Source organism: Anomaloglossus baeobatrachus, chromosome 4 (assembly GCF_048569485.1).
Source record: "Anomaloglossus baeobatrachus isolate aAnoBae1 chromosome 4, aAnoBae1.hap1, whole genome shotgun sequence".
Lineage (NCBI taxonomy): Eukaryota > Metazoa > Chordata > Amphibia > Anura > Aromobatidae > Anomaloglossus > Anomaloglossus baeobatrachus.
In genome coordinates, this window is record NC_134356.1 from 705628605 (window position 1) to 705699896 (window position 71292).

Sequence of the window (71292 nt, forward strand, 5' to 3'; positions counted from 1 at the left end):
CGGCATCCACACCGTTGAGGGAGGAGGAGGTCTCACAATTAGAAGAACAGTTTACAGTGGAGGAGGTGGGGCTGGTGATTAAAAGCTCTCCTGCAGGAAAGAGCCCGGGCCCGGATGGGTTCTCCCCGGCATTTTACAAGACATTTAGAGAATTGATAGCCCCATTCCTCACAAGGGTTTTCAATTCGGTCTCAGACACGACTCCATTTGCGGCGCAGTCCCTGGAGGCATTCATTACAGTCTTGCCGAAGCCCGGGAAGGACCCATCTCTGGTTACCAATTATAGGCCGATATCTTTATTAAATGTGGATGTGAAACTGTTTTCTAAAACACTGGCTAATAGACTGGCCCCTCTCCTCCCCTCAATTGTTAACTCAGATCAGGTCGGATTTGTTCAAGGTAGGGAGGCCCGCGATAATGTGAATAAAACATTATTACTCATGGCTAATGCGATCTCTTCTTCTTCACCGGTTGGCCTTTTGTCTGTGGATGCGGAGAAGGCATTCGACCGAGTGCATTGGGATTTCCTCCGAACTGCGTTACAAAAGATTGGCTTGGGCCCGCTCTTTTTACAAAAAATATTGGCGTTGTATACGTGTCCCTCGGCACGGATCAAGGTCAATGGAGCATTGTCTCGACCCATTGCGATAAGGAATGGCATGAGGCAGGGGTGCCCTCTCTCGCCATTGCTGTATGTGGTAGTGATGGAGCACCTCGCTAATGCTATAAGGAGGAATCCCAGTGTACATGGTCTATGGGTGGATGAGGAGACTTATAAGACTTCCCTGTATGCTGATGACCTATTGATTTATGTTTCTCAACCCCACATTACACTACCCTCTTTGATGAAGGAGTTTGAGAGATTCGGAGAGGTAAGCAATTTCAAAGTAAATTACTCAAAAACGGAAGCACTGAGTGTCACCCTAAGATCCCACGAAGTGGCATTGGCTAAACAGAATTTCCCATTCAGGTGGCAAACTAAAGCAATTAAATATTTGGGCATACAGATCCCGGCTGACCTCTCTCTCCTCTACGCGTTAAATTATCAAACCCTATTGACACGCACACTCAAAGATCTCCTATCATATCACAAAAAACCTATTTCGTGGTTTGGACGTATCAATTCTTTCAAGATGGACGTACTCCCACGGTTTCTATATGTTTTTCAAGCGGTCCCCATATCTCCACCCGCTAGCTTTTTCCGCACACTCAAATCGGCGTTGATCAAGTTTGTATGGGGACACTCGAGGGCGAGAATAAAATATCATACTTTAACCAGACCGACGGACAGGGGAGGGGCTGGACTGCCAGACCTCCGTAGATACCACCAGGCTACTCTATTAATGCGCATGTTTGACTGGCACTTTTTTGCTGAACATAAGAAATGGGTAGCATTAGAGCAAGGGGGAGCGCATGTACCCTTGCGGTATCTACCTTGGTTGGAGTCACGAGAGGGAGTAAAGTTGCCTACGGCTGACTTCTTGGTAAAGGCCACACTAAAAGAATGGGATCGGACCCGACAAAAAAGTTCGTTGTCTGGTCCTCCACTCCTGCTCACCCCGATCCTTTCCAATCCGGAATTTGCTCAGGGATCTGACCGTTCCACTTTCTTGCGCTGGGGAAAAGATGATGATGTTAGGATTCATCATGTATTAAAAGGACATGACATCATGTCCTTTGGGGATCTGCAGGGTCTGGATCCCCCTTGTTCATTATCATGGATAGAGTACAGACAGTTGTACTCATTTGTAAGCAATAGATTGAGAAAATGGAAACATCTACCCAACCCTTCCTTGACCCCATTTGAAGGGTTGTTCATGCAGAAGTCCCCACCTTCTCACTTAATATCATTAATTTATAAATTGTTGAGTCAGGCAGCTCCTGAGGCAGATACGGACCCACACTTCATGTCACAATGGGAGATAGAATTGGGCACCACCTTTTCAGAAGAAGAAAAACGGAAAGCATATCTGTTTACCCATAAGCTGGCCACGGCAGGCTATGCGAAAGAAAAGAATTACAAAATTTTATCAAGATGGTACCTATACCCAGTGAAGCTGCATAGGATTTTCCCCTCTGTATCTGAGCTGTGTTGGCGGTGTGGAGGTTCCCCGGGGACAATGCTGCATATATGGTGGGACTGCCCGCTAATTAAACCCTTCTGGCTAGAGATGTTTCGGACATATACCAATATATCTGGAGAGAGAGTGTTGCCCTCCCCACAGATCTCTCTGCTGTCCATGTTGCCCGGCTCAATTAAGACACAAAAAGGAGACTTACTTAGATTCTGCCTTTCGGCAGCCCGTTCGGTGGTACCTAGACACTGGTGGAAGACAACGTCTCCTTCTATGCAAGAATGGCAGCAGGAACTCTCCTCCATATGTTATATGGAGGAGCTTTCCGCGGAGGTGACAGAGGACAGCGAGAAATTCTTAAAGATTTGGCAACCATGGATCCTTTTCAAAGGGACAAATGCGTATAGAGAACTGTTTGGTCCTTGAATAGAAGGGGAATACTGGCCGGGCCTGGTTTCTCCAACAGCCGCACCTAGGAGAACAGGGACATCCCTTCCCCTCGGACTTACCCACCCTCCCCCTTCACCTTCTTTCCCTCTCTATGTCGTTACTATTTTCACTGCTAGCTCATTTCCCCTTTTTTTTTTTTCTTTCTTTTCCACCCTGTTTCCTGACCTTAAGTTGCATTCTTAGTGCCTAATGTTCTGGTATACGAGTCAAGTGGGTACGTAGACTCCCTCTCATCTTATTTTGGCTTTGAAATAATACCCTATCCAAAGTAAACAGAGGGAGCAGAGTCAAACAAATGTGGAGGGGGGGAGAGGGGCAGATAACATTCGTAATTTAAAGATCTCGAGATATACATGTCCCCTTCCTTTCTTCCCTTCCCTCTGTTATTGCCTTTTGCTACTTTCAAGAAGGATATATGTCTACATGACTCTTTTTTGTATTACTAAGGAATTGATTTGTAAGTCAAATTTGTATGCAATATTTGATCCTATGCTTTTGTTCTTGTCATTTGTATTGTATTTTTCTTAATAAACAAAGATTATACATAAAAAGAAATAGGGATTGGTTCTTGTAGTGCCTGCTAAAGAGTTACCAGTGAAGCATGTAAATAGGTATTACTATGTATTACTGCCTGCTCAAAAGCACTGCCTGCAAACACATCTATAGGTATTGCTAGTTAGCAGTGCATGGCCTACGAAGTTGCTAGTGAAGTATGTAAAAAGTGGTTCTTGCCAATTTTAATTGCCTCCTCAAAACTATGCAAACACATTTATAGGTATTGCTAGTTAGCAGTGCCTTGCCTGCTGTAAATTTTATAGGCAGCTAGCTAACAAGGTGTTCTTGGCAATTTTAATTTCCTGCTCAAAATTCCTCACTGAAATACATTTATAGGTATTGTTATTATTGCCTGCTAAAAATTTGCTATTGAAGAAGCTAAAAAGGTCTTCTTGGCACTTTTCTGTGTCTGCTTCAAATTACTCAGTGAAATGCATTTGTAGGTAGTGGTACTTTTTAGTGCTTTCAAAATATTGCCAACTCAGGCAGGAAAGAATTAATCTTTTGTGACAGGTGTGGGAGCAGGGTTGCAAAACATGTGTTTGAAAGGCAAAATATACATCAACCATGAGTGGTAAATCACAATGAGGTTGTCATGGAAGGGAGAATAGGCTGGGTGTTGGAAGTGTACATGCGGGAAGTTCTGTTAGTCAAAGGTCTAGTGAGCAACAGAAATGAGAACAACTTCGGTTACTGGACAGCCTGCTCCACTAGATTTCTTATAACAGATAACACAAGAGATAGGTGTTCAGTTGCCGCGCCAAAAGATCACTTCTTGCAGATGTTCAGATTAATGTCACTTTATTATCGTACAGGTCAACGCGTTTCTGGAGCATCTGCCCCCTTCATCAGGACCACCAAGCACAGGAATAACATTAAATCTGCCCCAGTGGGACGAAACAAACATTATAAAGTCTTCATGACGTCATCAGACCATCCCTCAACCGAAAAAAAACGGCGGGAACCAAAGCCACGTTGTGAGTCATGACGTACTACAAATCAAAAAATGCAGATGTACAAGAATCATAAATATAATCCTTCAGGAAATAATCCGGATAAGGATCCAACAACAGCATTTACGAAAAATAAAAAAAAAAAAAAAAAAAAATGAAATTGTATAAATTTGTATTAAAATTATGTAAAAAAATTCCTTTATTCATGTGTGTGTCTTTCAATGCGCTCCACAATTAACAGCTTAATGAATAGCACCGTATGTCCTAAACGTCATGTGTGTTTAGAGTAGACATATAATCGTACAAGATCAGAGAAGTCAAAGAACTCACGACTCCCCAGCCCGTAAGACTTAGTACAACCAAGGGATTGAGGCATTAACTAATGTTGCCACCCGAGGACAGGTACATCTCTCAATTAAAAATATGTGCTGTGTGTGTTCCGGTGCAAAACTATCAAGAGGGAACATAAAATCGAAAACACCGGCTTGCAGTCCGCACAGCCAAGCCAGGTTCATGCGAGGGCAGAAGCGTGGGAAAAAAATATAAGACGCATGCGTCAACGGTATGGATCCAGACCCATTCAGGGTTCATTGGAGTGCATGAGCGTGGGAAAAAGATTAATTGCGCATGCGTTAAAAATATAATAGCAGGGGACCCTTTAAAACAACGTGAAAAAGTGAGCCTGCAGGCTAAAAAGATGCAACGGGGTGCTCATATTTAACAGGATCTTGGTAATACATAATAAAATGTGCAAATTCAAGTGTCTACATAAATATATTGTGAAAAAGGAAGAAAAACAAAAGGGAATATCATTTATGTGTCAGCAACCAGGGAATAATAAAATAAGACACATATCAAATCCATTTTACAAAACTATAAATCTCCTTAACGGAGGTGAAACCCGATGCAGAGAAAAAAAAAAAAATATATATAATACGACAAAGGGATATAAAATATATATATGTGCAAAAAAGAACTGTGTACTAATATATCATCTGTGTAGAAAAAATAAGTGCAGATGTAAGACAAACCTAAAGTGGGAGTGTCTTCAAATATATGAATAGATACCCCTAAAAAAGGTCTCCATTCATAGGAGTAAAAACCACACAGGTAGGACCGGTCCCAGACAAAACCCACTAAAAACGAGGGTATCGCTTACAGTAAATATAACATGATGCATATACACATAAAAACATATTAACATACAGATAAAATATAGATAAAAATGTAGAAAACTTAGATAAAAACTACAAAAAAGTGACATATCGTCTATAAATCCTAAAAAAGCAAGTATATAAGAAGGGTAAAACACCATAATTAAAACCAAAAATATATTAAATTTAATGAAATAGGTCAGTAACCTCATTAAGGCCCTGAGGTTTTAGGGTGTTCAACTTATAAATCCAATAGGTTTCCTTTTTGTTTAAAGTATCCATTCTATTATGAATACCACTATATGTCACGAGAAGAAAATAAAACTGAAAGTCACTCCAATCGAACAAATACCCCCACATATTCATAATAGAATGGATACTTTAAACAAAAAGGAAACCTATTGGATTTATAAGTTGAACACCCTAAAACCTCAGGGCCTTAATGAGGTTACTGACCTATTTCATTAAATTTAATATATTTTTGGTTTTAATTATGGTGTTTTACCCTTCTTATATACTTGCTTTTTTAGGATTTATAGACGATATGTCACTTTTTTGTAGTTTTTATCTAAGTTTTCTACATTTTTATCTATATTTTATCTGTATGTTAATATGTTTTTATGTGTATATGCATCATGTTATATTTACTGTAAGCGATACCCTCGTTTTTAGTGGGTTTTGTCTGGGACCGGTCCTACCTGTGTGGTTTTTACTCCTATGAATGGAGACCTTTTTTAGGGGTATCTATTCATATATTTGAAGACACTCCCACTTTAGGTTTGTCTTACATCTGCACTTATTTTTTCTACACAGATGATATATTAGTACACAGTTCTTCTTTTTTGCACATATATATATTTTATATCCCTTTGTCGTATTATATATATTTTTTTTTTTTTTCTCTGCATCGGGTTTCACCTCCGTTAAGGAGATTTATAGTTTTGTAAAATGGATTTGATATGTGTCTTGTTTTATTATTCCCTGGTTGCTGACACATAAATGATATTCCCTTTTGTTTTTCTTCCTTTTTCACAATATATTTATGTAGACACTTGAATTTGCACATTTTATTATGTATTACCAAGATCCTGTTAAATATGAGCACCCCGTTGCATCTTTTTAGCCTGCAGGCTCACTTTTTCACGTTGTTTTAAAGGGTCCCCTGCTATTATATTTTTAACGCATGCGCAATTAATCTTTTTCCCACGCTCATGCACTCCAATGAACCCTGAATGGGTCTGGATCCATACCGTTGACGCATGCGTCTTATATTTTTTTCCCACGCTTCTGCCCTCGCATGAACCTGGCTTGGCTGTGCGGACTGCAAGCCGGTGTTTTCGATTTTATGTTTCCTCTTGATAGTTTTGCACCGGAACACACACAGCACATATTTTTAATTGAGAGATGTACCTGTCCTCGGGTGGCAACATTAGTTAATGCCTCAATCCCTTGGTTGTACTAAGTCTTACGGGCTGGGGAGTCGTGAGTTCTTTGACTTCTCTGATCTTGTACGATTATATGTCTACTCTAAACACACATGACGTTTAGGACATACGGTGCTATTCATTAAGCTGTTAATTGTGGAGCGCATTGAAAGACACACACATGAATAAAGGAATTTTTTTACATAATTTTAATACAAATTTATACAATTTCATTTTATTTTATTTTATTTTTTTATTTTTCGTAAATGCTGTTGTTGGATCCTTATCCGGATTATTTCCTGAAGGATTATATTTATGATTCTTGTACATCTGCATTTTTTGATTTGTAGTACGTCATGACTCACAACGTGGCTTTGGTTCCCGCCGTTTTTTTTCGGTTGAGGGATGGTCTGATGACGTCATGAAGACTTTATAATGTTTGTTTCGTCCCACTGGGGCAGATTTAATGTTATTCCTGTGCTTGGTGGTCCTGATGAAGGGGGCAGATGCTCCAGAAACGCGTTGACCTGTACGATAATAAAGTGACATTAATCTGAACATCTGCAAGAAGTGATCTTTTGGCGCGGCAACTGAACACCTATCTCTTGTGTTATCTGTTATCTGCTACTACGGGTGGCTGCAGCCTGGGATCCATTTTACATGCGTGTATAGTGGTTGTGACTATCACAACTACATTTGGTGAGTATTCTGACTCCCCCCTCCTTACCCCTTACATATTGGGGTAAAACCCTATGTGCGCTTGTTTCTCCACAGCTCTTTCTCTACGTGGCACTAGATTTCTTAGGCAGCCGCACATCGCTTCAACTTTGAAATGAGCCTGATAAACAGCAGGTGCTGGAGTAGATGGCAAGCACTGCATCAAGTGGCCTCTCCTCCTCTTCCTGCCCCTCAACACCACACGCAGTTCATTCATTCGAGGTGCCAGTGAAATTATTCCCATCTCCTCCCACTTGTATGATTTCCTCGTCTCCTCCCTCCCATGTTATTTCCTCATCTCCTCAGTCTTGTATAATTTCCTTGTCTCCTCCCTCTTGTATTATTTCCTGATCACCTCCCTCTTGTATTATTTCCTTTTCTCCCAACTCTTATTTCCTAGTCTCCCCCTCTTGTATTTTATTCTTGCATTCTGCCTTCTTACCGCCCTCTTGTGCTATTTCCTCATGTCTCTCCTCTCATCCCATTCCTCCTCTCCTCCTTCTCATTATTCCCATCTCCTCCTTCTCATTATTCCCATCTCCTCTCACTTGTATGATTTCCTTGTCTCCTCCCTCCCATGTTATTTCCTCGTCTCCTCAGTCTTGTATTATTTCCTCATCTCCTCCCTCTTGTATTATTTCCTCATTTCCTTCCTCTTTTAAGATTTCCTTGTCTCCTCCCTCTTATATTTTATTTCTTCCTCCACCCTCCTTCCTTTCTGCCCTCGGGTTATTTCCTCATCTTTTCCCTCTTCCATTATTTCCTCGTCTCCTCCCTCTCCGTTATTTTCTCATCTCCTCCCTCTTACATTATTTTCTCGTCTGCTCCATCTTCCATTATTTCCTCGTCTCCTCCCTCTTGTATTATTTCCTCGCCTCCTCCCTCTTGTATTTTTTTCTCATCTCCTCAGTCTTGTATTATTTCCTCATCTCCTCCCACATGTATGATTTCCTCATCTCCTCCCTCCCATGTTATTTCCTCATCTCCTCAGTCTTGTATTATTTCCTCGTCTCCTCCCTCTTGTATTATCTCCTTGTCTCTTCCTTCTTGTATTATTTCCTCATTTCCTTCCTCTTGTATGATTTCCTCGTCTCCTCCCTCTTCCATTATTTCCTCGTCTCTTCCCTGTTCTGTTATTTCCTCCTCTCCTTCCTCTTCCATTATTTCCTCGGCTCTTCCTTGTTCTGTTATTTCCTCATCTCCTCCGTCTTCCATTATTTCCTCGTCTCTTCCCTGTTGTGTTATTTCCTCATCTCCTCCCTCTTGCGTTATTTCCTCGTCTCTTCCCTCTTGCGTTATTTCCTCGTCTCCTCCCTCTTCCGTTATATCCTCATCTCCTCCCTCTTATATTTTATTTCTTCCTTCCACCCTCCCTCCTTTCTGCACTAGGGTTATTTCCTCGTCTCCTCCCTCTTCCATTATTTCTTTGTCTCCTCCCTCTTCCATTATTTCCTTGTGTCCTCCCTCTTCTATTTTACTTTTTGTCTCCTCCTTTCTCCTCACTCTTGAATTTCTTTATCTCCTCCCTCTTCCATAATTTCCTTGTCTCCTCCCTCTTGCGTTATTTCCTCATCTCTTCCGTCGTGTTAGTTCCTCTTCTCCCTCTTCCATTATTTCCTTGTCTCCTTCCTCTTACATTATTTTCTCGTCTCCTCCCTCTTACGTTATTTCCCCGTCTCTTCCATCGTATTATTTCCTCATCTCCTCCCTCTTGTATTATTTTGTCTCTTTCTCCTCGTGTTATTTCCTCGTCTCCTCCCTCTTGTATTATGTTGTCTCTTTCTCCTCGTGTTATTTCCTCGTCTCCTCCCTCTTGTATTATTTTCTTTCTTCTCGTGTTATTTCCTCGTCTCCTCCCTCTTGTATTATTTTGTCTCTTTCTTCTCGTGTTATTTCCTCGTCTCCTCCCTCTTGTATTATTTTGTTTTTCTCCTCGTGTTATTTCCTCGTCTCCTCCCTCTTGTATTATTTTGTCTCTTTCTTCTCGTGTTATTTCCTCGTCTCCTCCCTCTTGTATTATTTTGTTTTTCTCCTCGTGTTATTTCCTCGTCTCCTCCCTCTTGTATTATTTTGTCTCTTTCTTCTCGTGTTATTTCCTTGTCTCCTCCCTCTTGTATTATTTTGTCTTTCTCCTCGTGTTATTTCCTCGTCTCCTCCCTCTTGTATTATTTTGACTCTTTCTTCTCGTGTTATTTCCTCGTCTCCTCCCTCTTGTATTATTTTGACTTTCTCCTCGTATTTCCTCGTCTCCTCCCTCTTGTATTATTTTGTCTCTTTCTCCTCGTGTTATTTCCTCGTCTCTTCCCTCTTGTATTATTTTGTCACTTTCTTCTCGTGTTATTTCCTCATCTCCTCCCTCTTGTATTATTTTGTCTCTTTCTCCTCGTGTTATTTCCTCGTCTCCTCCCTCTTGTATTATTTTCTTTCTTCTCGTGTTATTTCCTCGTCTCCTCCCTCTTGTATTATTTTGTCTCTTTCTCCTCGTGTTATTTCCTCGTCTCCTCCCTCTTGTATTATTTTGTCTTTCTTCTCGTGTTATTTCCTCGTCTCCTCCCTCTTGTATTATTTTGACTCTTTCTTCTCGTATTATTTCCTCATCTCCTCCCTCTTGATTTATTTTGTCTTTCTTCTTGTATTATTTCCTCGTCTCCTCCCTCTTGTATTATTTTGTCTCTTTCTCCTCGTGTTATTTCCTCGTCTCCTCCCTCTTGTATTATTTTGTCTTTCTCCTCGTGATATTTCCTCGTCTCCTCCCTCTTGTATTATTTTGTCTCTTTCTCCTCGTATTATTTCCTCATCTCCTCCCTCTTGATTTATTTTGTCTTTCTTCTTGTATTATTTCCTCATCTCCTCCCTCTTGTATTATTTTGTCTCTTTCTTCTTGTATTATTTCCTCATCTCCTCCTTCTTGTATTATTTTGTCTCTTTCTTCTCGTGTTATTTCCTCATCTCCTCCCTCTTGATTTAATTTGTCTTTCTTCTTGTGTTATTTCCTCGTCTCCTCCCTCTTGTATTATTTTGTCTCTTTCTTCTTGTATTATTTCCTCATCTCCTCCTTCTTGTATTATTTTGTCTCTTTTTTCTCGTGTTATTTCCTCGTCTCTTCCCTCTTGTATTATTTTGTCTCTTTCTTCTTGTATTATTTCCTCATCTCCTCCTTCTTGTATTATTTTGTCTCTTTTTTCTCGTGTTATTTCCTCGTCTCTTCCCTCTTGTATTATTTTGTCTTTCTTCTCGTGTTATTTCCTCGTCTCCTCCCTCTTGTATTATTTTGTCTTTCTTCTCGTGTTATTTCCTCGTCTCCTCCCTCTTGTATTATTTTGTCTCTTTCTTCTCGTGTTATTTCCTCGTCTCCTCCCTCTTGTATTATTTTGTCTCTTTCTTCTCGTGTTATTTCCTCGTCTCCTCCCTCTTGTATTATTTTGTCTCTTTCTTCTCGTGTTTCCTCGTCTCCTCCCTCTTGTATTATTTTGTCTCTTTCTTCTCGTATTATTTCCTCATCTCCTCCCTCTTGTATTATTTTGTCTCTTTCTCCTCGTATTATTTCCTCATCTCCTCCCTCTTGATTTAATTTGTCTTTCTTCTCGTATTATTTCCTCATCTCCTCCCTCCTTGTATTATTTTGTCTTTCTTCTCGTATTATTTCCTCATCTCCTCCCTCTTGTATTATTTTGTCTCTTTCTCCTCGTATTATTTCCTCATCTCCTCCCTCTTGATTTAATTTGTCTTTCTTCTCGTATTATTTCCTCATCTCCTCCCTCCTTGTATTATTTTGTCTTTCTTCTCGTATTATTTCCTCATCTCCTCCCTCTTGTATTATTTTGTCTCTTTCTCCTCGTATTATTTCCTCATCTCCTCCCTCTTGTATTATTTTGTCTCTTTCTCCTCGTATTATTTCCTCATCTCCTCCCTCTTGATTTATTTTGTCTTTCTTCTCATATTATTTCCTCATCTCCTCCCTCTTGTATTATTTTGTCTCTTTCTTCTCGTATTATTTCCTCATCTCCTCCCTCTTGTATTATTTTGTCTCTTTCTTCTCGTGTTATTTCCTCGTCTCCTCCCTCTTGTATTATTTTGTCTCTTTCTTCTCGTGTTATTTCCTCGTCTCCTCCCTCTTGTATTATTTTGTCTCTTTCTTCTCGTGTTATTTCCTCGTCTCCTCCCTCTTGTATTATTTTGTCTCTTTCTTCTCGTGTTTCCTCGTCTCCTCCCTCTTGTATTATTTTGTCTCTTTCTTCTCGTATTATTTCCTCATCTCCTCCCTCTTGTATTATTTTGTCTCTTTCTTCTCGTATTATTTCCTCATCTCCTCCCTCTTGTATTATTTTGTCTCTTTCTCCTCGTGTTATTTCCTCATCTCCTCCCTCTTGTATTATTTTGTCTCTTTCTTCTCGTGTATTTCCTCGTCTCCTCCCTCTTGTATTATTTTGTCTCTTTCTTCTCGTGTTATTTCCTCGTCTCCTCCCTCTTGTATTATTTTGTTTCTTTCTTCTCGTATTATTTCCTCATCTCCTCCCTCCTTGTATTATTTTGTCTTTCTTCTCGTGTTATTTCCTCATCTCCTCCCTCTTGTATTATTTTGTCTCTTTCTCCTCGTATTATTTCCTCATCTCCTCCCTCTTGTATTATTTTGTCTCTTTCTCCTCGTATTATTTCCTCATCTCCTCCCTCTTGATTTATTTTGTCTTTCTTCTCATATTATTTCCTCATCTCCTCCCTCTTGTATTATTTTGTCTCTTTCTTCTCGTATTATTTCCTCATCTCCTCCCTCTTGATTTATTTTGTCTTTCTTCTCATATTATTTCCTCATCTCCTCCCTCTTGTATTATTTTGTCTCTTTCTTCTCGTGTTATTTCCTCATCTCCTCCTTCTTGTATTATTTTGTCTCTTTCTTCTCGTGTTATTTCCTCGTCTTCTCCCTCTTCTATTTTATTTTTTCTATTCTTCCTTCTTACCCCCCTCTCGTAGTATTTCTTTGTCTCTCCCTCTGATATTATTTCCTCTGTTACGCTGGTAACCCACATACTTTTGCAGCACCGGCCTACTCACCATGCTACACCGGCAGCCTCAGACATGCACGCTGGAACCCATTTGCTAGTGCTGCTGCAAGCTCCTGTTTTCTCCACCTGGCTATAGTGAGGTGCGGCCGGATCCTGCTGTGTCCTACAGGGTTTGCTTTCCATGGACAATCACCAAGCAGCAAGGGATTTATCACACCATTCTTTGCCTGATTGTTGTTCTTTATTCAGTTCGGTCTGTCTAGTTTCCTTTTGTGCTTCCCATATTGTCTTTCCTGTTTTCTCACCAGTTTGTCTTCTTGTCTATCTCATCCTCTCTGCTCCTGACTTCAGCTATGTTTACTGAACCTGTTCCACCTGCCCTAACCTTGGATTGATTGCCTTCATCTCTCTGTGTCCTCTGTACTTTACATGCCTGGCTTCAGCCGTTGTTCAGCAGCGGCAGGTGTGGTGGTACCTGGCGACTACCTGCGGCCTAGCTTATCCTCACAATCAGAGGGTTAGTGAAAACCAGGTAGTAGCTAAGTTTCACCGCTCCAGAGTAAGTTCATATGGACTTATGTGGTGCCAATAAAAAGTACAGCTCACTTACCAAAAAAACAAGTTGTTAGCTCAGTTAGAGGAAAAATAAAATAAAAAAAAGTACTAACATTTGGAAAAGTAACAAATACAAAAAATAGCAGCTATATCAGAGTTGTCTACTAGCTGCCAATTTCCTTCTCCTGGGAAGTGTGCATGTGTATGGTAGTCAGGAGAGAACAAATTGGCCGAGCAAGCATATAGCGGACCACTACATAAAGTGCACTGGCCCCTTTAGCCCAGTTGGGGGTGTGACTGCTTAAAGTGCCAAGGGCAGCTTGGACTCCAAATACAGCCATAGAATGCGGAGAATGGAGTACAGCTCGCTGGAGGGACATAGAGGGTGCGGTGCTCGGATTACCTGGTCCGGCTCCAAGGTGAGTCGCATATAGAAGAATCCAGCAGTAATAAAAGAAGAAGGTTTATTGTACAAATTATTTATTACTGCTGGCGCTGGATTCTTCTACTTGCACTCCAAATACAGCCCTGAATACACTCAGCGAATAACTACAGTTGTTGCTGCAGAGGGTAAAAAGGTAAACGTCGCATAAGCTGGAGCTAAGCCGCAAGGGGCGTCCTCCAATACACACAGCACCCACACTATATGAAGGTTTCACCTCAAACTTTAATTTTTAGTGTCAGGGTTTATGATCTCTGAGGGGTGCAGACATGGCTCCAGCGCAGAAGTCTTCATGAAGAATCCAGACTGAGTCCTGGTAACAACAGCAAACCAGGAGGATGTGGACCAGTCATCATCCTGAAAGGAAAACAGATTTTTAGATGTTACCTCATCCACCACCCTCTTTGTCATAATCACCCATCACCACCACCGCTTCTCCTAGTCATTCTCACCCATTACCAATATGCTGATCCCAGGCATCTTCACCCAAAACACCCATGCTCCTCCTTATTATCCTCATCCACCACCACCACCACGCTTCTCCTCGTCATCCTTACTCACCACCATGCTTCTCCCAGTCATCCTAACCAACCACCTCCATTCTTCTTCCCATCATCCTCAACCACCACCACGCTCCTTATCTCCACCCACCAACACCATGGTCCCACAAGTCATCCTCTACCACCCCACTTTTCCCCCCATCATCCTCACCCACCCCCACCACATCCCTTATCATATTCACATCCCGTGACTATGCTCCTTATCATTCTAACCTAACAACAGCATGTTACTCCTCATCTTCCTCACCCACCACCACTATGCTCCTCCTCATCATCCAAATTGATCACCACCACGTTCCTCCAAATCATCCTCAGCACCACGCTTCTCCCAGTCATCCTCACACACCATCACGTGCATTCTCATCATCTTCAGCTACCATCACTATGCTCCTGCTCAGCATCTTCATCCACCACCACTATGCTTCCCCAAGTCATCTTCATCCACTACCACCAACCTTCTCATCCACAACCACCACGCTCATCCCAGTCATCCTCTCCCACCACCACTATGATCTCTGGTACCTTCACCCACCACCACGCTCCTCATCATTATCCTAACACACCATACTACTCTACATCCTAAACCACCATCACCCTGCTCTTCCAGGTCAACAAAACCTACCACCACCACTATTGCTCCTTCTTATCAAATTCACCCACCATGCGCCTCATCCTCACCCACCACACTCTGCCTCATCATCTTCATTCACTACCACTATGCTCTTGTGGCGCCCCAGGACCTGGTCGCCACAACAGCATTGCCCTTCCAAAGGGTTAATGCTGAGCCTGGAGGTAATTGGGAGATCTATTGGCCAGTAAGTTAACACCCAACACAGTTCTCCCTCCGGCCAGAAGGGGGAGCTCTGAACCTGGAACTTCAGGGAGCATTCCTTAAGTCTGGCTGAAGGGAGGAAGTAGTGGTTAGTCTGGAGACAGGAGTGAAAAAGGACAGACAGAGAGTAGTGCTGCCTTGTGGAACTGGGGCCTAGAGCTGGGATAGCTTGGCCCAGTGAAGCAAGAGGTGCAGAGAGGCATAGAGAAGACTCGGACATCGGAGTCTGTGGTTGCCAGGGCATAAAATCCATCCCTGGTGGCTGAATCCGGAGGGCAGGGGAGCTGCAAGCCCCTGGCCCAGAAGCAAACTGAGGGTACAGCTGCATCCCAAGGGCCTGGTGTGGACTCCAGCAGTGAAGCACCAGAGAGGGCCTGCGCAGTCTACCCCACAGAAGAAGGGATGAACCACCGGTCCCAGCAGCAAGAGGGCAATTGCTAACCCAAAGTGCAGTGTCCTAAACAGCAAAGGAAGATTAAGGAGTAGGCCTCATACTCAACTGGCCAAAGATCACCCCAGGCACTTCCAGGCCGGCCGGACCATCTTTACCACCTGTGACGGTCTCCCTGGACTAAACGACTGCCGAGTAAAAGAGGAGAAGGTAAAGAGACTACTGTTTGTGCCTGTTTCTTTCATTGCTTGTCGGCCCTGCACCGTGCTAGTCACACAACACCATAGACTTCCACAAGCACCAACTGTGTCCCGGGGCACCGCTCCACCTGTGGGGAGCAGTACCATCATTGCTGCCACTTCATCACCCCGGAGGCCTTACACAGCAGCGGCGGCTTATTAGCCGCATACCACAGGTGGCGTCACGAACACAAACTTAAAGTCATCAGCCACATATTCTACTGACACCCACCAGGGCCACGGAGCCGGGCCCAGCCACCACTGACCACCACCGGACTAGTCCGGCCCGGCACCGGGTGTCCCATAGCCCTGGGGTGGGCGAGTCAACTTTTGGCGTCACGAACAGGATTTCGTGCCCGGTCCTACCGGGTACTGTGCGCCTGCAGGAATTGTGCTTAAAAGACTGTGTACTGGTTGTAAATTGCCGCCGCCATTAGCCGCGCCGAGCGCAGGAAGAAGGGGGGCGTGCCTGACAAAGAGCGCGAAGGGAGCGCGCCATCAGAGCAGAGCGCTGTTAACCCCGCGCGACCCAGAAGAAAATTTGAAAAGTGAACGGAGCCTGGTAAGGTTCACTAAGGGGGAGGAAGATGTCCGACTCAGAGGGAGAGCAGGTGGCTGCCATCGCCCAAGGCGCCGCAGCACCGGCCGAAGCAGACCCAGTCGCCGTCGCCCCAGCCCCCACTGTAGCGCCGGTAATGCCGATCACCATGCCGTACATACCGGGAGCAGAATGGCTGCCGCAGTACTCCGGGGAGTCCCATACCTTGAGCGACTTCAGAGAAAGCCTGCACAGCTTATTCCGGGTGTATCCGCTGACTGAGAGCCAGAAGGTGGGCATAGTAATGGGACAGCTAGCCGGCGCAGCCCAGCGTGAAGCGAAGTCCTGGCCTGATACAGATAAAGGGACAGCAGCCCAGATACTGGCCAAGCTAAAGAGTACTTTTGACACCCGCACCGCAGCAGAGATAAAGATGAGATTCTTTGGGTGCAAGCAGCGGGCCACAGACAGCATAAGGGACTATGCCTTAAACCTGCAAGAGGCCCTGAAAGCAGTTAAACAGGTGGACCCAGAGGGTGTGCGTGAAGGAGACAAACTCCTAACCGAGCAGTTCATAGAGGGGCTCCTGTCAGATGCCCACAGGACCCAGCTGCGTATCCTGGTCCTGCAGAACCCTGCTCTGGACTTTGCAAAGTTTAAGGACCAGGCCATCAGGGTACTGAGAGAATCTACACCGAATGACCCAGTACCCCTCCGGCCTCTTGCTATCACGTACCCCGGGGTGGTGCCTGCAACACGAGCCACTGCAGGGGCTGAGGCGCAGTCCCTGGATAAGGATCCCACTGCAGAGCTCAGACAGCAGTTCCAGGAGCTGGCCAAGACTGTGGCTGCCCTTGCCAAGACCGTGCAGTCTCTACAAATGACCCCCTCGCCTGCAAAAATCGAGTTGGCCTCCAGCCCAGATGACGTCCCATGGATGCGACAGAGGAGGATTCCGCCGACCCGAGGCAGAGACACAGACCGGTATGATTCAACAGGACAACCGATCTGCCGCCGCTGCAGCCAGGCGGGCCACATTGCACGACGCTGTCCTTTAACCCCTTTAGGACGAAGCCAGTTTTGTACTTAATGCCCAGGCCATTTTTTGCAATTCTGACCAGTGTCACTTTATGAGGTCATAACTCTGGAACGCTTCAACGGATCCCAATGATTCTGACATTGTTTTTTCGTGACATATTGTACTTCATGATAGTTATAAATTTAGAACGATATTTTTTGCTTTTATTTGTGAAAAAATCGGAAATTTGATGAAAATTTTGAAAATTTTGCAATTTTCAAACTTTTAATTTTTATGCCCTTAACCCAGAGAGTTATGTCACACAAAACAGTTAATAAATAACATTTCCCACATGTCTACTTTACATTAGCGCAATTTCTGAAACAAAATGTTTTGGGGTTAGGAAGTTAGAAGGGGTCAAAGTTCATCTGCAATTTCCCATTTTTTCAACAAAATTCACAAAACCATTTTTTTAGGGACCACATCACATTTGAAGTGACTTTGAGAGGCCTAAGTGACAGAAAATACCTAAAAGTGACACCATTCTCAAAACAGCACCCCTCAAAGTACTCAAAACCACATCCAAGAAGTTTATTAACCCTTCAGGTGCTTCACAGGAACTAAAGCAAAGTGGAATGAAAAAAAGCAAAAAATAAAATTTTACCTAAAATGTTGCTCTACCCCAAATTTATTCACTTTTAGAAGAAATAACACAACAAAATGAACCCCAAAACTTGTTACCCACTTTCTTATGAACGCGCCAATACCCCACATGTGGTCAGAAACCTTTGTTTGGACAAATGGGAGGGCTCGGAACAGAAGGAGCAATATTTGAATTTTGGAAAGCAAATTTGGCTGAAATAGATTGCGGGCACCATGTTGCAATTACATGTCCGCTAAGGTACCTAAACAGCAGAAACCCCTTACAAGTGACACCATTTTGGAAACTAGACCCCTTAAGGCTTCTATCTAGGGGTATAGTGAGCATTTTGGATCCACAGGTACTTCACAGATTTTGATAACGTTACGTTGTCACATTGAAAATTTTCATTTTTTTCTCAAAAATGTTGCTTTAGCATCAATTTTTTCACTTTTTCAAGAGGTAATTCCAAAAATTTGACCCCAATGTTTGTTACCCACTTTTTTATGAGCGCGGTGATACCTCACTTGTGGTCTGAAACCTTTGTTTGGAGAAATGGGAGGGCTTGGAACGGAAGGAGCAATATTTGAATTTTGGAAAGGAAATTTGGCTGAAAAAGATTGCGGGCACCATGTCGCATTTGGAGGACCCCTAAGGTATGTAAACAGCAAAAAAACACCACAAGTGACCCCATATTGGAAACTAGGCCCCTCAAGGAATTTATCTTGATGTTTGGTGAGTACCCTGAACCCTCAGGTGCTTTACAGAAGTTTATAACGTTGAGCCATGAAAATAAAAAAATAAAATTTTACCACAAAATTGTTACTTCAACCAGGTAGCTTTTTTTTTCACAAGGGTAACAGGAAAAAAATCACCATGAAATTTATTGCGCAATTTCTCCTGAGTTTGTTGATATCTTGTATGTGGTGGAAATCAACTGTTTGGGCACACTACAGGGCTCAGAAGAGAAGGAGTGTAATTTGACTGCAAAATTGGCTGGAATCAATAGCGGACGCCATGTTGCATTAGGAGAACCCCTGAGGTGCCTAAGCAGTGGAGGTCCCCCACAAGTGACCCCATTCTGGAAATAAGACCCCTCAAGGCTTTAATCTAGGTGTATATTGAGCATTTTGAATCCACGAATACTTCACAGAATTTGATAAGCTTAGGTTGCCATATTGAAATTTTCATTTTTTTCACAAAAATGTTGATTTAGCGACACATTTTTCACTTTTTCAAGAGGCAACAACAAAACGTGTACCCCACAGGTTGTTATCTAATTTCTTGTGAGCGCAGGGATACCCCACATGTGGCCAAAAACCTTTGTTTGGATAAATGGGAGGGCTTGGAATGGAAGGAGCACCATTTGAATTTTGGAAAAGTTGAAGTAAATTGCGCGCACCATGTCACATTAGCAGGGCCCCTTGGGCACCTATACATCAGAAACCCCCCACAAGTGACCTCATTTTGGAAACTGGACCCCTCAAGGATTTTATTCAGGAGTATAGTAAACATTTTGAATCCACAGGTACTTCACAAAACTGTTGCTGTAGCAAAAAATTTCTCACTGTTAAGGGGGCTTTACACGCTGCGACATCGCTAATGCGGAGTCGTTAGGGTCACGGAATTGGTGACGCACATCCGGCCGCATTAGCGATGTTGCTGCGTGTGACACCGATGAGCGATTTTGCATCGTTGCAAAAACGTGCAAAATCGCTCATCGGTGACATGGGGGTCCATTCTCGATTATCGTTACAGCAGCAGTAACAATGTAGTTCGTCGCTCCTGCGGCAGCACACATCGCTATGTGTGACGCCGCAGGAACGAGGAACCTCTCCTTACCTGCCTCCCGGCCGCTATGAGGAAGGAAGGAGGTGGGCGGGATGTTCCGGCCACTCATCTCCGCCCCTCCGCTTCTATTGGGCGGCCGCTCAGTGACGTCACTGTGACGCCACACGGACCGCCCCCTTAGCAAGGAGGCGGTTCGCCGGTCACAGCGATGTCGCCGGGCAGGTAAGTATGTGTGACGCATCTGCGCGATGTTGTGCGGCACGGGCAGCGATTTGCCCATGTCGCACAACAGATGGGGGCGGGTACCCACGCTAGCGATATCGGGACCGATATCGCAGTGTGTAAAGCGGCCTTTAGGCTATGTGGCCATGATCCAGCGACACGGCGTCTAGTACACAGTGTCAGCCTCCTGCAGAAATGTGAGTGTTGTCCACGGGAGAACGCAGCTGCCCATGCCCACGATTTGGGTTCAGGCTGCTGTGGACTTTAGTTCTATTCTACCTGCAGAAAGCACTCATCTCCGCAGCATAAATTGACATCCTGAGGCTCGGGAAGCTGCGCCACAGGTCGATTTATGCTGCGGAGAAAAGAAACACAGTGGGCACGGGATTTCTAAAAATCCTGCCACTGTGCTTCTAATGCACAACGCAGCGTTATGGACGCAGGGAAAACACTCTGCGTCCAAAATGTTGCAAACCCTGATTGTGGGCACACAGCGTAAAATGCTACAATGGATGAATGGATAGATGTCAAACATATAGAACGTCCCACCCCCCTGCATATTCTAAGCTGGCGCCCTTTAGTGCCTTTCATGTGACACTAAAGGATGCCTAGCCTTGTATTTAGCCCAAAAAAAAAAAAAAAGAATTAAAATAAATGACGTGGGGTCCCCCCTATTTTTGATAGCCAGCTAGGGTAAAGCAGACAGCTGTAGCCTGCAAACCACAGCTGACAGCTTCATCTTGTCTGGTGATCAATTTGGAGGGCTCCCCAAGCTGTTTTTTTTTTTTTAATTATTTATAAATAAATAATTAAAAAAAAACAAAAAAACGTGGGGTCCCCCCAAATTAGATCACCAGCCAAGGTGAAGCTGACAGCTGGGGTCTGGTATTTTCAGGATGGGAAGAGCCACGGTTATTGGACTCTTCCCAGCCTAAAAATAGCAGGCCGCAGCCGCCCCAGAAGTGGCGCATCCATTAGATGCGCCAATTCTGGCGCTTCGCCCCAGCTCATCCCGCGCCCTGGTGCGTTGGCTAACGGGGTAATGAATGGGGTTGATACCAGGTGTGTAATGTCACCTGGCATCAAGCCCAGCAATTAGTTATGTCACGGCGTCTATCAGATACCCGACATAACTAATTGACAGTAATAAAAAAAAATTGACAACAAAAAAAAATTTATTTGAAAAAACACTCCCCCAAACATTCCCTGATTGACCAATTTATTGAAAAGAAAAAAAAAAATCCACAATAATCCATTTGGATGTCCCACGTCGCCTCTGGACCTTCTAGAATATGGGGGGCACGTTCAGGGAACGTATCCCCCATTTTCTAGGAGGGCAGACCCTCCATTTGAGGAGAGTGGGTGCAAAGAATCTGCACCCACCCTCCCCGGGTCACAGCTGCAGAGTGCGAGCAGCCAGCGTCCTGAACACAGGAAGCTGTCAGCCGCGCTCTGCTCATGTGACCGGAGTCTGCTGAGAAGGAGCCGGAGGAGGGGGCCGCGGGGGATCAGAGCTGCGACAGGTATGTATGACACCGGGGGACACCGGGGAACACCAGGGGGGGGTAGGGGGGGACCCGGCAGGGCCTAGGGAGCAGGTTTCTGTCGTATGTGTTATGGCACATACGACAGAAACCATAGGAACAGTGGAAATGCGGCCGGCGCGCTGCTGTGATCGCCGGTGCGCGCGGCCATCTTGGATTTTCGGGAGGGGGTTGGGGGTCGGGGGGGGCACTTTGGGGACACCGGGGGACCGGAGGGAACCGGGAAAAAGATTTATCTCCCATCTGGCATGTTTGATCATGCCAGATGGGAGATAAATCATTTTTTACCGGCGCGGTCATTTACTATAACTTGATGATCGGTATACGGTGTATACCGGTCATCAGGTGAGCGAGGACCGGAAAAACCGGCCCGAATCATGATCTCCAGGGTCTCAGCTACCCCCGGCAGCTGAGACCCCGGAAATTTTCTGACTCTGGGGGGCGCTAGACCCTTTTTTCTGACCGCCGTTAAAAAGCGGCGGATCGGAAAAAGTACCCTTATTTACCGCCGTTAAAAGGCGTATCGGCGGTCGTAAAGGGGTTAAATGGGCCGAGCCTGGGGCCAGGAGCCAACCCCCAGGTGTAAGGAAGCCCGGCTCAAACCCCAGCCGCAGCAAGTATGTGGGAGGACGACCGGTCCTTCCCATTGTGCTGGATGGGATCCCTTTGAATGCCCTCCTGGATACGGGGTCACAGGTAACAACCATCCCTTATAAACTGTACAAAAGATATTGGGCTGATTCAGACATTGACCATGGCCCAGATGATGATTTAACAATTGTGGCCAGTAATGGTCAGCCCTTACCTCAAATTGGGTACAAAGAAGTAACCATTAAAGTGGGGCGGGTGGAATTGCCATGTCAGGGGATGATAATTGTAGATATTGATCGCAAAGAATCTGAACCACTGCTAACCATTGGTACAAATGTGATAGAAAATTGTATTGCCGAAGTGATAATTTTGTTGCAACAGGCGTCTGAAACTGCCAGCTCCGGGCAGCAGCGTGCCCTACAGAGGGAGATCAGAGCCCTGATGAGGAGGCAGCAGGTAGAGCTGGCCGGAGGAGAAATTGGCAGTGTGAGGGTAAGTGACCCCCTCCCCATTGCAATACCCCCAAGAAGTGAAATGTTGATATGGTGTCGGGCAGCAATAGGCCTCAAGGGTCAGGATTACCATGCCTTGGTAGAACCGGTGTATTCAGACAGTAGGCCTGGAGTCCTGGTAGCCAGAGGGGTAGCGGACGTCCGCAAGGGGAGAGTGCCCGTCCGTGTCTTGAATTGTGGGGAGGAGGAGGCCAAATTGCCCCGGTACGCCACTGTAGCAAAACTGTACACTGTCAGCAACAATACCATCAAAGCAGTGGGACCCTTGATCCCGTCCGACCAGGCGGAAGACAATGGCTCCAAGGGGCAGCTGGAAGACTGGTGCCAAAAATTACATGTGGGCACCGACTCCACCCCCTCACACCAAAAGCATGGGGTTTACCGGGTGGTACAGGAGTACGAGCGGGTCTTCAGCAAACACCCCCTAGATTTTGGGCAGGTGAAAGGGGTTAAACATCAAATCCCCACGGGTGATCATCATCCCATTAAAGAGAGATACCGCCCTGTACCCCCCGCACAGTATCAGTGTGCCAAGGAAATGTTACGAGAAATGAAGGAGGCTGGGGTTATCAGAGATAGTTGTAGCCCCTGGGCAGCTCCACTAGTGCTCGTAAAGAAAAAAGATGGTACAATGAGAATGTGTGTAGATTACAGGCAAATTAACCGCATTACACATAAAGATGCTTATCCACTGCCCAGAATAGAGGAGTCACTAACAGCCTTAAAGTCAGCTAACTATTTCTCCACCTTGGATCTCACCAGTGGGTATTGGCAGGTTCCCGTGGCAGAGGCGGACAAGGAGAAGACTGCATTCACGACACCAATGGGCCTCTGCGAGTTCAATTGTATGCCATTCGGGCTCTGCAACGCCCCAGGGACATTCCAAAGGTTGATGGAGTGCTGCTTGGGCCACCACAACTTTGAAACCGTGCTGTTGTACCTGGATGACGTCATAGTCTACTCCAAGACTTATGAGGACCACCTGAAGCACTTAGCAGAAGTGTTTGAGTCCTTGTCGAAATATGGCCTGAAGATCAAGCCGTCTAAATGTCACCTCTTGAAGCCAAAGGTACAGTACCTGGGTCATGTGGTCAGCGCGGAAGGTGTGGCACCTGATCCGGAGAAAGTCACTGTAATCAAGGACTGGCCAAGACCCACCACAGTGAAGGAGGTGCGGCAGTTCCTTGGACTGGTGGGCTACTACCGAAGGTTCATTGATGGTTTCACCAAGATGGCAGCGCCCCTTCAAGATCTCCTGGTGGGCCAGCCAAAGCAGGCTAAGAAGCAGAGCCCTCCATTTGAATGGAGCAGCCAACTAGAGACATCCTTTGTCCGGCTGAAAGGGGCTCTCACGGGAGAAGAAATTCTGGCCTACCCTGACTACAGCCAACCGTTTATACTGTATACAGACGCCAGCAACGTGGGACTGGGAGCAGTTCTGTCCCAGGTACAGGGAGGCAGAGAGAGGGTGATAGCGTACGCCAGTAGGAAGCTTCGGCCCACAGAAAGGAATCCAGAAAACTACAGTTCCTTCAAGCTGGAGTTCCTCGCTATTGTTTGGGCAGTGACTGAACGCTTCAAGCACTATCTGGCATCGGCCAAGTTCACCATCTTCACGGACAACAATCCGTTGACACACCTGGCAACAGCCAAGTTAGGTGCGTTGGAACAGCGATGGATGGCCCGGCTGTCTAACTTTGACTTTACCATCAAGTATCGGGCTGGCAAGAAGAATAACAATGCTGATGCGCTATCCAGAATGCCTCACTTACCCGAGTCTGGAGAAGACCTGGATGAACTCGAAGAGATAGAGTTACCGGCTTTCCATCACCAAGGTGTTTCTTAGTGTGAGCATGCTGTGGGAGTGAAGCGCTCAAGCCAGCACGAGGTCTCGGTCAACCCATTACTCCACCATAATTGGGAAGAGACACAGAACGGTGACCCGGCCGTGCGATTGGTCAAAGAGAAGCTAGCGCAAGCTGAGACCCATCTTGGCCCAGACGCTCCAGAGGAAGCCCAGCAGCTGTGGAAGGAGAGGGGACGACTGTTCACCTACCAAGGCAAGCTCTGCAAGAGGTATGTTAACTGGCGCACGAATGAACTCGTCTGGCAGATAGTGGTCCCACAGAGGGATGCTCCAATGGTCCTAGCAGCTTATCATGATAACGCAGGACACTTCGGGTGGAAGAAGTTGGAGACCCTACTCCGTGATCGGTTCTACTGGGTGCACATGAGGAAGATGATCGAGAAGTGGTGCCGAGACTGTGGTCCATGTAACCTGAGGCGGAAAGATGATGCCAGTCAAAGGTCTCCCCTACAGCCAATTGTCACGAAGCAGCCCCTGGAGTTGGTGGCCCTGGACCATGTGAAGTTAACACCAAGCCGGTCAGGCTATGTGTACGCCCTCACCATTGTGGACCATTACTCCCGTTTCCTGGTAGTAGTGCCCGTGAAGGACCAGACAGCCAGAACAGCAGCGAGAGCATTTCAGGCCTACTTTTGTCGACCTCACGGTTACCCCGAAAGGGTACTGACTGATCAGGGTCCTGCATTCGAGGCAGAAGTGTTCCAAGAGTTCTGTAACCTGTACGGTTGTAAGAAGATCAGAACCACACCGTACCACCCCCAAACCAATGGATTGTGCGAGAAGATGAACCATGTGGTTATTGACATGCTCAAGACTCTACCTTTGGAAGAAAGAAACCAATGGCCAGAAAAGTTACCAGATCTGGTAGACTTGTACAACCATATCCCGGTAAATTCGACCAACTGCAGCCCTGCTTACCTGATGCGAGCCAGACCTGGCAAGTTACCTGTAGACTTTGAGATGGGGACTGTGTCACCTGAGGCGGTTCAGGAAATGGAAGATTGGGATACAGAGCGGCAGCAGCGGTACCGCAAGGTCCAAGAATGCGTAGAGAGGGCCCTGTCTCAAGCAAGAACGAGACAAGAGCAGCATTACAATCAAACAGCCCCAGCAACTCCCTTAGCACCTGGAGAACAAGTCCTCAAGAAGAAGCGGAGAATGCACAAATTGGATGATCAGTGGGAAAACGAGCCCTACACCATTATCCCCTCCAACTTTGACAACAGTAAGGTATGCCTCATAAGCAAGGATGAAGGCAAGACCTATCAAGCAGTCTCCCGAGACCGCCTGAAAGCGTGCCCTGAACGGTGCAGAATCCAAGGAGAAATGGAAGAAGTACAAGGAAGTCCCCAAAGTCAAGAGAAAGAAGGGGAGATGATCCAAACAATCCTTGGAAAATTCCCCAAAACTTGGACCCGAATAAACAATGCCATAGTGGTACCAGTTTTGACGTTCCCGCAGTTGGTCGAGCCAGAAACAGAAGAGGTTCCGGATCCACCTAAAGAACCGTCCGCTCCAACACGAGATGACACGCCAGCAGTGGAACAGGAGGATCAACCCCCTGTCAGTGGTGAACCTGTCATACCCTTGGCGACTCTTAGACCACATAGGCAATCATCACGCTTACCTATCGGGGTTAGGCCTACCTGTAGTGCTGAGGTAGAAGACACACCAAGTAGTCAGGGGCAAACACCAGAGCTACGCAGGTCTCAACGCAGCACTCGGGGACAACCCCCTCCAAGGTATAGAGAGTCAACTGTATAAGGGAAAAAGAAGGAGTACTTATTAGAATGTAAATAGTTATGCGAACTGTCTGTAATGTTGTGTACAAAATGTTTTTCTTTTTCTTTGATTGCGAAAATGGACAATTGGGCCACTGGACTATGGGTGGCCAACACCTAAATTGTTCATAGTTAGCACCAGTGTGCTCAACACCCCTGAAGAAAAACCCGTCCGGCGTGCATAGAGTGGGGTCATCAATGCTCTGACGCACGCCCAGAGCCTACGTTGGGGGTTTGATCGCGGCGGGTCCCCCATGGAGCAGTGTAATGGACACCCGGCAGGGAGCCACACTGGACTCTTATAGTAATGTTTAAGTTTGTAACGTTCAAGTAATGCGCCTCCCATAATGGGATGAAATGTTCTAACATGTTATGTTTGTTTCTACAGTCCGGGAGTACTGAATTTAACTAAGGGGGAGTGTGGCGCCCCAGGACCTGGTCGCCACAACAGCATTGCCCTTCCAAAGGGTTAATGCTGAGCCTGGAGGTAATTGGGAGATCTATTGGCCAGTAAGTTAACACCCAACAGAGTTCTCCCTCCGGCCAGCAGGGGGAGCTCTGAACCTGGAACTTCAGGGAGCATTCCTTAAGTCTGGCTGAAGGGAGGAAGTAGTGGTTAGTCTGGAGACAGGAGTGAAAAAGGACAGACAGAGAGTAGTGCTGCCTTGTGGAACTGGGGCCTAGAGCTGGAATAGCTTGGCCCAGTGAAGCAAGAGGTGCAGAGAGGCATAGAGAAGATTCGGACATCGGAGTCTGTGGTTGCCAGGGCATAAAATCCATCCCTGGTGGCTGAATCCGGAGGGCAGGGGAGCTGCAAGCCCCTGGCCCAGAAGCAAACTGAGGGTACAGCTGCATCCCAAGGGCCTGGTGTGGACTCCAGCAGTGAAGCACCAGAGAGGGCCTGCGCAGTCTACCCCACAGAAGAAGGGACGAACCACCGGTCCCAGCAGCAAGAGGGCAATTGCTAACCCAAAGTGCAGTGTCCTAAACAGCAAAGAAAGATTAAGGAGTAGGCCTCATACTCAACTGGCCAAAGATCACCCAAGGCACTTCCAGGCCGGCCGGACCATCTTTACCACCTGTGACGGTCTCCCTGGACTAAACGACTGCCGAGTAAAAGAGGAGAAGGTAAAGAGACTACTGTTTGTGCCTGTTTCTTTCATTGCTTGTCGGCCCTGCACCGTGCTAGTCACACAACACCATAGACTTCCACAAGCACCAACTGTGTCCCGGGGCACCGCTCCACCTGTGGGGAGCAGTACCATCATTGCTGCCACTTCATCACCCCGGAGGCCTTACACAGCAGCGGCGGCTTATTAGCCGCATACCACAGGTGGCGTCACGAACACAAACTTAAAGTCTTCAGCCACATATTCTACTGACACCCACCAGGGCCACGGAGCCGGGCCCAGCCACCACTGACCACCACCGGACTAGTCCGGCCCGGCACCGGGTGTTCCATAGCCCTGGGGTGGGCGAGTCACTCTTCCTCATCACCCTCAACCACCATCTCATCATATTTAACACTAGAACTACTGGACTCATGACACCTATATAGAAATACATAGTGCAAAGTAGTCAAAATGACTACCTCAGTAGTTCTAGTGTTAACCACTGTGCTTCTTATCAACATCCTCACCCACCAACACGCTCCTGTTAGTCATCCTCACCCCCACTATCACGCTCCTCCTTGTCATCCTTTCCCACCAACTCAATGCTCATTCTAGTCATTCTCACCCAGCACCACTAGCCTTCACCTTTTCTGCATCCACAACTACCACACTCCTCATCGTTATCTTTATCCAACGGTACATTTCTCCTTGTCTTTCTCATCCACCACCACTATGTTCCTCCTTAGCACCTCTCCATCATTCTCACTTACCACCACCATTAGGGTCCTTCTTGTCATCCTTACCACCAGTAGTATGCTCCTCCTAGTTTTTTCATACATCAGCAACCTCCTCCGCACCCATAACTACCACAATCTTCCCTGTCATCCTCACCCACCACTGCCACACTCCTCTTCGTCATCTCACCCACTAGCACTATGCTATTCCTCGGCTTTCATCCACCACCATGCGCCTTATCATTCTCACCCACCATCACCAGTGTCATCCTCACCCACACTACAGTCTTCTTCACCTTGATAGTCCATCACCAATAACGCTTACTATCTCATGCTGATGACAATATGTACCACGTGATAATATATGAGATGGGTACATGGGAGGCACTTATTTTTTCCATGTGTATACACTAACCTCCATAGCACATGAAGGGTAGGCTCTCTCCACAGCACTCAGAGCCCCAGGTGAAGTTTTTACTGGGGTCTCCTGAGATGAGTCCGCATGGTTTTGATATTGGGTCATTGGGTTCCGATTCTCCCCAGAATACATATTTTCCCCATTTCTGACCGCCACTCCAGCACCAACTCCCCCAAAAACGATTTCTCTTCAACCCAAACCAAAATCCAGTATTGGGAATGTAGTTTGAGAGAAAGGCTGCAATACTAGTCTGTTCTTCAATGGAAGTTATGGAGGCCAGGTCCGTGTAGTGTGTCCGGCAGAAGGTCCGGGATTGTGCCCAAGTCATGGGTGTCTCCACCAAGTAGAGGATGCCTAAATGGAAAAATCACAATGACTGACCCTCACTAATCACTACTGGTCTGAGATAGTCCTCGCATAGCAATTCTGCAACAAGAGTACCAAAGGTACCATGTGATGTAAAGAAGATTAGAGCAGTGCTGAAATTATAGTAGTGTCTGTATCGCATGGATGTGGTAGTTAGGTGTAGTAGTGTGTAATACAGGCCAGTGTGTGCTATGCGCTGCCAGGGTCTCCCCCAGTGTGCTCTATGCGCAGCCGGGGTCTCCTCCAGTGTGCGCTTCGAACAGCTGGGGTCTTTTCCAGTGTGCGCTTCGTACAGCTTGGGTCTCCTCCAGTGTGCGCTTTGTACAGCTGGGGTCTCCTCTAGTGTGCGCTTTGTACAGCTGGGGTCTCCTCCAGTGTGCGCTTTGTACAGCTGGGGTCTCCTCCAGTGTGCGCTACGTATAGTTGGGGTTTCCTCCAGTGTGCGCTTCATACAGCCGGGATCTCATCCAGTGTGCGCTTTGTACAGCCGGGGTCTCCTCTAGTGTGCGCTTTTTACAGCCGGGGTCTCCTCCAGCGTGCGCTTTGTACAGCCGGGGTCTCTACCAATGTGCGCTTTGTACAGCTGTGGTCTCCTCCAGCGTGCACTTTGTACAGCTGGAATCTCCTCCAGCGTGTGCTTCGTACAGCTGGGGTCTCCTCCAGCGTGTGCTGTGTACAGCTGGGGTCTCCTCCAGTGTACGCTTCGTACAGCCGGGGTCAACATCCAGTGTGCGCTTCTCGTACAGCTGGGGTCTCCTCCAGTGTGCGCGTCATACAGCTGGGGTCTCCTCCAGTGTGCGCTTCGTACAGCTGGGGTCTCCCCCAGTGTGCGCTTCGTACAGCTGGGGTCTATTCCAGAGTGCGCTTCGTACAGCTTGGGTCTCCTCCAGTGTGCGCTTTGTACAGCTGGGGTCTCCTCCAGTGTGCGCATCATACAGCTGGGGTCTCCTCCAGTGTGCGCATCATACAGCTGGGGTCTCCTCCAGTATGCGCTTCGTACAGCTGGGGTCTCCCCCAGTGTGCGCTTCGTACAACTGGGTTCTCTTCCAGCATGCGCTTCGTACAGCCGGGGTCTCCCCCAGTATGTGCTTCGTACCGATGGGGTCTCCTCCAGTATGCGCTTTGTGCCACACACACACTGCCGATCCATGGAGGGGGTGATTTCTTAATATTAAAATTGCACACAAATGGCTTGTATAGAGCGCCGTTCACACATGTGGGTGCACAGTGTCCAGCTTACAGCCTATTCATGATGCCCTTACTATTAGACTAGGCGGGCTGCCCAGCACTATATAAGTGCACCACAAAGGATCGGTGGTGGTGGAGGCACCATCAGTGTGTCACCTCCTCCATGGATCGGCAATGTGTGAGCGGCAGCTCCATCAGTGTGTCACCTCTTCCATGGATCGGCAGTGTGTGAGCGGCAGTTCCATCAGTGTGTCACCTCCTCCATGGATCGGCAGTGTGTGAGCTGCAGCTCCATCAGTGTGTCACCTCCTCCATGGATCGCCAGTTTGTGAGCAGCGGCTCCATCAGTGTGTCACTGTCGCGGGTGGCGGGGCGCTGCACTCGCTAAAGCTCGGGTCCGGCGCTGCTGCTGCTGCTGCTCGGTGGCTCGAGCGGTGGGCCGGATCCGGGGACTCGAGCGGCGCTCCTCGCCCGTGAGTGAAAGGGGTAGTTTGGGTTTGGGGATTTAGTCCGTGACGCCACCCACGGGTTGTGGTGAGGTTGGGGCACCACCGCTGCTGGTGACGGGGATCCCGGGAGCGATGGTAGGGAGCAGCTGGGATGTTGTTTTCCCCCTCCGTGGGTAGGGGTTGGTGGTCCCGGGGCCCGGTGTTGTGACGGGGAGGCAGGGTTGGTGAGGTGCAGGGTCGCAGGGACAGCTCAGCGCGGTGCCGGATGGCATTGGTGTACTCACTCAGCAACAGATGCACGCAAAGTCTCTGGTAAACCAAACAGCTGGATGGACGGGTCCCGCAGCCGGCTGCTGTGGCTTCTCCCGGACAGTTGGCGGTGGCTGCCTTTCCCTGCACCTTTGTGTATGTTAGCTCCGATGGCTTCCCACCGGTAACCCGCTCCCCAGCGTATATGTGCCGGAGGAGCCCCTTTTGCCCGCAGGCTCTGGCCCTTGGAACTCTAACTGTGGCGGTAGCTGTATTTCCTGCTATTGGTCGGACGGTTGCCTTCAATCGGGTCTTGGCTGTTAGGAAACCCCTGGGGTTCCGGTCACTAACGGATTTGACCTTTGACGGCGGCTCCAAGCCTGGTCGGGGTCCGCAGGCCCTGCTTGTGTGTGCTGGCTTCACTTCGCTCCCCGGTTCGGTACCGGCGGGCCACCGCCCGACCCCGGTGTGACGACATGGACTCTCATGGGTTAAAGTTTCTTAAAATTCAGCCAGACAGGATGATAGATTGTTTATACACGGGGGATAAGCCCCTCATTGTTTCTACAAGACTTGTTGACTCATGTAATTGTGTTGGCCACTGAAAGCCAGATGTATTGTATCTCCAGACTCTTCCAGTAATCATTGTATTGTAGTTGTGTATTGCTAATGTGATTAACTTAGTAGCCATTGTCTAGTCGGTGACTCCCAGACTACATGTATACCCTCAGTCTTTCTGTAGACATCATTTGGATGAATATTGTCTATGCAGCTTGAGATTCATCCAATGGGAGGGGCGCTCATGTCCAACCAATCGATGAGGACACAGTGTATCTAAGTGGAAGGCTGTGGCTATAAAAGGGACTTCTTTAAGCCACCAGGTTGTTGATGGATGCGGATGGATCCAGTCTAAGCTATTCGGAGCTGACTAGAGGATCAGGATATCTTATGGCTTCAATCTAGGGACTCCGGTTCCGGTTGGAGACCATATCCACAGCCTAGGGATTTCGACTCCGGCTGCCAGAATTGTATCATCAAACCAAGGACTAATTAAGGAAGAAACCCAAGTTGGGACAATTTGGTCACCTGGCTACAGTCTTTGCAGACCTCACACAGCTTCCTAAATCTGGCGCTATTCCTTTCTCGGTGGGTGCCCGCCGAAAGCGGGGTGCTGCTGGATTGGAGTAAGCGGCCCTGGAACCTCTGAGGCAAGGACATTCTAAATCCCTGGTGAGCCAGCGGAAGGGTGAGACTCTGTTGCCTGTTACATTTGTGTGTTTTGCTGGTTATGTGCCGTTAATTGTTTGGGGATCCAATAAAGTCTAATTATTGTGGTTCCCTCACCCTGTGTTGTCTGAGTAGTGTTACGCCCACGGTTGAGGAGGCCGGCGTTCAGTTGGGATGAGCCCTGAGCTACGCTGTCTTTCTAAAGGCGGCGGGTTTTAGTGGACGAGAGCACCCACTGAGCCCCGTGTCTCCACAATTGGTGGCAGCAGTGGGATACTACTCAGCCTGGTTTACCCAGGGGAGCTGCAGCGGACTGGTGTTCATGGACACCGTCCAGGGCTCAACAACCAGGGAGGCACTTAAGCATACCCAGCAGGCCATAGGGGAGGCATTCAGGTTTCGGACGCTGCCATGTCCAACCCCACCAGCTCAGCCATGGGACAAGGACAAGAGAGGAGTTACAACCGCTGCAGTAAATGGATGCTACAGGATCTGTGCCAGAGGCGAAAGATTATCTACTGGAACGCTGAGACTCGGTCAGACTTGATCCAGAAATTAGTCCGTTGGGATGCCCAGAATGATGCAGAGGACGATGAAGATCCCGCCGATATTGACCCAGAGGATTTAAACTATGTGCCACATCATGGATCTAGTGGCAATCGGGAATCAACTTTGTCCAAAATGGCCCAAGCCACAGCGTTGTTGGATGCATTGGGGCCTAGATCCTCAAGAGAAGAGAGGGCTTATGTTCTGGAATATGTTTATGGGATTCCAGCTGCAGTACTGCTAACACCAGCCGGTCGAGAAGGATGGTCCCGCTACCCAGCAGAAGCTGCGCCAAAACAAAGGACTACAAACAGGGCCTGTGACTCGCCCAATCTATGGCGCTGTTATACATGTGGGCGCCATGGACATATAGATAAAGATTGTCTCCAAAACCGAGGCTGCATGCTTGGAGCCCATCTACCAGCTCAGCCGGTCAAGAGCCAGGGACTATGAGACACTGGTTCCTCCATTACCCTGGTAAGCCCAGTTATTGTTTCCCCAGAAGACCCTGTACCAGATTCCCAATTATCCATCTCCCTGGCTGAGGACCAGCGCTCAGACATTCCTCTGGCATGTGTGCATTTGGACCTAAGGACCGACCAGGAAGAGGTCCATATGGAGTTTATGGACAGCCTCCCCACACCTGTTGTTTCGGGGACTAGCCAGGAGGAAGTTGAAGTGGGGTTCATAGATGGCCCCACCAAGCCTGTTGTTTCGGATACCACTCAAAGGGAAGTGAAAGTGGGGCTTGTGAATTACCTGCTCACACCAGTCATTTTGGAGAATGACCTAGGACAAGGACTATCCAGTCAGTTTGAAGCAGCCATCACCCACCTCCAAGCCAAGCAGGACCCTGATGTGGATCTTTCTAACATCTTTTCCAGGGATGGTTTGCATTCCCGGTCTCCATCATCCACTTCTGAGCCAAGAACCGTGAGTAAGCCTAACCACACTGTGGCTATTGACTGGGGAGGGATTGATAGTGGGAGATTTGTGCAGGCCCAACTCATGGACCCCACCTTAGTGCTTGTCCACAATGTGGCTGCTCAACTTGGGGGAGGTAATCAGCGGGAGGTGTATAGTTGCGAGCCTCTGTTGCTGACCTTACCATTAAAAAGGACAATGCCGTCAAGAGGAGAAGGATGATCGGAAGCCTATCATGTCTGGCTAATATTAAGAAGGGGGAGGAATGTGACGACATGGACTCTCATGGGTTAAAGTTTCTTAAAATTCAGCCAGACAGGATGATAGATTGTTTATAGACGGGGGATAAGCCCCTCATTGTTTCTACAAGACTCTTGTTGACTCATGTAATTGTGTTGGCCACTGAAAGCCAGACGTATTGTATCTCCAGACTCTTCCAGTAATCATTGTATTGTAGTTGTGTATTGCTAATGTGATTAACTTAGTAGCCATTGTCTAGTCGGTGACTCCCAGACTACATGTATACCCTCAGTCTTTCTGTAGACATCATTTGAATGAATATTGTCCATGCAGCTTGAGATTCATCCAATGGGAGAGGCGCTCATGTCCAACCAATTGATGAGGACGCAGTGTATCTAAGTGGAAGGCTGTGGCTATAAAAGGGACTTCTTTAAGCCACCAGGTGGTTGATGAATGCTGATGGATCCAGTCTAAGCTCTTCGGAGCTGACTAGAGGATCAGGGTATCTTATGGCTTCAATCTAGGGACTCCGGTTCCGGTTGGAGACCATATCCACAGCCTAGGGATTTCGACTCCGGCTGCCAGGATTGTATCATCAAACCAAGGACTACTTAAGGAAGAAACCCAGGTTGGGACAATTTGGTCACCTGGCTACAGTCTTTGCAGACCTCACACAGCTTCCTAAATCTGGCGCTATTCCTTTCTCGGTGGGTGCCCGCCGAAAGCGGGGTGCTGCTGGATTGGAGTAAGCGGCCCTGGAACCTCTGAGGCAAGGACATTCTAAATCCCTGGTGAGCCAGCGGAAGGGTGAGACTCTGTTGCCTGTTACATTTGTGTGTTTTGCTGGTTATGTGTTATGTGCCGTTAATTGTTTGGGGATCCAATAAAGTCTAATTATTGTGGTTCCCTCACCCTGTGTTGTCTGAGTAGTGTTATGCCCACGGTTGAGGAGGCCGGCGTTCAGTTGGGATGAACCCTGAGCCACGCTGTCTTTCTAAAGGCGGCGGGTTTTAGTGGACGAGAGCACCCACTGAGCCCCGTGTTTCCACACCCGGTCCTACAGTTCCGCGTTGATCCGCCTCTCCTGCAGACAGCCACCACCGTCTGCCAACCTTGCTGTCAGTGCCTGGGCCACACACCCAGACACCAGCAGTAGCTCCTCTCACTTTCACTGCTCAACACTATCTGACTACTGCTTCCTGCCTCCAGGACTGTGAACTCCTCAGTGGGTGGGGCCAACTGCCTGGCTCCACCCCACCTGGTGTGGACATCAGCCCCTGGAGGGAGGCAACAAGGGTTTTGTGTTCTGCTGGTGTGCCTGTCTCGGGGTGGGGGTGTATGTTGTAATACCTGTGACGACCTGGCTGGTCCAAGGCGCCACATCACCTCCTCCATGGATCGGCAGTGTGTGAGCGGCAGCTCCATCAGTGTGTCACCTCCTCCATGGATCAGCAGTGTGTGAGCAGCGGCTCCATCAGTGTGTCACCTCCTACATGGATCGGCAGTGTGTGAGCGGCAGCTCCATCAGTGTGTCACCTCCTCCATGGATCGGCAGTGTGTGAGCGGCGGCTCCATCAGTGTGTCACCTCCTCCATGGATCGGCAGTGTGTGAGCGGCAGCTCCATCAGTGTGTCACTTCCTCCATGGAGTGGCAGTGTGTGAGTGTCAGCTCCATCAGTGTGTCACCTCCTCCATGGATCGACAGTGTGTGAGCAGCGGCTCCATCAGTGTGTCACCTCCTCCATGGATCGGCAGTGTGTGAGCGGCAGCTCCATCAGTGTGTCACTTCCTCCATGGAGTGGCAGTGTGTGAGTGTCAGCTCCATCAGTGTGTCACCTCCTCCATGGATCGACAGTGTGTGAGCAGCGGCTCCATCAGTGTGTCACCTCCTACATGGATCGGCAGTGTGAGTGGCGGCTATATCAGTGTGTCACCTCCTCCATGGATCGGCAGTGTGTGAGCGGCGGCTCCATCAGTGTGTCACCTCCTCCATGGATCGGCAGTGTGTGAGCAGCGGCTCCATCAGTGTGTCACCTCCTCCATGGATTGGCAGTGTGTGAGTGGCGGCTCCATCAGTGTGTCACCTCCTCCATGGATCGGCAATGTGTGAGCAGCGGCTCCATCAGTGTGTCACCTCCTCCATGGATCGGCAGTGTGTGAGCGGCAGCTCCATCAGTGTGTCACCTCCTCCATGGAGTGGCAGTGTGTGAGTGTCAGCTCCATCAGTGTCACCTCTGCCATGAATCATCAGTGTGTGAGTGGCGGCTCCATCAGTGTCACCTCCGCCATGGATCATCAGTGTGTGAGTGGCGGCTCCATCAGTGTGTCACCTCCTCCATGGATTGGCAGTGTGTGAGCGGCGGATCAATCAGTGTGTCCATCAGTGTGTCACCTCCTCCATGGATCGGCAGTGTGTGAGTGGCAGCTCCATCAGTGTGTCACCTCCTCCATGGATCGGCAGTGTGTGAGTGGCGGCTCCATCTGTGTGTCACTTTCTCCATGGATCGGCAGTGTGTGAGTTGCGACTCCATCAGTGTCACCTCCTCCATGGATCGGCACTGTGTGAGCGGCGGATCTATTGTGTGTCATCTCCTCCATGGATCGGCAGTGTGTGAGTTGCGGCTCCATCAGTGTCACATCCTACATGGATCGGCAGTGTGTGAGCGGCGGCTATATCAGTGTGTCACCTCCTCCATGGATCGGCAATGTGTGAGCGGCGGCTCCATCAGTGTGTCACCTCCTCCATGGATTGGCAATGTGTGAGCGGCGGCTCCATCTGTGTGTCACTTTCTCCATAGATCGGCAGTGTGTGAGTGGCAGCTCCATCAGTGTGTCACCTCCTCCATGGATCGGCAGTGTGTGAGTGGCAGCTCCATCAGTGTGTCACCTCCTACATGGATCGGCAATGTGTGAGTGGCGGATCCATCAGTGTGTCACTTTCTCCATGGATCGGCAGTGTGTGAGCAGCAGCTCAATCAGTGTGTCACCTCCTACATGGATCGGCAATGTGTGAGTGGCGGATCCATCAGTGTGTCACTTTCTCCATGGATCGGCAGTGTGTGAGTGGCGGATCCATCAGTGTGTCACCTCCTCCATGGATTGGCAGTGTGTGAGCGGCGGATCCATCAGTGTGTCACCTCCTCCATGGATCGGCAATGTGTGAGTGGCGGATCCATCAGTGTGTCACCTCCTCCATGGATCGGCAATGTGTGAGTGGCAGCTCCATCAGTGTGTCACCTCCTCCATGGATCGGCAATGTGTGAGTGGCAGCTCCATCAGTGTGTCACCTCCTCCATGGATCGGCAGTGTGTGAGCGGCGGATCCATCAGTCTCACCTCCTCCATGGATCGGCAGTGTGTGAGCGGTGGCTCCATCAGTGTGTCACCTCCTCCATGGATCGGCAGTGTGTGAGCTGCGGCTCTATCAGTGTGTCACCTCCTCCATGGATCGACAGTGTGTGAGTTGCGGCTCCATCAGTGTCACTTTCTCCATGGATCGGCAGTGTGTGAGCGGCAGCTCCATCAGTGTGTCACCTCCTCCATGTATCGGCAGTGTGTGAGCGGCGGCTATATCAGTGTGTCACCTCCTCCATGGATCGGCAATGTGTGAGCGGCGGCTATATCAGTGTGTCACCTCCTCCATGGATCGGCAATGTGTGAGCGGCGGCTATATCAGTGTGTCACCTCCTCCATGGATCGGCAATGTGTGAGTGGCAGCTCCATCAGTGTGTCACCTCCTCTATGGATCGGCAGTGTGTGAGTGGCAGCTCCATCAGTGTGTCACCTCCTCCATGGATCGGCAGTGTGTGAGCGGCGGCTCCATCAGTGTGTCACCTCCTACATGGATCGGCAATGTGTGAGTGGCGGATCCATCAGTGTGTCACTTTCTCCATGGATCGGCAGTGTGTGAGCAGCGGCTCCATCAGTGTGTCACCTCCTACATGGATCGGCAATGTGTGAGTGGCGGATCCATCAGTGTGTCACCTCCTACATGGATCGGCAATGTGTGAGTGGCGGATCCATCAGTGTGTCACTTTCTCCATGGATCGGCAGTGTGTGAGCAGCGGCTCCATCAGTGTGTCACCTCCTACATGGATCGGCAATGTGTGAGTGGCGGATCCATCAGTGTCACTTTCTCCATGGATCGGCAATGTGTGAGTGGTGGCTCCATCAGTGTCACCTCCTCCATAGAGTGGCAGTGTGTGAGCAGCGGCTCCATCAGTGTGTCACCTCCTACATGGATCGGCAATGTGTGAGTGGCGGATCCATCAGTGTGTCACTTTCTCCATGGATCGGCAATGTGTGAGTGGCGGCTCCATCAGTGTCACCTCCTCCATGGATCGGCAGTGTGTGAGCAGCAGCTCCATCAGTGTCACTTTCTCCATGGATCGGCAATGTGTGAGTTGCGGCTCCATGAGTGTGTCACCTCCTACATGGATCGGCAGTGTGTGAGCGGCGGCTCCATCAGTGTGTCACCTCCTCCATGGATCGGCAATGTGTGAGTTGCGGCTCCATGAGTGTGTCACCTCCTCCATGGATCGGCAGTGTGTGAGCGGCGGCTCCATCAGTGTGTCACCTCCTCCATGGATCGGCAGTGTGTGAGCAGCGGCTCCATCAGTGTGTCACCTCCTACATGGATCGGCAGTGTGTGAGCGGCGGCTCCATCAGTGTGTCACTTTCTCCATGGATCGGCAATGTGTGAGCGGCGGATCCATCAGTGTGTCACCTCCTCCATGGATCGGCAGTGTGTGAGCGGCGGATCCATCAGTGTGTCACCTCCTCCATGGATCGGCAATGTGTGAGCGGCGGATCCATCAGTGTGTCACCTCCTCCATGGATCGGCAGTGTGTGAGCGGCGGATCCATCAGTGTGTCACCTCCTCCATGGATCGGCAGTGTGTGAGTTGCGGCTCCATCAGTGTGTCACCTCCTCTATGGATCGGCAATGTGTGAGCAGCGGCTCCATCAGTGTGTCACTTTCTCCATGGATCGGCAATGTGTGAGTGGCGGCTCCATCAGTGTGTCACCTCCTTCATGGATCGGCAGTGTGTGAGCGGCAGCTATATCAGTGTGTCACCTCCTCCATGGATCGGCAATGTGTGAGTGGCGGCTCCATCAGTGTGTCACCTCCTCCATGGATCGGCAGTGTGTGAGTTGCGGCTCCATCAGTGTGTCACCTCCTCTATGGATCGGCAATGTGTGAGCAGCGGCTCCATCAGTGTGTCACCTCCTACATGGATCGGCAATGTGTGAGTGGCGGCTCCATCAGTGTGTCACCTCCTCTATGGATCGGCAATGTGTGAGCAGCGGCTCCATCAGTGTGTCACGTCCTCCATGGATCGGCAGTGTGTGAGTGGCGGATCCATCAGTGTGTCACCTCCTCCATGGATTGGCAGTGTGTGAGCGGCGGATCCATCAGTGTGTCACCTCCTCCATGGATCGGCAGTGTGTGAGTGGCGGCTCCATCAGTGTGTCACCTCCTCCATGGATCGGCAATGTGTGAACGGCGGATCCATCAGTGTGTCACCTCCTCCATGGATCGGCAGTGTGTGAGTGGCAGCTCCATCAGTGTCACCTCCTCCATGGATCGGCAATGTGTGAGCGGCGGCTCCATCAGTGTGTCACCTCCTCCATGGATCGGCAGTGTGTGAGCGGCGGATCCATCAGTGTGTCACCTCCTCCATGGATCGGCAGTGTGTGAGCGGCGGATCCATCAGTGTGTCACCTCCTCCATGGATCGGCAGTGTGTGAGCGGCAGATCCATCAGTGTGTCACTTCCTCCATGGATCGGTAGTGTGTGAGTTGCGGCTCCATCAGTGTCACCTCCTCCATGGAGTGGCAGTGTGTGAGTGCTTGGAATTGAATGCCTCTTTTTGTGGTTTAGCTTTAAATTGTGGTACGATTGGGGCCTCTTATTTGTGCAGTGGCTCTAGGAGAATTAGATTGATGACCACGGAAGTCTTCAGCGTATTGGGGTTCACATATGCAGAAAACATGGTGGAGAGAAGATGTGGGAAGATAGAAATATCTGAGTGATCATCATCAACAATCTACTTCAGGGAGGCGCAAGGGAAAAAAAATTAAATAAAACTTCCATCCAACTCACCAACGACCGTTCCACCACTCTGTCCCGATGACCCCTGAGGTGTAGTAGACCCACTGGTACCTGTAAAAGAGACGGTGCCTTCTCATATATCTCACAGCACTTTTCTGTATGTGACACAATCAGGGAAATCCATTACCTCCAGATGTGGTTGAGCCAAGTACGGCAGCTGTAGTTGTACCAGACGTCAAGGGCTGAACAGTTGGGGAAAAGTTCATTCCTGGACCAGTACCAGGACCAAAACCAGGGCCAGGCCCCGTGCCTTGTTGGGAGACACCCTGGGAGTCAGTGCTATTCCAGGAAGTAATGAGTTCTGGAGACAACGTAGTCCTGTATTGTAAAGTGGTGGCATTGAGCGGCCACTGACAGTCCGTGGAGAGCTCGGGAACTGTGGTATTGGCCACTGCAAGGTCAAATTATGTGAAAATCAGTGAGAAATAAATCAACAGCATCATTACCATATGTAAAAGAGGTAAGACAAAGAAAGGGAAAAGCAGAGCCCAATGCATTCCTATTAAAGGTACGCCAAACCCAAATCACGTCCTCGTAAAGGAGAAAGTCAAGCCCAATTCCTGCCCCATAAAAAGTGCACTGAGACCAAGTCTGCCCCCCTAAAAAGTGTCAAGCCCAATCCCTTCACCATAAAAGGTATGCCGAGCCCAATTCCTTCCCCGTAAAAGGTATACCGAGCCCAATCCCTGCCCCGTAAATAGGTATGCTGAGCCCAATCCCTTCCCCGTAAAAGGTATACCGAGCCCAATCCCTGCCCCGTAAATAGGTATGCTGAGCCCAATCCCTTCACCATAAACGGTATGCCGAGCCCAATCCCTTCCCCGTAAAAGGTATACCGAGCCCAATCCCTGCCCCGTAAATAGGTATGCTGAGCCCAATCCCTGCCCCGTAAATAGGTATGCTGAGCCCAATCCCTGCCCCGTAAAAGGTATACCGAGCCCAATCCCTGCCCCGTAAATAGGTATGCTGAGCCCAATCCCTTTCCCGTAAATAGGTATGCTGAGCCCAATCCCTGCCCCGTAAATAGGTATGCTGAGCCCAATCCCTTTCCCGTAAATAGGTATGCTGAGCCCAATCCCTTTCCCGTAAATAGGTATGCTGAGCCCAATCCTTGCCCCGTAAAAGGTATGCAGAGCCCAATCCTTGCCCCGTAAAAGGTATGCCAAGCCCAATCCCTTTCCCGTAAATAGGTATGCTGAGCCCAATCCCAGCCCCGTAAATAGGTATGCTGAGCCCCATCCCTTTCCCGTAAATAGGTATGCTGAGCCCAATCCTTGCCCCATAAAAGGTATGTCGAGCCCAATCATTGCCCCGTAAAAGGTATACCGAGCCCAATCCTTGCCCCGTAAAAGGTATACCGAGCCCAATCCTTGCCCCGTAAAAGGTATGCCAAGCCCAATCCTTGCCCCATAAAAGGTATGTCGAGCCCAATCATTGCCCTGTAAAAGGTATACCGAGCCCAATCCTTGCCCCGTAAAAGGTATGCCAAGCCCAATCCTTGCCCCATAAAAGGTATGCCAAGCCAAATCCTTGCGCCATAAAAGGTATGCCAAGCCCAATCCTTGCCCCATAAAAAGGTATGCCGAGCCCAATCCCTGCCCCATAATAGGTACGCCAAACCCAAATCACGTCCTCGTAAAGGAGAAAGTCAAGCCCAATTCCTGCTCCATAAAAAGTGCACTGAGACCAAGTCTGCCCCCCTAAAAAGTGTCAAGCCCAATCCCTTCACCATAAAAGGTATGCCGAGCCCAATCCCTGCCCCGTAAATAGGTATGCTGAGCCCAATCCTTGCCCCGTAAAAGGTATGCTGAGCCCAATCCTTGCCCCGTAAAAATATGCCGAGCCCAATCCCTGTCGAGCACAATGCCTGCCGCCGGTATACGATACGCCCAGCTGAATGCCTGCTGCCGGTATACCGTGCGCCCAGCTGAATGCCTGCTGCCGGTATACCGTGCGCCCAGCTGAATGCCTGCCGCCGGTATACCGTGCGCGCAGCTGAATGCCTGCCGTCGGTATACCGTGCTCCCAGCTGAATGCCTGCCGCCGGTATACGGTACGCCCAGCTGAATGCCTGCCACCGGTATACAGTGCGCCCACCTGAATGCCTGCCGCCGGCATACCGTGCACCCAGCTGAATACCTGCTGCCGGTATAGGTACGCCCAACTGACTGCCTGCCGCCGGTATAGGTATGCCCAACTGACTGCCTACCACTGGTACACCGTGCACCCAGCTGAATGCCTGCCACTGGTACACCGTGCGCCCAGCTGAATGCCTGCCACCAGTACACTGTGTGCCCAGCTGAATGCCTGCCACCGGTATACGGTACGCCCAGCTGAATGCCTGCCAGTGGTACACCATGCGCCCAGCTTAATGCCTGCCGCTGGTATACCATGCACCCAGCTGAATGCCTGCCGCTGGTATACCATGCACCCAGATTAATGCCTGCCGCTGGTATACGGTACGACCAGCTAAATGCCCGCCACTGGTATACCATGCACCCAGGTGAATGTCTGCCGCCGGTATACGGTACGACCACCTGAATGCCCGCCGCTGGTATACCATGCACCCAGCTGAATGCCCGCCGCTGGTATACCATGCACCTAGCTGAATGCCTGCTGCTGGTATACCATGCACCCAGCTGAATGCCTGCCGCTGGTATACCATGCACCCAGCTGAATGCCTGCCGCCGGTATACCATGCACCCAGATTAATGCCTGCCGCTGGTATACCATGCACCCAACCTAATGCCTGCCGCCGGTATACGGTACGACCAGCTAAATGCCCGCCACTGGTATACCATGCACCCAGGTGAATGCCCGCCGCTGGTATACCATGCACCCAGCTGAATGCCTGCCGCCGGTATACCATGCACCCAGCCTAATGCCTGCCGCTGGTATACCATGCACCCAGCCTAAAGCCTGCCGCTGGTATACCATGCACCCAGCTGAATGCCTGCCGCCGGTATACCATGCACCCAGCCTAATGCCTGCCGCTGGTATACCATGCACCCAGCCTAAAGCCTGCCGCTGGTATACCATGCACCCAGCTGAATGCCTGCCGCCGGTATACCATGCACCCAGCTGAATGCCTGCCGCCGGTATTTGGTACGACCAGCTGAATGCCCGCTGCTGGTATACCATGCACCCAGCCTAATGCCTGTCGCTGGTATACCATGCACCCAGCTGAATGCCTGCCACCAGTATACCATGCACCCAGCTCAATGCCCGCCGCTGGTATACGGTACGACCAGCTGAATGCCTGCCGCTGGTATACCATGCACCCAGCCTAATGCCTGCCGCTGGTATATGGTACGACCAGCTGAATGCCTGCCGCTGGTATACGGTACGATCAGCTGAATGCCTGCCGCTGGTATACCATGCACCCAGGCTAATGCCTGCCACTGGTATACCATGCACCCAGCTGAATGCCTGCCGCCGGTATACGGTACGACCAGCTGAATGCCTGCCGCTGGTATACCATGCACCCAGCTGAATGCCTGCCGCTGGTATACCATGCACCCAGCTGAATGCCTGCCGCCGGTATACCATGCACCCAGCTGAATGCCTGCCGCCGGTATACCATGCACCCAGCCTAATGCCTGCCGCTGGTATACCATGCACCCAGCTGAATGCCTGCCGCTGGTATACCATGCACCCAGCTGAATGCCTGCCGCTGATATACCATGCACCCAGCTGAATGCATGCCGCTGGTATACCATGCACCCAGCTGAATGCCTGCCGCTGGTATACCGTGCACCCAGCTGAATGCCTGCCACCGGTATACCATGCACCCAGCTGAATGCCCGCCGCCGGTATACCTTGCACCCAGCTGAATGCCTGCCGCTGGTATACCATGCACCCAGCTGAATGCCTGCCGCTGGTATACCATGCACCCAGCTGAATGCCTGCCGCTGGTATACGGTACGACCAGCCTAATGCCTGCCGCTGGTATACCATGCACCCAGCTGAATGGCTGCCGCCGGTATACCATGCACCCAGCTGAATGCCTGCCGCCGGTATACGGTACGACCAGCTGAATGCCTGCCGCTGGTATACCACCCAGCTGAATGCCTGCCGCCGATATACCATGCACCCAGCTGAATGCCTGCCGCTGGTATACGGTACGACCAGCCTAATGCCTGCCGCTGGTATACCATGCACCCAGCTGAATGCCTGCCGCCGGTATACCATGCACCCAGCTGAATGCCTGCCGCTGGTATACCATGCACCCAGCTGAATGCCTGCCGCCGGTATACCATGCACCCAGCTGAATGCCTGCCGCCGGTATACCATGCACCCAGCTGAATGCCTGCCGCCGGTATACCATGCACCCAGCTGAATGCCTGCCGCCGGTATACCATGCACCCAGCTGAATGCCTGCCGCCGGTATACCATGCACCCAGCTGAATGCCTGCCGCCGGTATACCATGCACCCAGCTGAATGCCTGCCGCCGGTATACCATGCACCCAGCTGAATGCCTGCCGCCGGTATACCATGCACCCAGCTGAATGCCTGCCGCCGGTATACCATGCACCCAGCTGAATGCCTGCCGCCGGTATACCATGCACCCAGCTGAATGCCTTCCGCCGGTATACGGTACGACCAGCCTAATGCCTGCCAGACACCGTTACGATCAGTACTGGCTGTGGGTATTTCCAGACTTCTTGGTCCTTCCATTTGTCTATGGCTGTAGTTTTATACTCACACTTGTAGCACACGAAGTAGTACCCGCGCTCCACAGTCCGCATCGCTCCACTTGCCTGCGCTCATCCTCACGCAGGAGTTCACAGTCTGGCTCGGCTCGCCCGCATTCCACTTGGTGTAGGTCCCAGTTACCCCATTACTCCAGCGCCACACACCCGGAGAACACAGGTAGAGCCCGATCCAGGCCTCATTCCAGCCTGCGGTAGCAATGACTGGCAGCAGCTCCAGGTCAGAGAGAGTGCTGATCAGGTCTGTGTACTGCGACTTACAGTAAGAGGCGGCCTCCAGCCACGTGAGGGACTGCTTCACCAGGTAATACTGAGGAAACACACCGGAGGCCACAGAGACTGCAAGAGAGAGAGGTGGAGGTCAGGAGGCTGAGGCCACAGAAACTGCAAGAGAGAGAGGTGGAGGTCAGGAGGCGGAGGCCACAGAGACTGCAAGACAGAGAGGTGGAGGTCACAGAGACTGCAAGAGAGACAGGTGGAGGCCACAGAGACTGCAAGAGAGAGAGGTGGAGGTCAGGAGGCTGAGGCCACAGAGACTGCAAGAGAGAGAGGTGGAGGTCAGGAGGCGGAGGCCACAGAGACTGCAAGACAGAGAGGTGGAGGTCACAGAGACTGCAAGAGAGACAGGTGGAGGCCACAGAGACTGCAAGAGAGAGAGGTGGAGGTCAGGAGGCTGAGGCCACAGAGACTGCAAGAGAGAGAGGTGGAGGTCAGGAGGCTGAGGCCACAGAGACTGCAAGACAGAGAGATGGAGGTCAGGAGGCTGAGGCCACAGAGACTGCAAGACAGAGAGGTGGAGGTCAGGAGGCTGAGGCCACACAAACCAGAGGAGAGGCAGGAGTCAGGAGGCTGAGGCCACAGAGACTGCAAGAGAGAGAGGTGGAGGTCAGGAGGCTGAGGCCACAGAGACTGCAAGACAGAGAGGTGGAGGTCAGGAGGATGAGGCCACAGAGACTGGAGGAGAGGCAGGAGGCTGAGGCCACAGAGACTGCAAGACAGAGAGGTGGAGGTCAGGAGGCTGAGGCCACAGAGACTGCAAGACAGAGAGGTGGAGGTCAGGAGGCTGAGGCCACAGAGACTGGAGGAGAGGCAGAAGGCTGAGGCCACAGAGACTGCAAGAGAGAGAGGTGGAGGTCAGGAGGCTGAGGCCACAGAGACTGCAAGACAGAGAGGTGGAGGTCAGGAGGCTGAGGCCACACAAACCAGAGGAGAGGCAGGAGTCAGGAGGCTGAGGTCACAGAGACTGCAAGAGAGAGAGGTGGAGGTCAGGAGGCTGAGGCCACAGAGACTGCAAGACAGAGAGGTGGAGGTCAGGAGGATGAGGCCACAGAGACTGGAGGAGAGGCAGGAGGCTGAGGCCACAGAGACTGCAAGACAGAGAGGTGGAGGTCAGGAGGCTGAGGCCACAGAGACTGCAAGACAGAGAGGTGGAGGTCAGGAGGCTGAGGCCACAGAGACTGGAGGAGAGGCAGAAGGCTGAGGCCACAGAGACTGCAAGAGAGAGAGGTGGAGGTCAGGAGGCTGAGGCCACAGAGACTGCAAGACAGAGAGGTGGAGGTCAGGAGGCTGAGGCCACAGAGACTGCAAGACAGAGAGATGGAGGTCAGGAGGCTGAGGCCACAGAGACTGCAAGACAGAGAGGTGGAGGTCAGGAGGCTGAGGCCACACAAACCAGAGGAGAGGCAGGAGTCAGGAGGCTGAGGCCACAGAGACTGGAGGAGAGGCAGGAGGCTGAGGCCACAGAGACTGCAAGACAGAGAGGTGGAGGTCAGAAGGCTGAGGCCACAGAGACTGCAAGACAGAGAGGTGGAGGTCAGGAGGCCGAGGCCACACAAACCAGAGGAGAGGCAGGAGTCAGGAGGCTGAGGCCACAGAGACTGCAAGAGAGAGAGGCAGAAGTCAGGAGGCTGAGGCCACAGAGACTGCAAGAGAGAGAGGTGGAGGTCAGGAGGCTGAGGCCACAGAGACTGCAAGAGAGAGAGGTGGAGGTCAGGAGGCCGAGGCCACACAAACCAGAGGAGAGGCAGGAGTCAGGAGGCTGAGGCCATAGAGACTGGAGGAGAGGCAGAAGTCAGGAGGCTGAGGCCACAGAGACTGCAAGACAGAGAGGTGGAGGTCAGGAGGCCGAGGCCACAGAGACTGCAAGACAGAGAGGTGGAGGTCAGAAGGCTGAGGCCACACAAACCAGAGGAGAGGCCACAGAGACTGGAGGAGAGGCAGAAGTCAGGAGGCTGAGGCCACAGAGACTGCAAGAGAGAGGTGGAGGTCAGGAGGCTAAGGCCACAGAGACTGGAGGAGAGGAAGAAGTCAGGAGGCTGAGGCCACACAAACCAGAGGAGAGGCCACAGAGACTGGAGGAGAGGCAGGAGGCAGGAGGCTGAGGCCACAGAGACTGCAAGAGAGAGAGGTGGAGGTCAGGAGGCTGAGGCCACAGAGACTGCAAGAGAGAGAGGTGGAGGTCAGGAGGCTAAGGCCACAGAGACTGGAGGAGAGGAAGAAGTCAGGAGGCTAAGGCCACACAAACCAGAGGAGAGGCCACAGAGACTGGAGGAGAGGCAGGAGGCTGAGGCCACAGAGACTGCAAGAGAGAGAGGTGGAGGTCAGGAGGCTGAGACCACAGAGACTGCAAGACAGAGGTGGAGGTCAGGAGGCTGAGGCCACACAAATCAGAGGAGAGGCAGGAGTCAGGAGGCTGAGGCCACAGAGACTGGAGGAGAGGCTGAAGTCAGGAGGCTGAGGCCACACAAACCAGAGGAGAGGCCACAGAGACTGGAGGAGAGGCGGAAGTCAGGAGGCTGAGGCCACAGAGACTGCAAGAGAGAGAGGTGGAGGTCAGGAGGCCGAGGCCACAGAGACTGAAAGACAGAGAGGTGGAGGTCAGGAGGCTGAGGCCACACAAACCAGAAGAGAGGCAGGAGTCAGGAGGCTGAGGCCACAGAGATTGGAGGAGAGGCGGACGTCAGGGGGCTGAGGCCACAGAGACTGCAAGACAGAGAGGTGGAGGTCAGGAGGTTGAGGCCACACAAACCAGAGGAGTGGCCACAGAGACTGGAGGAGAGGCAGAAGTCAGGAGGCTGAGGCCACAGAGACTGCAAGGGAGAGAGGTGGAGGTCAGGAGGCTGAGGCCACAGAGACCGCAAGAGAGAGAGGTGGAGGTCAGGAGGCTGAGGCCACAGAGACTGCAAGACAGAGAGGTGGAGGTCAGGAGGTTGAGGCCACACAAACCAGAGGAGAGGCCACAGAGACTGGAGGAGAGGCAGAAGTCAGGAGGCTGAGGCCACAGAGACTGCAAGGGAGAGAGGTGGAGGTCAGGAGGCTGAGGCCACAGAGACCGCAAGAGAGAGAGGTGGAGGTCAGGAGGCTGAGGCCACAGAGACTGCAAGACAGAGAGGTGGAGGTCAGGAGGTTGAGGCCACACAAACCAGAGGAGAGGCCACAGAGACTGGAGGAGAGGCAGAAGTCAGGAGGCTGAGGCCACAGAGACTGCAAGAGAGAGAGGTGGAGGTCAGGAGGCTGAGGCCACAGAGACTGGAGGAGAGGAAGAAGTCAGGAGGCTGAGGCCACACAAACCAGAGGAGAGGCCACAGAGACTGGAGGAGAGGCAGGAGTCAGGAGGCTGAGGCCACAGAGACTGCAAGAGAGAGAGGTGGAGGTCAGGAGGCTGAGGCCACAGAGACTGCAAGAGAGAGAGGTGGAGGTCAGGAGGCTAAGGCCACAGAGACTGGAGGAGAGGAAGAAGTCAGGAGGCTAAGGCCACACAAACCAGAGGAGAGGCCACAGAGACTGGAGGAGAGGCAGGAGTCAGGAGGCTGAGGCCACAGAGACTGCAAGAGAGAGAGGTGGAGGTCAGGAGGCTGAGACCACAGAGACTGCAAGACAGAGGTGGAGGTCAGGAGGCTGAGGCCACACAAATCAGAGGAGAGGCCACAGAGACTGGAGGAGAGGCGGAAGTCAGGAGGCTGAGGCCACAGAGACTGCAAGAGAGAGAGGTGGAGGTCAGGAGGCCGAGGCCACAGAGACTGAAAGACAGAGAGGTGGAGGTCAGGAGGCTGAGGCCACACAAACCAGAGGAGAGGCAGGAGTCAGGAGGCTGAGGCCACAGAGACTGGAGGAGAGGCTGAAGTCAGGAGGCTGAGGCCACACAAACCAGAGGAGAGGCCACAGAGACTGGAGGAGAGGCGGAAGTCAGGAGGCTGAGGCCACAGAGACTGCAAGAGAGAGAGGTGGAGGTCAGGAGGCCGAGGCCACAGAGAATGAAAGACAGAGAGGTGGAGGTCAGGAGGCTGAGGCCACACAAACCAGAGGAGAGGCAGGAGTCAGGAGGCTGAGGCCACAGAGATTGGAGGAGAGGCGGACGTCAGGGGGCTGAGGCCACAGAGACTGCAAGAGAGAGAGGTGGAGGTCAGGAGGCTGAGGCCACAGAGACTGCAAGACAGAGAGGTGGAGGTCAGGAGGTTGAGGCCACACAAACCAGAGGAGAGGCCACAGAGACTGGAGGAGAGGCAGAAGTCAGGAGGCTGAGGCCACAGAGACTGCAAGGGAGAGAGGTGGAGGTCAGGAGGCTGAGGCCACAGAGACCGCAAGAGAGAGAGGTGGAGGTCAGGAGGCTGAGGCCACAGAGACTGCAAGACAGAGAGGTGGAGGTCAGGAGGTTGAGGCCACACAAACCAGAGGAGAGGCCACAGAGACTGGAGGAGAGGCAGAAGTCAGGAGGCTGAGGCCACAGAGACTGCAAGACAGAGAGGTGGAGGTCAGGAGGCTGAGGCCACACAAACCAGAGGAGAGGCAGGAGTCAGGAGTCTGAGGCCACAGAGACTGCAAGAGAGAGAGGTGGAGGTCAGGAGGCTGAGGCCACAGAGACTGCAAGACAGAGAGGTGGAGGTCAGGAGGTTGAGGCCACACAAACCAGAGGAGAGGCCACAGAGACTGGAGGAGAGGCAGAAGTCAGGAGGCTGAGGCCACAGAGACTGCAAGACAGAGAGGTGGAGGTCAGGAGGCTGAGGCCACACAAACCAGAGGAGAGGCAGGAGTCAGGAGTCTGAGGTCACAGAGACTGCAAGAGAGAGAGGTGAAGGCCAGGAGGCTGAGGCCACAGAGACTGCAAGACAGAGAGGTGGAGGTCAGGAGGCTGAGGCCACACAAACCAGAGGAGAGGCAGGAGGCTGAGGCCACAGAGACTGCAAGAGAGAGAGGTGGAGGTCAGGAGGCTGAGGCCACACAAACCAGAGGAGAGGCAGGAGGCTGAGGCCGAGGCCACAGAGACTGGAGGAGAGGTGGAGGTCAGGAGGCTGAGGCCACAGAGACTGCAAGACAGAGAGGTGGAGGTCAGGAGGCTGTGGCCACAGAGACTGGAGGAGAGGCAGAAGTCAGGAGGCTGAGGCCACAGAGACTGAAAGACAGAGAGGTGGAGGTCAGGAGGCTGAGGCCACAGGGACTGCAAGACAGAGAGGTGGAGGTCAGGAGGCTGAGGCCACACAAACCAGAGGAGAGGCGGAAGTCAGGAGGCTGAGGCCATAGAGACTGCAAGAGAGAGAAGTGGAGGTCAGGAGGCTGAGGCCACACAAACCAGAGGAGAGGCAGGAGGCTGAGGCCACAGAGACTAGACGAGAGGTGGAGGTCAGGAGGCTGAGGCCACAGAGACTGCAAGACAGAGAGGTGGAGGTCAGGAGGCTGAGGCCACAAAGACTGGAAGAGAGGCAGAAGTCAGGAGGCTGAGGCCACAGAGACTGCAAGAGAGAGAGGTGGAGGTCAGGAGGCTGAGGCCACACAAACCAGAAGAGAGGCAGGAGTCAGGAGGCTGACGTCACAGAGACTTGGAGGAGAGACGGTAGTCAGGAGGCGGAGGCCACACAAACCAGAAGAGAGGCAGGAATCAGGAGGCTGACGTCACAGAGACTAGAGGAGAGACGGTAGTCAGGAGGCGGAGGCCACACAAAACAGAAGAGAGGCAGGAGTAAGGAGGCTGACGTCACAGAGACTGGAGGAGAGGCAGAAGTCAGGAGGCTGAGGCCACAGAGACTGAAAGACAGAGAGGTGGAGGTCAGGAGGCTGAGGCCACAGGGACTGCAAGACAGAGAGGTGGAGGTCAGGAGGCTGAGGCCACACAAACCAGAGGAGAGGCGGAAGTCAGGAGGCTGAGGCCATAGAGACTGCAAGAGAGAGAAGTGGAGGTCAGGAGGCTGAGGCCACACAAACCAGAGGAGAGGCAGGAGGCTGAGGCCACAGAGACTAGAGGAGAGGTGGAGGTCAGGAGGCTGAGGCCACAGAGACTGCAAGACAGAGAGGTGGAGGTCAGGAGGCTGAGGCCACAAAGACTGGAAGAGAGGCAGAAGTCAGGAGGCTGAGGCCACAGAGACTGCAAGAGAGAGAGGTGGAGGTCAGGAGGCTGAGGCCACACAAACCAGAGGAGAGGCAGGAGTCAGGAGGCTGAGGCCACAGAGACTGGAGGAGAGGCTGAAGTCAGGAGGCTGAGGCCACACAAACCAGAGGAGAGGCCACAGAGACTGGAGGAGAGGCGGAAGTCAGGAGGCTGAGGCCACAGAGACTGCAAGAGAGAGAGGTGGAGGTCAGGAGGCCAAGGCCACAGAGAATGAAAGACAGAGAGGTGGAGGTCAGGAGGCTGAGGCCACACAAACCAGAGGAGAGGCAGGAGTCAGGAGGCTGAGGCCACAGAGATTGGAGGAGAGGCGGACGTCAGGGGGCTGAGGCCACAGAGACTGCAAGAGAGAGAGGTGGAGGTCAGGAGGCTGAGGCCACAGAGACTGCAAGACAGAGAGGTGGAGGTCAGGAGGTTGAGGCCACACAAACCAGAGGAGAGGCCACAGAGACTGGAGGAGAGGCAGAAGTCAGGAGGCTGAGGCCACAGAGACTGCAAGGGAGAGAGGTGGAGGTCAGGAGGCTGAGGCCACAGAGACCGCAAGAGAGAGAGGTGGAGGTCAGGAGGCTGAGGCCACAGAGACTGCAAGACAGAGAGGTGGAGGTCAGGAGGTTGAGGCCACACAAACCAGAGGAGAGGCCACAGAGACTGGAGGAGAGGCAGAAGTCAGGAGGCTGAGGCTACAGAGACTGCAAGACAGAGAGGTGGAGGTCAGGAGGCTGAGGCCACACAAACCAGAGGAGAGGCAGGAGTCAGGAGTCTGAGGCCACAGAGACTGCAAGAGAGAGAGGTGGAGGTCAGGAGGCTGAGGCCACAGAGACTGCAAGACAGAGAGGTGGAGGTCAGGAGGTTGAGGCCACACAAACCAGAGGAGAGGCCACAGAGACTGGAGGAGAGGCAGAAGTCAGGAGGCTGAGGCCACAGAGACTGCAAGACAGAGAGGTGGAGGTCAGGAGGCTGAGGCCACACAAACCAGAGGAGAGGCAGGAGTCAGGAGTCTGAGGCCACAGAGACTGCAAGAGAGAGAGGTGAAGGCCAGGAGGCTGAGGCCACAGAGACTGCAAGACAGAGAGGTGGAGGTCAGGAGGCTGAGGCCACACAAACCAGAGGAGAGGCAGGAGGCTGAGGCCACAGAGACTGCAAGAGAGAGAGGTGGAGGTCAGGAGGCTGAGGCCACACAAACCAGAGGAGAGGCAGGAGGCTGAGGCCGAGGCCACAGAGACTGGAGGAGAGGTGGAGGTCAGGAGGCTGAGGCCACAGAGACTGCAAGACAGAGAGGTGGAGGTCAGGAGGCTGTGGCCACAGAGACTGGAGGAGAGGCAGAAGTCAGGAGGCTGAGGCCACAGAGACTGAAAGACAGAGAGGTGGAGGTCAGGAGGCTGAGGCCACAGGGACTGCAAGACAGAGAGGTGGAGGTCAGGAGGCTGAGGCCACACAAACCAGAGGAGAGGCGGAAGTCAGGAGGCTGAGGCCATAGAGACTGCAAGAGAGAGAAGTGGAGGTCAGGAGGCTGAGGCCACACAAACCAGAGGAGAGGCAGGAGGCTGAGGCCACAGAGACTAGACGAGAGGTGGAGGTCAGGAGGCTGAGGCCACAGAGACTGCAAGACAGAGAGGTGGAGGTCAGGAGGCTGAGGCCACAAAGACTGGAAGAGAGGCAGAAGTCAGGAGGCTGAGGCCACAGAGACTGCAAGAGAGAGAGGTGGAGGTCAGGAGGCTGAGGCCACACAAACCAGAAGAGAGGCAGGAGTCAGGAGGCTGACGTCACAGAGACTTGGAGGAGAGACGGTAGTCAGGAGGCGGAGGCCACACAAACCAGAAGAGAGGCAGGAATCAGGAGGCTGACGTCACAGAGACTAGAGGAGAGACGGTAGTCAGGAGGCGGAGGCCACACAAAACAGAAGAGAGGCAGGAGTAAGGAGGCTGACGTCACAGAGACTGGAGGAGAGGCGGTAGTCAGGAGGCTGAGGCCACACAAACCAGAAGAGAGGCAGGAGTCAGGAGGCTGACGTCACAGAGACTGGAGGAGAGGCGGTAGTCAGGAGGCTGAGGCCACAGAACCAGAGGAGAGAGTCAGGAGGCTAAGGCCACAGAGACTGGAGGAGAGATGTGGAGGTCAGGATGCTGAGGCCACAGAAAGTGGAGGAGAGGTGGGAGTTGGAGGAGAGGCCACAGAGCCTGGAGAAGAGAGGGGTAGGTTAGGAGGCTGAGGCTACAGAAACTGGAGGAGAGGCGGGAGTTGGAGGCTGAGGCTACAGAGACTGCAAGAGAGAGAGAGGAGTGTGGCGCTCCTCAGGCTTCCATCACCACAGAAGTACTGCACCCCCTACAGAGGTGTGGTATCCCATCCCAGGGTAAGGAGGGGGTCATCTACCGGTTCACATGATACACGCACACAGACAGACTCATCACCACACTCCACTAAATGGTGGTTTTGGCCTAGTGCAGCTGGACTTGTATAGTGGCTAGCACCGTCCCCAAAAACAGTCTGGGGGTGAAGCTTAGTGGGAGAGGTGTCTGAGGTGAGTGAGTGGAGTTAAGTTTGAAAGTTGACAGGGTCAGTCAGTTAGTTGGTGGTGAGGAGGCAACCAGTGGTCCCGCTCATCCCGGGTGACACAGAAGGGATTCTAGAGACATGGGAGTGCAGGGGGCACCCGTGGCCTTGCTCTACAGAACACCGGGTGGAAGGATCTTGTCTCAAACGGGGTCCCGGCCCCTAGACTAGCAAAAGACTTTCTAGTAAGACTGAAGGCCTGGGTGGCTGTACGCACCTTTCGGCCACAAACAGCAAACAAGTCCACTGGAAGGGGGCTACAGAGGATCAGGGGGCCAAGCAGGCAGAAATCCTGTTGAAGGTCCACAGCCCCTGGCTCAGGCCACGGTGTGAGGAGGCGCGGGGCAGGAGGGCGAGAGTCAGCGCAGTAGAGACGACCAGGAAAGACGCATCTGAGGGGTGCACCGGTATTGACCTCTGAGCGGCCTGGGATCAACAGAGGCCCATCACCAGGAATCCCAGCATACCGTGGGAGGACTAAGCTGCCTGTCAACTTGGAACTGGTGCAGTGAGTAAAGGACTGTTGTTGCAAAGTCCCTGGTGTCATCTCCATTCCTCCCGAATCTCCCCCTATCATCATAGACACTTTAAAATTCAATGGTTGTCCCGGGGTCCTGCTCTACCAGTGCAGAACAAGAACACCTCAGCTGCTCCATCACCACCTGCCCCGGGAAACACGCAGCGCAGCGATGGCCCACATAGCCGCAAAACAACAGGTGGCGTCACAGAATTTATTCCATTGTAAATATAATCATCATCATCATCCCCTTTATTCAAAGACACCGCCAGGTTAACGGAGTCGGGCCCCGCCATCGCTGACATCCCTGGACTAGTCCAGCCCGGTTCCGAGTATTGCCTAAGGCCCTGGGACTAGGCGTGTCAGGTGGAGGACAGGAAGCTGAGGCCACAGAGACTAAGGAGAGGAGAGGAGTAAGATAGAGGTCAGGAGATTGGGGCCAAATAGACTGGAAGAGAGAGGTGGAGGTTAGGAGTAGAGATGAGCGAACCGGTCCCAGTTCGGCTCGAGGTCGGTTCGTCGAACGGAGGTCTCGTTCGAGTTCGGTTCGTTGAACGTTCGACGAACCGAACTCGAACCGCATAGGAAACAATGGCAGGCATTCACAAACACATAAAAACACCTAGAAAACACCCTCAAAGGTGTCCAAAAGGTGACAAACAACTCACAACACAACACAAACACATGGGAAAGTGACAAGGACATATACTCATGCGAAAACAAAAGAGCTGGACAAGGAAAAAGAGGAGGACACACAGATATATGAGTATATGCAAGGAAACGTCGATGCCATTATTGTGCAACTTGAGCCCTGCTCATTTTAGGCTTCCAATCTGGATAAATTGCCTGAGCTCGCCACGTACGCCTTGGGGATCTTGTCGTGTCCTGCAGCCAGCGTTCTCTCGGAACCTGTCTTCAGTGCTGCTGGGGGTCTGCTGGCAGATAAGCACACGCGTCTGTCCACTGACAATGTGGACATGGCTCTCAGAGGACTTTTCTTCCCCTGGGTCAGCCAGGGGACGCGAAAGGCACACGTATTTTTGAGAGTGCTTCATGCAAAGCATCTTTTTCATTTTGAAAAGAGGGATCAACTGATGCCAGTCAAGTGGGGTGTGTGTGGCCCAATTAGTGGAAACGAGGGAGACTGTGGTTGGAGTCCCCTCGCTTTTGAAAAAAGAACCAAGATGAACAAGTCATGGCTCTCAGAGGACTTTTCTTCCCCTGGGTCATCCAGGGGAGGCGAAAGGCACGCGTATTTTTGAGAGTGCTTCATGCAAAGCATCTTTTTCTTTTTCAAAAGGGGGGGTCAACTGATGCCAGTCAAGTGGGGGGTGTGTGGCCCAATTAGTGGAAACGAGGGAGACTGTGGTTGGAGTCCCCTCGCTTTTGAAAAAAGAACCAAGATGAACAAGTCATGGCTCTCAGAGGACTTTTCTTCCCCTGGGTCATCCAGGGGAGGCGAAACGCACGCGTATTTTTGAGAGTGCTTCATGCAAAGCATCTTTTTCTTTTTGAAAAGGGGGATCAACTGATGCCAGTCAAGTGGGGTGTGTGTGGCCCAATTAGTGGAAACGAGGGAGACTGTGGTTGGAGTCCCCTCGCTGTTTTTTACATGATTTTCGAAGGGCATGACATGCCTAAGAGGTTGAGTTTCATCATCTGCAACTTGTTGGCAACAGAAAGGCTGCCTTTACACCCTTTTGAGACCGAGGATTTTCGAGACCTTATGCCCATTGCAGTGCCCCAAGAGCCGATGGCCAGTGGTCACTCCTTCTCCAAGAAAGGCGTGCCCGCGCTACCACAGCAGGTCGCACACAACATCACCGATTCCTTGAGAAACTCTGTGTGTGACAGGGTGCATTTCACCACCGATACTTGGACCAGTAAGCATGGACAGGGGAGTTACATGCTGCTGACTGTGCACTGGGTAACTATGGTGAGAGATGGAGAAGGGTTTGCTGTACAAGTCTTGCCGTCCCCACGACTTGTGTGTCAATCCTTCCTCTGTATGTACAAGTTCCTCCACTGCTTCTGCCTCCTCAACCTCGTGGGGGTCCTCAACCTCGGCCCAAACCCTGTGTGGTCAGTCCACCCTTCCTTGTAACTGCGCCCAAGGAATCCCACACACCTCCTTACTATGCTGGCAGCAGAGCTCAATGCCATCAGGTGGTCAAATGTTTACTTTGAAATGTAGGGGAAATGTGAGACACCGCTGAGGAATTGTGGACGGTTAGCTCTGGAGAGTGAGACCGAGTTTCATCAATGGTTGTCTCCACTCAACCAGCAGCCAGGGAAGGTCGGGTGCGACAATGATGCAAACCAGTCTGCGACCCTTCTTCAGGGCAATGTGACACACGTGCCTTGTATGGCTCACGTGTTGAACCTGGTTGTCCAGCAATTTTTAAAACACTATCCCGGCCTACATGGCCTTCTGACCAGGGCACGGTGTAACACCTGCCTGGATCGACACACTCAGATGGGCTGTAAAGGATAGGCTAGAGGCAAGCCACTCACCAAGCTGGACACCCAGAACCCTGAAACCCTTTAACCCCTATACAGTGATTTGGAATTACACAGGGCCCAAGTTGATCAATACTTGTGGAAGGCTGCAGTTCCAGAGAATAGTAGTCAGGCAGGGTCAAAACATTAATTGAGGAAGAGGAACAGAATGGGACGGCCAGGACTTAATCAGAAAACAAGCAGAGGTGAAATGCGGATCGGCCAACGAGGTACATAAACAGCAAGCAGGAAAAGTAGTCAGGTAACAAGCACACAAAATCATAAAACTGAACTGGGGGTAACAGTAACAAGAGGTTCATAGCTATGTCTGGCAGTGGTCTGCAGACAGGAGGGGCCTAAAAAAGGGTGTGGTGTCTTCCCATTGGTTGTAGCTGAATGATGGTACTTCATCTGTGAGATACCCACCACCTACATTCAGCCAGAGATTCTGCATCTGTCAAGGTAATGCAGCCCAGTGGGTGACCATAACCTGCGTCCACCTGCGCCGCAGGCATTGACTCCTTTCCCATCATCAGCACTATGCACGAAAGGAACACGTTGTCACCTGGCGACCGGAGTACAAATTGATTGAGTGGACTACGGTGGTGACTTAACAGCCGTGTGCGGCAATGATGCAAACCTGTCTGCGGCCCTTCGTCAGGGCAATGTGACACACGGGCCTTGTATGGCTCACGTGTTGAATCTGATTCTCCAGCAATTTTTAAAACACCATCCCGGCCTACATGGCCTTGTGCAGCGGGCACGCTCGCTATGTGCTCACTTCCATCGTGCACACACAGCAGCTCAACAACTTTCATCGCTCCTGAAGTCTTAGGGTCTGGCGGTTAAACGCCGGAAATGCGATGTTCCGACACGCAGGAATTGGAATCTGCACATGTTGCAGCGTCTGTGGCAGCACCGCAGAGCCCTGCTGAAATACGGTATGATGTATACCCTGGGCTAACTTGATCCAGAGGTGGTGCAGATCACGCTGCTGGAGTGGTGTCAGATCAAGGACATATGCACCCTTCTACACAGTTTACAAATATCGACGAAGATGTTTAGCACTGGCGATGCCATTCTCAGCGTGACAATTCTGGTCATCTACATGATGGAGCACACTGTAATTATTATTCGGAGTCAGGTGTTGGGACAAGAGGAAGGGGAGGAAGTACAGGAGGAGTCATATGCGGAAGGGATAACAAGATCTACAAGGTCCAGACGGTGAGCGGCACCTAGGCGGAAGTCAAGGGACGGTGGGGGAGAGGGATTAACAAGGGCGCATAGTAACTGCAAAAATTGTTGAGGAAGGTGCAGGAGCCCATGAAGAAATGGAGGACGAACTGGCGATGGGCATGGAAGACTCAGCAGATGAGTGAGAGCTTGCTCACATTTCGGTTGTGCGAGGTTGGGGGGAGAGGGCAGAGGAAGGAGGCACGATTCTCACCTCTCCGCCACCAACAAACCAAGGACTTGGTCCTCCTGGATGCACAAGACACATGAGCGCCTTCTTGCTGCACTACCTACATGACCCTCGGATTGTACGAATTCGAAGTAATCCTGAATACTGGGTTGCCACACTGTTAGATCCCCGGTACAAGACAAAATTTGGCGAAATAATTCCAGCCATAGAAAGGGACGCACGTATGCAGGAGTATCTGCAGAAGGTGTTACGCAATCTTAGATCTGCTTTTCCACTAAACACCAGTGCTGCACAGAGTGAATCTCAACGCTTTGTCATGGATAGGAGGAAATGGTCTTTTACTTGTCCACATCTGAGGGACCGAGGGATGGCTGCTGTGCTGAGACGGCATTGAGTACGGTGTCCCCGCAGAGTTGCACTTTTGGTCATCTACAAAATGAGTTGAAAAAGGACAAATGCTGGTGGAAAGGGGAACAGTTGTGTTGGAAAGGGGAAAAAAGTTTTTGTCCGTGGGTTTGGTGGTTAAGCAACTGTAACATTTGATGAAGAAACACCATCTGTTATGGTGGGACTGGCAGATTTGGATAAGGTGGTATATACTATGTTACCGCTATATAACGAAAATTAATAAGAAAAGAAAGAGAAAGGTATATATCCCCATCAGCAGTCAGTGTCCACCGTGCTCCCTGATGGAAAAGGAGAGGTTGGCAACTGGAAGGTTAGGTGGAGGATACAGAGCTGTGTGGCTATGAAACTAATAGTAGCCTGAACCAAGTTAGACGCCACTCGGATCTGGAGACTGGGAGCCCTGTTAGCGTCACGGGGTCCACACGCCCACCCAGCCCAGAAACTCCCTGTTAACATCACAGGGGCCATTCAGTACGCTGACCGTGTGCATTGAGGCCACACCTGTGGACAGCAGGCGCATCAGCAGCAGTATGCCTGTTAATGCCACTGGGCTGCACTAGCAGGACTGGTAGGACAGGAGCTGGTCTTAACCATTCTGCGTTACCAACTGTGGTGGCGGCCTGCATCGACACCCTATCCCTGCCTACCTCTGGCCTAAAGCCGCAATGAGTTCAACACATGGAGGTGTGCTCTTTCGGAGCATAATAGAAGACTGGGCACCTCCTTGTTGGCTCCAGCCCGTTTTATAACCTTGGTCCGCCCCAAACCAGGGTGAACCACAATGCACCTCCTGGAGACAAAAGCAGAGTGACACGTCATGAGTGGCATAACTAGCGTCCTATTTGGAACCGCAACTTCAATAATGACCTCATGGCTGTCACGACACAAACACCTCACCAGTCATCGTCTGACCATCAATAATGAGGTGACAAGTCATAGGGGCGGGCCTCTGCAAGCCATTTGGGAGTGGCCTGGCCACATCGTCAGGACACCTGATGCCCTGTGGTCTATATGGGCCCCCCACATCAGGGGCAGGGCCAAAGAGTTCATTACCGGACCTAGTCTCTGATGCAGTAAGTGCCTGAGCATGGTCAGTTGCATGAAATACAGTCTCTGAAAAAAGACTATCAGCTTTAGCATGGTGTCTCGGCACAAAACAGGACTTAGACCCGGCACGGAATGCAAGTACCTGTGCAAAGAGGCTTTTCGCACTAAGTGTGGGAGCATGTGTGGTACCCGGGGACCAGGGGTACTCAGATCCGGGCCACAGGGTCACTTCTGTGGGTATCACGGTGGCGTGACCCGGTCTGTGATCCCAGGCTCCACAGTAAAAGGGGATTTGGTAAGGGAGATTGTCTGTGATGCCACCCACGGTTGTGGTGAGGTTGGAACACCACCGCTGCTCTGGACGGGGATACCGGGGGCGATGGTATGGAGCAGCTAGATGTTATTTCTCCCCTCCGTGGGTAGGGGGTTGGCTGTCCCGGGGCCCGGTGATGGGGTAAGCAGGGAGCAGGGCGCAGTGCTGCAGTGCGGTGCCCGAGGGCACGGGCGTACTCACAAGTAATTCACACGGAGTCACTGGTAAACTAGGAATTGCCGGTGTCCGCAGCCTTCGGTACGGGGGTGTTAGTGTCCCACACACGGTGCAGCAGCTCCTGTTCTTTCCCTGCAGCCAGGTGCCTTTCTCTCCACTCTCTTCCTCTTTCTCCTCAGCCGGGAACAGGGAATCCACTCCCGTGTAGCGATCCGGGTCACCCTAGGTACCGAGGGGCCACTACCCTGCTCCGGCTACCTCTGGCCCCTTCCTCACTACGGCCTGTCCCGGCCCTCTCGGAGCACGCTTCACTTTCAGCCTGGGAGCTACAACTCCAGACTCCTCTTCTGTCTGCCTCTCCAAACACTCTGCTCCAGCCCCTCCCCTCTGCTCTGCTTTTCTCTTACCCTGGGGGATGTGGTTTGTCTTGCTGCACCGGTGTGGGATCAGATTACCAAGGAGGATTAACTCTTTCTGTGACAACCTGGCTTTGCCAGGGCGTCACACACCCCCTTGGTAAAACACGGCCCGTCCTCGGGCCGTCTGGGCACCAACATTTATTAAACTGGAAAAAGGGAAAATAAATGTCGCGGGCGGGGAGGAGGGTGTCAGCACACCGCGCTCACCCCTTATGCTCGGGTCCGGCTGCTCAGTGGTGGCTCGAGCCGTGGGCCGGATCCCGGGGGTTTCTCGAGCGGCGCTCCTCGCCCGGGAGTGAAAGGGGGGTTTGGGGTGTTGGGATAATGTCCGTGACGCCACCCACGGTTGTGGTGATGTGTAGCACCACCGCTGCTCGATGCGGGGATCCCGGGGATGGTGAAGGGGAGCAGCCAGGTGTTGTGTAGCCCCTCCGTGGGTAGGGGTTGGTGATCCCGGGGCCCGGTGATGGCTTGTGAGGTGCAGGGCCTGGTGGGCGCAGGGACGCGGGGGCAGCGCTGTGCCTTGCGGCACTGTGGTACTCACTCAGCCTGAGACATGGACACAGTTTTTACGGTAAACCAAACGGCTGGTAGGACGGTCCCACAGACGGCTGCCTTCGCTTTCCCGGTAGGTGACGGTGATGTCCCTCTTCCTTGCACCTGTTTGCACGGTTGGTTGCGATGGGTCCCCACCGGTAACCCGCTCCCCGGCTTCAAGCTGGGCCGGAGGAGCACTACACTTTGCCCGCAGGCGCTGGCCCTCAGAGACTGGTGCCCTGGCGGTGGCGGTGCCTCTGTTGTACGGGTTGGGCTGTTGCCTTCAATCGGGACTTGGTTGTTGGGGGATCTGCGTCCCCTTCACTGACGGATTCGGCAAATTTGGCGACTCCTAGCCTTGCCGGGGTCCGAGAGGCCCCTGCCCTGGTGCTGACTGTCCTTCGGAACACTGCTCCAGACCACCGGGCACACAGCCTACGGGGTCCTTCCAGGAACTTCCGAACTGTCCCCCTCCAGACAGTCACCGCCGTTGCTGACCTTGCTCAATTACCCTGCACTCAGCTGGACCTTCAGGCTTTCCTCTCTCTCTGTCACCACTCTTGCTTTCCTCCTTTACTCCTTTTCTCTCCTCACTTTCACTTAGGTGTTTACACTTGCCCTCCCTGGGCTAATCTCTCCACTCGTCTGCCTGGTACTTCCTGCCTCCAGAGCTGTGATCTCATTGGTGGGCGGAGCCAACCGCCTCGCCCACCCCCTGGTGTGAATCATCAGCCTCTGGAGGAAGGCAACAAGGATTTTCGGTTCAGCTTAGGTGTGCCTACCTGGGATGTGGGGTGTGGTGGTGTGTGACCTGTGTCCCCTGGCTTGCCCAGGGCGACACATAAACACATTACAGTCATACATCTTCCCACATCGGGAGGTACGTTTTCTAAAACTTTAAACTGTTCTGCCACCCCACACCTGCGGAGCAGATGGCCTCCTCCTGAACTTGAAGGCGCTCAACAGGGGTGACAGTCCATAAAACAGTCAACTTTTTAACTTGTGGGTAGCCGTCCATGCTCCACTACCACTGCCGCTGCCGCCACTCCCAGTACGGGGCACGGGTTCCGTGCTCTGCCTCCTGCTCAGAAGCCAGGCCCACTTGGATGCCCTCGGCGCCGGCTACAACCGACTTCGCTAACTGCCGAGGGCTCCATCTCTCACTGGCCTGCTCCTCCTCTCTGCAGGTGCACTCTGGCTGCTCCACAAGACGGGGTACCTGGGAGCGGCTGACGCCACATCTGGGGCAGACTCGAATCGGGTGCCACCTCCGTTGCGGCCGGGCGGACTGCCGGAGCCGACGTCATCACCGTGGCGGCTGGGCGGACTGCCGGAGCCGGGTAAGATGTCATCGGGGTTGCGGCTACTGCTTGTCCAGGAACGGAATTAGGCAAAGTCCTGGCGTCCCTGCCCTTACAGTCCTAGTCACATAAACTGCGGTTCCTTCTTCCTGCTCCCCCTTGGTACTCGGGAGCAGTCCTTCAAGCAAATTTTAAAGTTTCCCTTTCGCTTCCGGTCCTCCGGAGCTTCACTTCCGCCCGCGTTCTCAGGGGGTGGAGCCTCTTTTTCGCTTCCGCCGCTCGGAGAAGAAGGCGCCAAGCTGTTGTTTTTGGCGCCTAAAATGGCGGCTAAAATGGCGGACTTCGGGATTTTTCCTCAGCAGGACGCCGCTGACGGACGGGGCAAGGCGCACTTCCTCCAGGTAACTGGATGGGTTCGATCCTGTTCGTGACGCCAAATGTGTCGCCCGGGGACCAGGGGTACTCAGATCCGGGCCACGGGGTCACTTCTGTGGGTATCACGGTGGCGTGACCCGGTCTGTGATCCCAGGCTCCACAGTAAAAGGGGATTTGGTAAGGGAGATTGTCCGTGACGCCACCCACGGTTGTGGTGAGGTTGGAACACCACCGCTGCTCTGGACGGGGATCCCGGGGGCGATGGTATGGAGCAGCTAGATGTTATTTCTCCCCTCCGTGGGTAGGGGGTTGGCTGTCCCGGGGCCCGGTGATGGGGTAAGCAGGGAGCAGTGCTGCAGTGCGGTGCCCGAGGGCACGGGCGTACTCACAAGTAATTCACACGGAGTCACTGGTAAACTAGGAATTGCCGGTGTCCGCAGCCTTCGGTACGGGGGTGTTAGTGTCCCACACACGGTGCAGCAGCTCCTGTTCTTTCCCTGCAGCCAGGTGCCTCTCTCTCCACTCTCTTCCTCTTTCTCCTCAGCCGGGAACGGGGAATCCACTCCCCTGTAGCGATCCGGGTCACCCTAGGTACTGAGGGGCCACTACCCTGCTCCGGCTACCTCTGGCCCCTTCCTCACTACGGCCTGTCCCGGCCCTCTCGGAGCACGCTTCACTTTCAGCCTGGGAGCTACAACTCCAGACTCCTCTTCTGTCTGCCTCTCCAAACACTCTGCTCCAGCCCCTCCCCTCTGCTCTGCTTTTCTCTTACCCTGGGGGATGTGGTTTGTCCTGCTGCACCGGTGTGGGATCAGATTACCAAGGAGGATTAACTCTTTCTGTGACAACCTGGCTTTGCCAGGGCGTCACACATGCGCTGTATCCCGAAATGAAGACTTAAGCGGGCTTTACATGCTGCGACATCGCTAATGCGGAGTCGTTGGGGTCACGGAATTTGTGACGCACATCCGGCCGCATTAGCGATGCCGTTGCGTGTGACACCGATAAACGATTTTGCATCGTTGCAAAAACGTGCAAAATCGCTAATCGGCGACACGGGGGTCCATTCTCAAAAATCGTTACTGCAGCAGTAACGAAGTTGTTCCTCGTTCCTGCGGCAGCACACATCGCTGCGTGTGACGCCGCAGGAACGAGGAAGCTTCCCTTACCTGCCTCCCGGCTGCTATGCGGAAGGAAGGAGGTGGGCGGGATGTTACGTCCCGCTCATCTCCGCCCCTCCGCTGCTATTGGGCAGCGGTTCAGTGACGTTTCAGTGACGTCGCTGTGACGCCGCACGGACCGCCCCCTTAGAAAGGAGGCGGTTCGCCGGTCACAGCGACGTCGCCGGACAGGTAAGTATGTGTGACGGCTGTTGTGCGACACGGGCAGCGATTTGCCCGTGTCGCGTAACAAATGGGGGCGGGTACCCACACTAGCGATATCGGGACCGATATCGCAGTGTGTAAAGTAGCCTTTAGCCTCAGGAATGGCACAGTCAGACTGAGCATACTCAATAGGCGAAACACTGTAGTTAGGCTGCGGCTGGGGTGAATCGGAACACGCATGCGCACTAGCTGCCTCTCCACACTTACACGTGGAGGAGAAATTGCTCTTCGGGTGTGGACTTGGAGATGCTGTCTATGAACAGAAGGAAAAGCTAAAGAAAGCCTCACTTTCTATCCCTCCGAATTATCAAATGCAGCAATGAATTCCCTGAGTTTGCTATAACATTAGCGTAGCTAAATGTGCATGAGGGTGTCCTGCACAGGTGCTAGAAATAGCTTGGCACCAGTGGGACACTAATGAAATACAACATCCAGTTCTATGATGCCACTAAATGGCAGTATTTTTTGCTACCATTATAGCTTATTAAAAACAGAGCAGGAGGGTGTAATGCAGAGGTGCTAGAAATAGCTTGGCACCAATGGGGCACTAATGGAAGTCTAACAGCCACTTTTAGGATGCCACTAAGTTTCCTCAGTGTTTGCTAGTATAATGGCTTAGTAACAATGAGTTTGAGTGTGCAATGCAGGCAGACGTGCTGCAAATATCTTTGCACTAGTGTGACAATACAGAAGTCCAACAGCCACGTTTAGGATGCCACTTAAGCCCGCTACACACGCTTCAATATATCTCACAATCCGTCGTTGGGGTCAGGTTGTAAGTGACGCACATCCGGCATCGTTTGTGAGGTATCTGCGTGTGACAGCTACGTGCGATCAGGATTGAACGAAAAACCGTTGATCACAAACACATCGTATCATTCTCTAGAATTGAGCGTTTTGTTGCACGAACCTAGTCAATTGTAACGTGTGACATCCCTCATACGATTTTGTTGTCTGATGCTATGTGCGCAGGTGTGCGCTCTGCACCGCAGCTTAAAAAAGGTCCGCTTCAGAGCGCAGCTGAAAAGCTGCATTCTGAAGCGCCTCACAATGTCTGTCATTCACTAATCTCTGTCAGTCCGTCACTATCTCTGTCCATGTCAGTCTATCCCCCTCTCTCATATACTCACCGATCCCCGGCTCTGCACGGCGTTCACACTGCTCCGGCGGCTTTTACTGTTTTGAAAAAGCCGGCCGCCCATTAAACAATCTCGTATTCCCTGCTTTCCCCGCCCACCGGCGCCTATGATTGGTTACAGTGAGACACGCCCCCACTCTGAGTGACAGGTGTCACATTGCACCCAATCACAGCAGCCGGTGGGCGTGTCTATACTGTGTAGTGAAATAAATATTTAAATAATTTAAAAAAGCGGCGTGCGGTTCCCCCCAATTTTAAAACCAGCCAGATAAAGCCATACGGCTGAAGGCTGGTATTCTCAGGATGGGGAGCTCCACGTTATGGGGAGCCCCCCAGCCTAACAATATCAGCCAACAGCCGCCCAGAATTGCCGCATACATTATATGCGACAGTTCTGGGACTGTACCCGGCTCTTCCCGATTTACCCTAGTGCGTTGGCAAATCGGGGTAATAAGGAGTTATTGGCAGCCCATAGCTGCCACTAAATCCTAGATTAATCATGTCAGGCGTCTCCCCGAGATTCCTTCCATGATTAATCTGTAAATTACAGTAAATAAACACACACACCCGAAAAATCCTTTATTAGAAATAAAAAACACAAACATATACCCTGGTTCACCACTTTAATCAGCCCCAAAAAGCCCTCCATGTCCAGCGTAATCGTGAGGTTACCCGCTGTCACTGGATCCAGCGGTGGCCACGGGTAACCTCAGTGACAGCTCAGCTGATCGCGCTACTCACCTCAGTTGCTGCGTGGAGGTGACAGGAGCGGCGGTGAGTAGCGCGATCAGCTGAGCTGTCACTGAGGTTACCCGCGGCCACCGCTGGATCCAGTGACAGCGGGTAACCTCAGTGACAGCTCAGCTGATCGCACGGCTGTCTTCATTACCTGCGTGGAGGTGACCGGAGCGGCGGTGTCTGCTGCAGCTCCGGTCACCTCCATGCAGCAGCGCTGGATGCGACGCTGGAGCATCCTGGATTACGCCGGACATGGAGGGCTTTTTGGGGCTGATTGAAGTAGTGAACCAGGGTATATGTTTGTGTTTTATATTTCTAATAAAGGATTTTTTCGTGTGTGTGTGTTTATTTACTGTAATTTACAGTAAATTACAGATTAATCATGGAGGGTGTCTCATAGACCCCTGACATGATTAATCTAGGACTTATTGGCAGCTATGGGCTGCCAATAACTCCTTATTACCCCGATTTGCCAAAGCACCAGGGTAAATCGGGAAGAGCCGGGTACAGTCCCAGAACTGTCGCATATAATGTATGCGGCAATTCTGGGCGGCTGTTGGCTGATATTGTTAGGCTGGGGGGCTCCCCATAACGTGGAGCTCCCCATCCTGAGAATACCAGCCTTCAGCCGTATGGCTTTATCTGGCTGGTTTTAAAATTGGGGGGACCGCACGCCGTTTTTTTAAATTATTTAATTATTTATTTCACTGCACAGTATAGACACGCCCACCGGCTGCTGTGATTGGGTGCAGTGTGACACCTGTCACTCAGCGTGGGGGCGTGTCTCACTGTAACCAATCATAGGCGCCGGTGGGCGGGGAAAGCAGGGAATACGAGATTGTTTAATGGGCGGCCGGCTTTTTCAAAACAGTAAAAGCCGCCGGAGCAGTGTGAACGCCGTGCAGAGCCGGGGATCGGTGAGTATGAGAGAGGGCTGCTAACTTCAGTAACTTAGGAGATTAGCGGTCACCGGTGAGTCCTTCACTGGTGACCGTTAATCAGGACGCGACACAGACAGAGCCGCAGCATGACAATGAAGTCGGGTGAAGTTCACCCGAGTTCATTCTGACAGTGCGGCTCTTTCTGTGTCTGCTGTCATCTGCCATTCAGCTCTGCTACATGGCTGTCTGTGTCTGCTGTCAGCGGCCATTCAGCTCTGCTACATGGCTGTCTGTGTCTGCTGTCATCTGCCATTCAGCTCTGCTACATGGCTGTCTGTGTCTGCTGTCATCTGCTATTCAGCTCTGCTACATGGCTGTCTGTGTCTGCTGTTAGCGGCCATTCAGCTCTGCTACATGGCTGTCTGTGTCTGCTGTCATCTGCCATTCAGCTCTGCTACATGGCTGTCTGTGTCTGCTGTCATCGGCCATTCAGCTCTGCTACATGGCTGTCTGTGTCTGCTGTCATCTGCCATTCAGCTCTGCTACATGGCTGTCTGTGTCTGCTGTCATCTGCCATTCAGCTCTGCTACATGGCTGTCTGTGTCTGCTGTCATCTGCCATTCAGCTCTGCTACATGGCTGTCTGTGTCTGCTGTCATCTGCCATTCAGCTCTGCTACATGGCTGTCTGTGTCTGCTGTCATCTGCTATTCAGCTCTGCTACATGGCTGTCTGTGTCTGCTGTCATCGGCCATTCAGCTCTGCTACATGGCTGTCTGTGTCTGCTGTCATCTGCTATTCAGCTCTGCTATAAGGCTGTCTGTGTCTGCTGTCATCTGCTATTCAGCTCTGCTACATGGCTGTCTGTGTCTGCTGTCATCTGCTATTCAGCTCTGCTACATGGCTGTCTGTGTCTGCTGTCATCTGCTATTCAGCTCTGCTACATGGCTGTCTGTGTCTGCTGTCATCTGCCATTCAGCTCTGCTACATGGCTCTGTCTGTGTCTGCTGTCATCTGCTATTCAGCTCTGCTATAAGGCTGTCTGTGTCTGCTGTCATCTGCTATTCAGCTCTGCTACATGGCTGTCTGTGTCTGCTGTCATCTGCTATTCAGCTCTGCTACATGGCTGTCTGTGTCTGCTGTCATCTGCTATTCAGCTCTGCTACATGGCTGTCTGTGTCTGCTGTCATCTGCTATTCAGCTCTGCTACATGGCTGTCTGTGTCTGCTGTCATCTGCCATTCAGCTCTGCTACATGGCTCTGTCTGTGTCTGCTGTCATCTGCTATTCAGCTCTGCTATAAGGCTGTCTGTGTCTGCTGTCATCTGCTATTCAGCTCTGCTACATGGCTGTCTGTGTCTGCTGTCATCTGCTATTCAGCTCTGCTACATGGCTGTCTGTGTCTGCTGTCATCTGCTATTCAGCTCTGCTACATGGCTGTCTGTGTCTGCTGTCATCGGCCATTCAGCTCTGCTACATGGCTCTGTCTGTGTCTGCTGTCATCTGCTATTCAGCTCTGCTACATGGCTGTCTGTGTCTGCTGTCATCTGCTATTCAGCTCTGCTACATGGCTCTGTCTGTGTCTGCTGTCATCTGCTATTCAGCTCTGCTACATGGCTGTCTGTGTCTGCTGTCATCTACTATTCAGCTCTGCTATAAGGCTGTCTGTGTCTGCTGTTAGCGGCCATGTAGCAGAGCTGAACTGCAGATGACATAGTAAAAACGCATCCCTACACATTACACACGCTTGACAAGTCAATAAATAAAAAAAAAAAAAAAAAAGGTGCCCAATGCATACGTCACAGAACACATGATGTAAAGGATCGCACACAAAATGGATCAATTTAACATAGACTAGTAACGCACGTGTGACAGCAAATTTTTTTTATTTTCTGTATGAGCTCTACTTACCTTTCTAGGCGTCTTCTCCATTGTCTTCTGTTTCCAGTTCTGGCACTGAGCGGCGCTATCCTGCACGCTCAGTGCCAGTCACATGACCCCCTGGAGCTGTGGCCGCCGGCATCCTCTGACGTCCCGGCATTTCCGGGCTCTCAAACAAGACGGGTACGTCACAGGATGCCGGCGCCACTCAGATTGAGTGACAGGGCTGTGGGCGGTGACTACCGCACGTCACAGCTCAGCATCGAGGGGAGGAGCCGGAGGACGTCACTGTGGAGCCGGCGTCCTGCAGAGAGGCTGAGACACGGGGCGCCAGGGTGCAGTACAGGGGGGGTCTTTAGCTGAATCCCCCCCTGCACGTAAGGCTGGTTTCACACTACGTCTTTTTAACATCCGTTGAAAACGTTTTTTTAACGGAAGTACGGATCCTGTGCAAATCCGTTTTGTGTTTAATGCATTTTCAATGGACTTGCGTCCACTTCCGTTTGCATTCGTTTGCGTCCGTTAGACGCAGGATCCGTCATTGTGCGTTAATTTAACATGTTTCAAAAACGCAACATGTAGCGTTTTTTGGCTTTGTCAAATGAACGTATGTCACAGGATCCTTGACATTGCGCCGCGAGCTGCAATGCATGTCAATGAGTGCTGGATCCTGCCTACCAAAAGTCGTTCAGTTGCGTTATAACAGGATCCTGATTCTGTACTGAGCATGGCCGGTACAGGGTCTCTCTCTCTCTCTCTCTAGCCCGGCTCTGCTATGTGCACGCAGCCCGGCTCTGCTATGTGCACGCAGCCCGGCTCTGCTATGTGCACGCAGCCCGGCTCTGCTATGTGCACGCAGCCCGGCTCTGCTATGTGCACGCAGCCCGGCTCTGCTATGTGCACGCAGCCCGGCTCTGCTATGTGCACGCAGCCCGGCTCTGCTATGTGCACGCAGCCCGGCTCTGCTATGTGCACGCAGCCCGGCTCTGCTATGTGCACGCAGCCCGGCTCCTAGCAGCTGTAGACACTCGTAACCAAGCTAAATATCGGGTATCCAAGGCCGATGTTTACCTTGGTTACCAGCGTATGCAGCTGTCAGAAGCCTCCTCCCAGTCTAGCTCCCCTCAATCCCGATCACATGACTCCTTTGCCCGCCCCTAACATCCAGTGCAGGATCCTGCAAAATAACATATGCGTTTGCATACGTTATTTGCTGTAAAAGCAGGATCCGTACTTCCGCTAAAAAAACCTTTTCAGCGGATGTTAAAAAGACGTAGTGTGAAACTAGCCTAAGTATGTGCTCACACTGTCCACCCGCCCGCTCTGCTGCGATGTCAGGAGAGCGGCCGGTGTCGGGCAGTGTGATCGTGTGCTCCTCCCAGCAGCAAGACACTGGCAGGCATGTCACCGCTGTGCTCTGCCATCTGTCCTGCTGCATGGGACCAACTGTCTGCACTCTGTCACCTGCACCACAAGTCACAGAGTGGAGACAGTTGGTGACAGAGCACCTCTGTCCCCCCCTCCCTGTTCTTTCCCCACTCTCTTCTCTCCCCCCACTCTTCTCCCCCTCCCCTCTTCCCCCTCTTCTCTGCCCCCCTCTTATCCCTCTCTCCCCTCTTATCCCTCTCTCCCCTCCCCTCTCTTTTCCCTCGCTCTCTTCCCCCCTCGCTCTCTTTTCCTCCCCCCTGCGCTCTCTTTTCCTCCCCCCTCGCTCTCTTTTCCTCCCCCCTCGCTCTTTTCCTCCCCCCTGCGCTCTTTTCCTCCCCCCTGCGCTCTCTTTTCCTCCCCCCCTGCGCTCTCTTTTCCTCACCCCTGCGCTCTCTTTTCCTCACCCCTGCGCTCTCTTTTCCTCCCCCCTGCGCTCTCTTTTCCTCCCCCCTCGCTCTCTTTTCCTCCCCCCTCGCTCTCTTTTCCTCCCCCCCTCGCTCTCTTTTCCTCCCCCCTCGCTCTCTTTTCCTCCCCCCTCGCTCTCTTTTCCTCCCCCCTCGCTCTCTTTTCCTCCCCCCTCGCTCTCTTTTCCTCCCCCCTCGCTCTCTTTTCCTCCCCCCTCGCTCTCTTTTCCTCCCCCCTCGCTCTCTTTTCCTCCCCCCTCGCTCTCTTTTCCTCCCCCCTCGCTCTCTTTTCCTCCCCCCTGCGCTCTCTTTTCCTCCCCCCGCGCTCTCTTTTTTTCCTCCCGCGCTCTCTTTTCCCCCCCTCGCTCTCTTTTCCTCCCCCCTCGCTCTCTTTTCCTCCCCCCTCGCTCTCTTTTCCTCCCCCCTCGCTCTCTTTTCCTCCCCCCTCGCTCTCTTTTCCTCCCCCATCGCTCTCTTTTCCTCCCCCCTCGCTCTCTTTTCCTCCCCCATCGCTCTCTTCTCCCCCCCGCTCGCTCTCTTTCCCCCCCCGCTCGCTCTCTTTCCCCCCCCCCCACTCGCTCTCTTCCCCCCCCCCGCTCGCTTTCTTTTCCTCCCCCCCCTCGCTCGCTCTCTTTTCCCTCGCTCTCTCCTGGCATGGTCAGTACAGAAATCTCTCCATCGTGGAGGGGTGAGAGGGAGTAATAAACATGGAGTCCCTACTGTGTCTGTGTATTTATTTCCAATAAAGTATTTTTCTCTGTGTGGTCTTTTTTTTTTAAACCCTTTATTGGAGATTCTTAATGGCCAGGTCAACCTTGGCCTGACATTTAGAATCTCGGGCTTTATACCAGCGGGTAAAACATAGCTGGTATTAACCCCTTATTACCCAGCGTGCCACCTGCCACCAGGGCCACTGGAAGAGTTCGATACAGCGCCAGAAGATGGCGCTTCTATAAAAGCGCCATTTTCTGGGGCGGCTGTGGACTGCAATTCGCAGCGGGGGGCCCAGAAAGTTTGGGCACCCTTTACTGCGGATTCCAATCCCCAGCTGCCTAGTTGTACCTGGCTGGACTCAAAAATTCGGCGAAGCCCATGTCATTTTTTTTTTTTAATTATTTCATGAAATTCATGAAATAAAAAAAAAAAAAAGGGCTTCTCTATATTTTTGGTTCCCAGCCGGGTACAACTAGGCAGCTGGGGGTTGGGGGCAGCCCGTAGCTGCCTGCTGTACCTGGCTAGCATACAAAAATATGGCGAAGCCCACGTCATTTTCTTAAAAACGTTTTCAGGGAAAAACCTTTCTAAAAAAAAAAAAAAATGCTTCCCTGCATTTCTATTGCCAGTGAAAGTAACACCAAGCAGCGG

At 51.5% G+C, this 71292-nt stretch overlaps 1 protein-coding gene across 1 annotated transcript; it reads right to left on the reverse strand.

Annotated features, from left to right (window-relative positions):
* Nucleotides 1-13597: 13597 nt before the first annotated feature.
* Nucleotides 13598-53872, reverse strand: LOC142303071 (putative C-type lectin domain family 20 member A). The gene is made up of 5 exons (XM_075344167.1): nucleotides 53683-53872; nucleotides 44124-44469; nucleotides 28513-28541; nucleotides 28113-28469; nucleotides 13598-13682 (listed from the first exon to the last, which is right to left on the reverse strand). Exons 1-5 carry the CDS (start codon nucleotides 53870-53872, stop codon nucleotides 13678-13680), a joined length of 927 nt encoding a protein of 308 aa, XP_075200282.1. The 3' UTR covers nucleotides 13598-13677.
* Between the last annotated feature and the right edge of the window lie 17420 nt (nucleotides 53873-71292).

What these genes read in the sequence shown, in the direction of transcription:
- LOC142303071 (XM_075344167.1), bottom strand. Translation starts at nt 53,872, where the DNA reads ATGGCGGGGCCCGACTCCGTTAACCTGGCGGTGTCTTTGAATAAAGGG. An exon ending in GGTGTTCTTGTTCTGCACTG is followed by an intron (nt 44,470 to 53,682) that starts GTAGAGCAGGAC and finishes TCTCTCTTGCAG; the next exon opens with TCTCTGTGGCCTCCGGTGTG. An exon ending in CTACTTCGTGTGCTACAAGT is followed by an intron (nt 28,542 to 44,123) that starts GTGAGTATAAAA and finishes CTCTTGTTGCAG; the next exon opens with AATTGCTATGCGAGGACTAT.